The sequence below is a fragment of the Pinus tabuliformis genome, chromosome 6, assembly GCF_031772625.1.
Source record: "Pinus tabuliformis cultivar Carrire ecotype Pingquan chromosome 6, CPIR1, whole genome shotgun sequence".
Lineage (NCBI taxonomy): Eukaryota > Viridiplantae > Streptophyta > Pinopsida > Pinales > Pinaceae > Pinus > Pinus tabuliformis.
In genome coordinates, this window is record NC_142292.1 from 1,210,264,637 (window position 1) to 1,210,336,725 (window position 72,089).

The window sequence follows — 72,089 nt, forward strand, 5'->3', positions numbered from 1 at the left end:
GGGGTTTGGTGAGATTAAGAAGTCTCACCCATCTTATCCTTCATTCCTTGAACCTATGTGTTTTGGAGAATTTGGTATCTACGAATAAATACTAATTCCCTAGATAAGTCGTCGTATCTAGAACAATAGTTTAAAGTGTTTTAGTCTTTTCCTATAAGCAATAGAGAAGATGAGAAGACCTACTTGTAGTTCTGCTTTCCTCTTGTCCCCCTTGTATCGATCCTGTCGCTCCTTCTCGTACTTAATACACTTGAGAAGTAGTTGTAAATGCAACAAAAAATAAAGAATCGATCAAAGCACATGATCCACTGAATATAAGTGAGAGGAATCAGATACAATTCACACATATAAGCATTATGAAACAATACAAACATATGGGAGAAAGGTTCAAACACTTTATTAAATAGAAGAAGCAATTATAACCATTGGTGTCTGATTCAAAGCCATTCCTCTAGCTTGGATCCCATCCACATCACATCAAAAGCATGAAAAACTTGTAGCATTACAATACTTGCTTCAAAGCCAATTCCAACAGCAACATTATCTCCTTACAATTCAACATAATCCAACCCCTGATCACTTAGATGAGTCGTCAATTTATAGGAAGATGAAGGAGGTTTTGTCATAAATGGTGGCATTGAATGGCCTTGCATAGTTAGAATTAGTTCCATGAAGGAAGGGATGAGAGGATAGGATGCACCTTAACTCATTCCTCATCCATTTTCGAGCTCATAAGAGTTGATAAGTGAGGGAACCTTCTAGATGACTCGAAAAGATAAGAATATTCCCCAAAGCCTATGTGAATTTCGCTCAATCTCGCCCAGCGCAGGTGAAAGGAAGCCTAAGTGCTCTGCATATCACCATAGCAATGGACTCAACTGCTCTGTAGCGCACTTTTACAAGGACTTACCTGCGTTGGTCCCTCTAGAGACTATTTCTGGATGTCTTCAAGTCATGAAATTGTCTAGGAAGGAGGCATTCAAAGGGGTGACTTGTTTATAGCATGTAACAACTAAAATTAGGGTTTGATGAGCCCTAAAGCACTGATCTTGATGATTGGATTGTTGTGCCAAAATGGATATGTAACACTATGCCTCCAGTAGCACAACTTTGTCCTTTTATTCCTTATTCTTTGTCAGTGCATCATGGAGCTTCTGCTTGAGCTGCTAGTTCTCCTTCTCTGCCTCTTCTAACTAATCGATTTGCATGGGAAGTGAATTAGGAATATTGAGTTGTATCTTCATAGTGGATATCTCCCTAGTCTTATCCTCCAACATGGTTTCAAACTACTTAAAATCTCAACGGAATGTATCCAGGTGGGTGACTTTGTCCTATAGGTGTTTGATCTTCATCTTTCCTGGATGTACACACCATCCTTTCATATTTCAACTAGTCAATAACCTTGGTGTATAAGTCTTTAAATTTCTTAATTGTAGTATTCTTTATGTGCATTTTTCAATGCACCATATGGGTTACTTGCATGTTCAACTCCATGATATCTGTATATGGAATGTGATTTGGTAACAAGGACAATTGATGAAATTGATAATCCAACACGGATCTGGCTGTCTCTACCTTAGAATATAATACTGCCAACTTAAAAATCCCCTTTTCATATTCCAATGCATTCTTAACTTGCATAGGGGGAAATTTTTGATTTTCTACTATTATTATGTCCCTTTTTCTTTCTTTGGATTCTTTCCTAGCCAATTCTTGAAACTACTACACCAATGACACATATCCACATTTGGAAACCTCACTTGACATTGTTTCTTTGGATCTTGACATGGAAAAAGGAAAGTGTTCCATAGTAAAAGCCTATGTTGATGGGGTTTCCAACTAACTATTGTACACGACTAGTTCTTATGACTCCGTCTCATCATCATCATCCCCTCTCACTTATTCTACCCTGGATTTTTTAGAGCTAGGCTCCTCTCCTTGATCAACATATATGGATTTTGAAGTGATCCTTTTCTTCCTTCAGAGGTGGGAAGTGCTTGATTCAACAGGATGCATAATGGCTCTCACTTCCTCCCAAGTAGACTTGTTCGCATAATCTTATACTATTGGATTTGGGTCTTGCTTATGATTTCCCCGATCCTTATTTTTTCTCATCTCATAAATGATATTATGAGTGTCATAATTCCATAGTCCTACTTGTGGGAAACCATAAATTCATAATATATTGTCCACAAGTTCTAAAGCATTCCTTGAATTAATGAAAAATGGTCCTACCTTATGAGGGAAGTGGAAAGTATCTACTACATTCCTCGAAGTAAAATGCACATTTTCATTATTGAGCATTTTCCTAATGTACTCCAATACAAATATGCAGCGAGTCAAGAATGATAGCAACTCGTAAGGTTTTCCTTTAAATACACTTAGATGATTGCGTACTCTTGGAAGAGGTACCAATCATATACTCTGGTATTTGGGATGAGCTGTAATGTTTCCCTGAGGAACGGAGGGAGTCTGGGTAATAGTTAACCATGCATAAGGGTATAGACAACTGACATAAAATACGACATATAATTGAATAAAACCTAGTTATATTTAGGTTTTTTTACCATTGGTACCCACTCATTGGCAGGTAACATAGTATTATGTTCATCCACCATCTTGGGATTTAGGTGTTACAGGTGATAATATTGTTGGTGGATGAATAGGTGAACGAGGCATGCTTGGTAGAAAAAAGACCTCCTTTCGTCAAATTATATCATTTTAGAATGGACCTCATTGGAAAAAAATTATGGAAAATCAAACTTGGTAGAGGTCTTGGTGGTCGAGTGACACAAGGAGGCTAAGAGGCGTAAAATTGTTTCAGTTACATAAACATCAGTATCGAGAACAAGAACTTGGGCAACCATGGAAAATAATAACTTGGGCATAGAATGAAACTTTATGATTTGGTAAGGAGGATTATTGGAAAGGGAAATCACTTCCTCTTTGACATATCTGGTGAAAAATTGTTCTTGTACTTCTATAGTAAGAGTGTTACATTTTTCTTCAATCATCTCTTTATCTAACCTTCACAATCTTGTTTTGTCTAGGAAAGGACATGTCTATAATGGCATCTAGTGTTACTTTTATTACTTCCTTTTCCCCTTGAGATGATAGAATAACTCTTTGATCTGGTAAATATTGGCTTACACACTGAGATACCATTTCCAAGAAATGATACACCTATGGAACCACTACTAAGACTAGATTTGATGCAACTAAATTGGTGTGGTCCCCTATTACATCACAGGTACTTTTTACCACCTATATATATTTCCTCAGGTCGTAGGTAGTTATCAATGGGCCTTGAACATTATCATCATTGTCATAAAATTCGGGCTCTTTGGTTTTCTCCACCATTGGTACATAAATAGAGATTTTGGAAGATGAGGTGGCCATTATAAAGTAGGACTTACTAAAGAGTGGCTAACTAATTCGGGAGTGGGAGAAGGACAGGAGTGAGATTCACCAATGGAATAATCAGCCAATGAGTGGGTGCCATGTGGAAAAATGGGATTGACCAGTGAGGAGGAGGGATAATTATTTTAACTTTTAGACAATGAGTTTGGTTAGCATGCATGAAAGGTCAAATTTATGTTTTTTTGAGTGACTTGACCTTGAATTTAATAAATGTGAAGATGTATTTAGTGTGTGAATGTAATTAGATGATTAATTGGACAAAATGATATGTTTTCTCACATTAAATGGGAATTTCTCATGAGGGCATGGATTTATCATGAGACAAAGCTAGGATTTCCTTTTGAATTCATATTTTTGCAAATTTGCAGGAGAAAGAGGTATCAACAGGTTAAATTCATGAATAGGGTGTGAATTGATGGTTTGGAACCACGAATTTGGGCAGAAATTGTGTGGAATAAGCCAATTTGGGTTTACAGGCACGTCGAGTTGCGTTGGAGGCCAAGTCGGAAATAATAGTGGGAAAATGGGCCCCAAGCCCTTTTTTAAAATGGTTGGGACTGACATGTGGTAGGACCTCATTAGGTAGAAAATTTATCTTATATCATGCTAACATCATGGTGATGTGAGCATGATGTGGGAAAGGCTGAAATGTGAGGAGTGGGTGACTTGGCGAGTTGGGTGGCCTGGTGACAGGGTAGTTAGGCGTGGCATTGCGAAGTCTAACGTGGGAGGGAAATGTGGCATGTTGTGCTTGCATGGAAGGTTACCTGACACCCTTCGTTCCCCTCCCTAACTCGCAATTGTGACTTTTAAAATAGTTTGAGGGACATTATAGGGTGTCACATGACCCTCTACACACCCTTCTACCTAGTTAATATCCATGCATGTTCATGAAATAGAGGCATGTGAGTCCTCGAATCAACCAGTGCGTCCACTATCCAATCATCAGTCCAAGGAACTCTTCTCACTAGCACTTTGATGCATGTTGTCACTGTATCCCTACAATGTCATGATGGTTCTCACTTGACAATGCTCACTGGGTGGGTTCTTCCCAAGAAATGTCCAATATACCCTCATGAACCCTTTTCTTTTAGAGCATTTATTGGGAATTTCCTCCAAGATATTTTCATCCTTTAGGACATTTTATGGCCTTGAGACCTTGAGAATTATGCTCCAAGGGGTGGTTCACTCTAGCACTAACATCACATCCATGGGGGGGCAATGGTCCCTTGTGTCATGTTGAGAACTTGCAATTATAATGCCTTCATTGGGTTATGGAGTCTTCTCTAAACCAACTTATTTCTCTTTCTTGTAACTTTTATTGAAAACCAAAGAATTGCAATATTCACAGGAAAATTCTTGGAAATAAAATTCTTGAAGGAAAATATTTTCTTTTTATTTTCTTTTCTCTACCTTTTCTAGATTAAGAAGAACTTAAGTGAATCATTTCTTTAGGAGCCTACCATTGAAATTATTCCCAAGGAAATCTCCATCAAGAGTCTCAAGTTGATAAGTGGTGTTATCTTAGACTTCTTGTACTTGAAATGAACCAATCCGGAGATTGTCAAATTTCCCATGCTTGCCTTTTTTTTCTTGGATTGAGTCCCACTTTAACAATAAATCTCCCGTTTTCATATTTTTCTCCTCTGCTCTTTTATCAAATACAACTTTCACTTTTTGCTATAAGATTCATCCTTGCTTAGATCTTCTTCTCTTTCCTGTTGAACTTCTATCAATTGATAGATCCTTTTCTACATGGGACTAGTGTCTGGTTCCTCCTCATGCAAGAACTTGATTACTAGTAAGGTGAGATTCATGCTATTGTCTTTGGAACTACTGTTAATGAAACATATGCTATTACTTTTGAATGTAGCACATACTCTCTAAAAGCCTTAAATAGTTAACCATATAATACGTTTTTTTCTCAAGAATGATGTATTTTATCTTTGTGTCTCTAAATGCATGGATGAAAATTGATATGGGTTACTCATACCCCTTTTAATTCCTTTGTAATAGTATTGCTTCTATTGTGTGTTTCAATGAAAAAGAGAATATCTAGAATTCCTTTGAAACATATGGACTTTCCAAGACTAGTGCTTCCATAATAGCCTTATTATTTTTTAAAAAAATATATGTAACCTCCAGGTGCCCACCTCACATCACTATTCATTTTTAGCATACTTTTTATATACTTCAAGAGTTTTGTAGAATTTTTTATGAATCTACACAGAAAAATTATCTTTCCCAAAAAATACTAAACTTCCTTTTTATTTTTGGGTAAAATGATCTTTGATATAACCTCTACCCTTTCTAGATCAATATTGACTCCATCATTGGAGACTATATGTCCCAACAATTTTCCTTCTTTCAAAGAAAAGGACGATTTCATGGGGTTTAATGAAAGGCCAAACTTTGTACACTTCGGGAATGTTTATCTCAAATGTTCTAAGTGTTCTTCATCTAACCTGGATAATACTGTCATTTCATCCAAATAGATAACTATGAACTTTTCATTTTATTTGACAAAAGCAAAGTCCATAACCCTTTGAAATGTCACTCCTATATTCATCAAACAAAATGAAATTTTTTCATACATGAATGTACCCCATGGTGTCATGAATGGAGTATTTTATTTATCTACTATATGCATAGCTATTTGATTGTAACATGAGAAACCATCCATCATTTTTATTCTCGAGGATCCTATCACTTTCTATAACAAATGATCCATCTTCGGAAATGGGTAATTTTCCCTTAGTGAGAATTTGTTGAGGTTATTGAAATCCATGCATAACCTGATATCTTTGTTCTTCTTTCTGATAGGAACCAGATTCGCTACCCACTTAGAGTATCTCAATAGTACAACGATATTCTTGTCCAATAGATTATTTATCTCCTTTTCTATTGTTGGTATCAAAATAGGGTTAAATCTCTTGAGCTTTTGCATAAAAGGCTCAAAATTTTCCTTCAATGGTATTCTATGTTGTATAATTACATGAAAATACATATTTAAATTTATTAAAAACCTCAACATGCCTTGCTTTATAGGTAGATTCCAATGATGGAAATATTTACCTTTTATGGGTTGTCTTCAACACCCAAGTTGTGTTCTTCAACGTTCTCGACCACCAGCTAGAAAATGGGTCTACTTGACACATCGTTATGATCAAATATTTGGTCTAGCTGGAGCAACCCCTTTGGGATAAATTTGTTTTTCAACTGTATCACTTAGTGACCTCCAGTTTGGTTAAGGATTTTGAGACCATCCTCCTATGATTCTACCTCCTCCTGATATGTTTCAAGAGCTTAATCTTTGTAATATTTTTTATGGCATAAAATCCATCTGCTAATTCTATAAATCTCTTTAGTTGTTCATCATCCTCAAAGACTTCCTAATGCTTGATATTATCTGGAATAGAAGGCTTATATCTCATCTCTACTTTGTATTTCAATTTCACCTCAAGAGGTGGCTTCAATGTACTGGTTGTTGTTTCTAATGCATCTGCATGCTAATTTTATTCCCTATGCAAAACTCTAATGTTAAATGCATCAAAGAAATTTTCAATAATATATCATATTTCATTTCGATATGATCTCATTTTTGGGTTTTTGGTAGTGTAATTTTTCTTTATTTGGAATACTACCAACTCAAAGTCACCAAAAACTATGATGTTTTTCACTCCCATATTCCTCACTGCTTCTAACCCTAGAATCAATGCTTCATATTTAGCAACATTGTTTGTGGCATTGAATTCTAGTTTAAATAATAGGGGGGTGTTTTGGACTACAAAAGGTGATAAGAGCACTCCTACACTTGTTCCTTCTCTAGAGCATGCTCCATCGGAGTACAAATTCCAAATTGGATGTTTCTCTTTTTTTTGTTCAATCCTAGTCTTCTTCTACTATTTCTTCAAGGCTCATGAACAAGTTGTAATAGCCCATGGATTCTTCTATGACATATATAGGTATATTTTTGGATCTATTAGAATCACTGACAACATATAGGAGTTTAGTCTTTATGTATAGTCTCTTCTCTTGACCCCCAAAGATAGGTATGATTGCATATGATAAATCCATTTGGATAGTTCCACCCAATTTTTTTCCCTAGGACTTGAAAATTAACATGTCATAGGTAGGTCCAATATCGACTACCACTATGTCCATAACTAAGATTTTGTTGGGTATTTGGGTAAAGGATACCACTAAATCCTTAATGAGACTGAGGCATCTTACCCTTATAGAGTAAAATGAATAGACATCATGATATGGTTTGGTAATATCCAATCCTATCTCCACCATATCTGACATAGGCATGAGATTGAAGGTTTCTCCTGAATATAACATGTAGTTGTGTAGAAACTTATTATTGACAGTAATATAAAATGGAGGACTATTTTCATCTTATTCTTCCACGTTTGGTCCACATTCTACATTGGGGTGATCTTGCTAAATTTTTAAAGTATCCTTATGAGAAAATACTTCAGTTGGGTTTATAAGTGTTTGTTGGTGGGGTTGATATATTGGATTCTAGGCCAATTCTAATAGTGGTACTAAGACCTTTATCTTACTCAGTTCATGTTCATAGTTAAACAATGAGGTTTTGTTTCTTTCAAATTCTTTGATTAGTTGAATTCATGGCTGAGACAACACATGATCTTGTGATTTGTTCATTTCTTGACTCGGGTCTAGGTGGGGATCCTGATTTATCTTTCCCTTTCATTGTGAGGTCCCTTGTGTAATATTTGAAATTTTAGGAGGTAGTTGATTTGAATTAGGGTTTGGCTCCATATCAAATAAAGGCACATGATATTTTTCTGATGCCCTACCCCGACCAACCTACCTAGTTAGGGACATAATTCATACTTCCTCCCAAGTTTTTCCTTTATTATGTTTGTGATTCATTAATATTGAGAAGTGGGAATCTCATAGTTGTAATGTGGATCATAAGATTTTGATAATGCTAGATAATTTATAAAGTCAGTTTTTGTGATTTAGAAAGTGGGGCTATGATATCCTACCAAATTTATGTCTTCATCTTGAATAAATTCATTAGAAAACTCATATGTTTAGAGGTTCAAATCTCTTCTCACAGGGGGTTGTATCAATTGATCCTTGGACCTCCTTTTTCTATTCATCTATTGAGGGTTTAATGGCCTACAAAAAAAAGTGGGGTTGTAGGGTGGTTGTGTTTGGTCTTTTTATTATCCTTTTGATTCAAGTTTAGCAATATTATTGGACAGATTCTTGATCAACCTAGTCATCTCTAAAATAGTTTCTTCAAATGTGTCTTTATTGTATGTAGGATGGCTAGGTTCATATTTTACCTTGTTTCTTCCTTTATCCAACCCATTTCCCTTCTCTTTATCAACACCCTATTTCACATCTCCAGTTTCAATCCTTCGTGGCATTTACATAGTAGTTAAATTTCCTTCTATTTTAACTGAATCAGATTGCATGTATGCCAAGGTTCTAGGTATTCTCTCTCCCATCATGATAGAGAAATGAAGTTTAAATGCAACAATATAATTCATCATAGCAAAAATAGGTGTAATATTTATATCGTTTGGAATTTTTTTCTATATCTTTTGAATCGCTTAGTGATCTCCTTTATGCTCTTAGAGGGTTTCTTTTTAACTATTGAAAATTTAGTGAGGTAGTACTGGAAATCCTTCTTCTCACCCCATTTAGTATGGAATGTCCTTTATAGATCATAATATGAGTGAAAATAATTGGTAGGATGAGTACAAAACCATTTTCGAACATATCCATCTAGGGTTTGTATGAAGAGCCTCATAAACACATCCTCATCCTCCACCATAAAGTTATCGGTGAAATCTTGAAAAGTGTTGATATTTTATTCAACAATTCTTTTCTTCTCACTACTAAATTTGGGGAAAAAAATTCAAATAGCTCTCAGGCATGTCATGCAAGACTCAAGGTAACTCTAAGGACAAATAATGGGCTACTACCTTGGTTAGGGGATGGCTAGATGTATTTTTTCAATTGCAAGGTTCCCCTTTCCTAGTCATGATGTGTTGTAGAACAATATATCTAGTGGTAGATGATATTGGGGTTCTAGTTTTCACTGTTATTGTCAAAGTTACGTAGGGTGTGGATGAGACAAGAGTTTTTGGTGCATGACATGGATAAATAAGTTGGAAAATTCATTTATTGATTGTAAGAGAGGTGTCTTAATTCGAATAATCCTTGGATGACATAGTTGAGAAATCAAGATGGGACAAGTTTGGAATGCAAAATATATTGTGTTATCCTTTGTGGGTATGGACTGTAAAATATTGTTTCATTGATTCTAAGTGTATACAAAATTCTCAGCATTAAAAACTAGAAGTGCTAGATTTTGGTTCGGGTTACTCCAAGTATGTCTCCGTGAAGAAGATAGAATGTGAATTTGAAAGTTATGAATTATGTGTTGGAGGGATTAAAAAACTGTGATGAATATTTAGAATGGTATAGCTAATTTTCAATCCATCATCATTGTCATATATTGGTGAGTATATGAAAATAATGTGGTTAACAAACAATAGATGAGATGAACATTGTAGTCACCATGTGGAATGCACAAATAAGAAACTTAGATTTTGTCCTACAAAATCTGATAAAGTTGTCATTTCTCCCAAGGAAATAATTCAAATCACCCCCAAAAATGGCACCACGATATGTTGGGGCCCTAGAGTCACACTATGTTGTGTTGTAGTGCAAAGCCTAGCAACATATAAGTTTGATTTAATCTATTATTATTGGTTTTGTTTTTATATAGGAAAATATGTGTAAAATCACCTAGGTTTATTTAATCTTGATGAATGTATTTCTACCTTCTTGTGGTTTGAATATTCCCGTGCTTTGGTTCTTGGTGTAAATTTTCAACAAGGAAAATAAAAATGTAATGGATAGGCTGCAACAAATCAAATCAGACAATATTTTTAGTGTATTGTGAATGTTGTTTTTATTAAATGTCTTTGTGAAATTTACTTTTAATTCTATTGGTGTTTATATGTACTTACAAATAGAAGTTTTCATGCACTCTAATTCCTTCATAAATTTTTGTTAAGAAAATAAAAGAGACTTAAAGAGCCAATTTCAACAATTCAAATAAGGTTTTCAATCTTTTCTTTTTTAGTTTTTTTCTGGGAATCCAAGTAAGGGAAAATGTCAGCAATTCATAAGGTTTTTCTAAGTATAATTTACACTTGTTTTTAGTTATAGTATCCATGTACCTTTGGTTTTACTTAAAAGGAATAAAGGGTTTAATGAGAAGAGAAAAATTAGGAACATATTTCAACAAAATAAAATGAGAAATTAGGAATTCATTTCAACCTACTGATATCAAATGGACAACTGAGAAATTAAGAATTCAGTTGTACGAAACATAACAATTTGATTTTATACATTTAATCTCAACCCATGTAAGAGTTTACCAAAATAATAAAGATGATATTCACAACCTTCATAAATTCTACAAAAAATAAAGAAAACAATCATATTGATTCATAATTCTCTTTCATTAAATATCACATTTCAATTCCATACAAACATTAGGTTTATGTTGGGATAGGGTCCCCTGGGGTAAAGCATTGTAATAAGTTTTGGTATACTTGTAAAGTATTCGTATTTTAAGGGAGCGGAGCACGAAGGTCATAGGAGTCAAAAGGGGCTTTAGTCCCTTAATCTGGTAGAATATAGGAAGTTTTGTGATCTGCCCATGGTCCGTGGACCATGGTATTATAAAAGTGAAGGCTATATATAGAAGATTCATAGCGAGTCTAGGAGGTCATTCGATAATAGAAGATCATTGTATGGGCAAGTAAGCTAAGGCAAGAAATTTGGTTTCCTGTACTTAGGCGAAAGGAAAGGCTCCAACTATTGAGTGTGTGGAGACCTTGGTAAGTCTACAGGCTGAGTGTGCAGGCCCTTGCAACTAAGTGTGCAAGGAAAAACAATCTGTAACTGAATGATTATATCAATAAAAGACTATTTTGAAGCTCTACTTGTGCATCTATGCAACTATATTTACTTCTACAAGTTTCTATATTTTCGTTATGTATCTAAATTTATCTGAATGAATGTAATTGATGTGTGAAAGTAACAAATATTCTTATTTACTTACTATTATGAATGTTTAAAGCATTTTGCGAAGGTTTAGATTTTTTTTTTGCGAGTTACTGCAATTATTTATATGTTAAGGGTTAGGGTTAGGAAAGACTAAAAGAAGCCCTAGAAGTGCAGGAACCCATCACTCTGACCTTTGGATTCAGAAACCTAGTTTTTTCATCCCCCAATACTGCTTCAGGTCAGACTGCAACCTGCGCTACGTGGGTTGCTGCCGAAAGGGCCAACAGTTAGGGTTTTGTTGGTTGGCACAACTAACTTTGAACCTGGGTCATGACTCATCAAGCCAACAAATTGTTCCATTATCGAGACTAGAATCTTTCTGAGGAATGTGTGATGTCAAATAAATGGTTCCCAAATAATAAAGAAATCGAGAAGTGGATAAATTAGAAGCTTCAAGAATTCATGGCTCAGGAAAAGAGGAGTCCATGTGTTTCTAAGGAAGAGTGGCTGAATAGATATCTATATACCGATGAGCACAAAATTTTCTTCTATTCTTTTCCATGCGAATTACACGAGTGGTTGTCTAAATTAGTGGATGGTCAGGGTACGTGGAAGCTCGAAGGCCCTATTGTGTGAACCCCAGAACTGGTGAAGCACTTAGAGGCTTCAAAAAACAAAATCACGTAGGTTGTTGATCACTGGATTGATAATATTTTGGGAGGATTCATTACCAAGTTTGCGATCGATATGTCCACCAGTTATAGCAAAGTGGAGCACAGGTGTTTCAAGGGGCCAAGAGGTAAGTACCTAAAGTTCTTAAAGACCTGGATTAAAATGTTATTGTGCGAAAAGCAGGTTATGCCTTTAAATTGATGCTTGGGACTGTGCGAAGTGGAAGAGCGTTTAGAAGCGACCTAGATTTGGGTACTGAATATAATCTGTTGTTAGGATCATCTGATAGTGATGACAAGAGCAATATTTTGAATACACCATGAGGTGCATTACTAAAATGGAGCTAAGGTATCGTATTGATACCCCATCCATCCACTGCACCTCCACATCTGCCTCACACACACAATCCTCCTCCTCCACCTCCACCTCCATCGTTCAACATGGCAAGCATGATGAAGATGCTTGTGTTTAAGGGTCTGGGGATTGAAGACTCTAAGCAATTTTGGTTCATAACAAATGTTGTATGGAAGGAACAACAGATTACTGATGATGACATGAAGAAATCATAGTTGGTTACGATGCTACAGCATAGAGAATTGAGCTGGTGTATAAAGTTTTATTCAATAAACCCAATGCAACTATGCTGGAAACTCAACAAGCACTAAACAATGAGTTTAAGAAGCCTAAATCACGATCCTAGTCAATGACAAAGTTTAAAGAGATCCAGCAGAGGGTAAATGAGTTCACGTGGGACTTTGATCAAAGACTGAAATGTCTGATTCATGAGGCTAATATGAAGACCATCAATGATCAATAAAGATATTGGTGCATTACTTCGTTATTGCCTCATCTAAGATTTCCATTGTCTCAACAGAAAATAGGAATGCAAGCTAAAGCCTTGGAGATTCCATGAAGTTGGAGGCTTCACCCGTGTAGGATAAAAATCTAGGGTTACAACATATTTAGTCACAGTTGGCCAATCTACATATGGAGTTACAGAGCCTTAAGAAGGGAAAAGAAGTTTAGCTCGAGGCGTGCACAAAAGTTTAGTGCTTGAAGTATAAGGGCCATGGTCATGAGAAGGACCACTACCTAATCTACTAGAATGATCTTATTGCGGGAGGTCATGTCCCCCTGAAGCTAGAAAACATCATTGGGCCGAGTACAGGAGTAGCATTATGGTATGCTATTTGTCAAATATATGAGAAACATGCGATTGATAACTGTCATTTCCTGCAAAATTTTGTGCAAAATCCACAACTGTTGTTTTTCACTTTTTGTAAACCGGTAGGTCATGATGAGTGAAATTATCGAAGTTATGAACTGATGATGGAGCAGACCCCTACATATAGGATGCAGGTAGAAAATTGACCGCAATATCAGGGCATGGGTGCGGTGCACAGATGGTTACAAGGCTGAGGAAGAGGCTACGTAGGAGGAGTAGTAAGGGGTCATGGCCAGATTATTTGTTACAATTGTGGGGAAGCATGTCATTTCGCACGTGACTGCCAAAATCCGACACACCCTTCCTGTCAGTATTACAGGAAGTTTGACCATGTCATCAAAGATTTCCCGATACTTACAGAAAAGATGCAAGAAAAGAAGTCTCAAACCCAACAACTTATGCAAAACATCCAAATGATGAGGTTAGAGCCTCGTGAAGATGAGCCCAGTGTTAATATTCTTATGCGAAGTGGAATTGCCACTGGAGAATACAAGGGGAAGAAACCAGAAGTTGATGGATGGGTATGTAAGGCTACTGAAAAGGAAGTGGGGTTCAATCTAAGAAAAGCAAAGGAAACCTTTATGGAGGCCAAGAAGAACTTCGCAGAAGCCTCTACATCAAGAAGTCAGGGGAAATTCGAAGGAAATGATACCGCGGAGGATGTAGACCCTTCATTGTTCGCGACATTTTAAGACTTGTATGAAGCTTCTAAGGGACACAAATGCAATGGAAGTGATATAGGAACTAATACATAATTTTACTGGTAAAAATAAACCTCTGCTGGAACAATGCATAGTACATAAAGTAGGCAAAAGCAAGAAGTGAACCAATCGTAAGATGAGACTGACAACGCAAATTGGAGAGTATGAAATGGATCAGGTAATTCTTGATCTAGGATCTAATGCGAATATTTTTCCAAACAAAACTTGGGAGACAATGAGGATACATGTGCTACAGAGGTATCCTATCTAGCTACGAATGGAAAATCAACAAAATACCATTCCTATGGGGTGCTTATATGGGGTTACGGTAGATATTGAAGGAGCAAGTGCCCTAGCTGATTTTGAAGTAATTGAGATAGTTGATTATAGTAACTTGTACCCCACGCTACTTGGAGTTGATTGGGCCTTTGATATGGATGCGGTCATCAATCTAAGAAAGTGAAAAATGACATTCGAAAGGAAGGAGCTTAGGGTTATTGTTCCACTAGATCTGACTAAGGGTGTGTAATATATTGACCCAGTCCAAAAATTATGAAGAAGAAGAAAACCTTGATCAAATATATAAGATCATTATAGTCAATGAGGGTTGGATCAGCCCTACTGTGGATGGATGAATCACATGGGATATGGATAGTTCCTACACTTTAGATTCTGATGAGGAGCTTGATCATTGGCAGAAGCGATTACATGAAGTATCCTGGTTGCACTGTAACATGATGAGAAAATGACTCTGATGCATATCCACTAAGGTACGAAATTTGCCTTCTTATGACGATTTAGAAGATGTTAATTTGTTTTTGGATAAGTTTGAAAGGTATGTGCTAGAAGAAAATCGGTTCCAAACTCTAGATATCATGTTGTGAGCTACACCTACCCGTTGGTGGGGTACGCATAAAGAAAACTTTGTTGATTGGAAGGAGTACCGAAGAATGATAAAGCTAAGGTTTGGGTACACAAAACGAAAAATTTGCCGATTGGAAGGAGTACCGAAGAATGATAAAGTTGAGGTTTGGGTACGCCAATACTCGCATGATGGAAAAATACACAGGGAAGGATGATCCGTGCGAACATTTAGTGCGATGGATGAAATTATGGGGAGAAGAACTTCAACCGGAATTGGCTCATATCTCCTGCCACACATTGGATACAATACCAATGAACTAGTATTTGGAAATGGAGCTACAACATGGAAGTGCATAATGGGATGTCTTGAAAGAAAATTTTTTGTTAACTTTTAGCTTTAAAGATGGGTTTGAATGTATAGATGAAGCACTGTAGATGATCAAAGCTATGATATTCAAGATGTTTTATATATCTAGGGGGGATAATATGGGGTACCAAGGGAGGTACCCAAGGTAATAATGTAATAATGGGATGGGCCATAGTAATAAATAAGGTGGTTAACCCACATCATGTAAGGGACCACAAGTAGTTAGTAATAATGTAATGGGCCCATGGTATTAGTTGATGGTATGAGGGAACCATGGTAATGACCCATGGTATTGTATGTATGAGGCCTATATAGAGGCTAGAGACTCCATGTCAAGGAGATAGTGAAGGATTATTGTATGAACATGCATATGGCTTGTGGAGTGTTCTCCTTCCTTAAGGAGTGAATGTATGGTGTTGCCCTACCTTAAGGGTTTGATAATAAAGAAGCATTTCTATTTATTTTGATCTTGTTATTTATTGGGTATATTTGTATTCTCGTATATTTTTGGGTCAGATCTACAACAAGTGGTATCAGAGCTACAACAAAAAAATCTCCACTTTTGTGCCCAATAAAGTGCTTTGATACCACTTGTTGTAGATCTAACCCAGAAATACTATAGATCTGATATAAAAATATAAGACTATGCAAATAAACCCAGAAATAATATGAAATGATTCTTTATTGATCAAACCCTTAAGGTAGGGCAACACCATACATTCACTCCTTAAGGAAGGAGAACACTCCACAAGCCATATGCCTGTTCATACAATAATACTGCACTTTCTCCATGTGGAGTCTCTAGCCTCTATATAGGCCTCATACATACAATACCATGGGTCATTGCCATGGTTCCCTCATACCATCAACTAATACCATGGGCCCATTACATTATTACTAACTACTTGTGGTCCCTTACATGATGTGGGTTAACCACCTTATTTATTACTATGGCCCATCCCATTATTACATTATTACCTTGGGTACCTCCCTTGGTACCCCATATTATCCCCCCTAGGTATATAACATTCCACCCCCCTAAGCATGTTTCGTCCCCGAAACATGGGAAGAACACAAATAATAAGATCTACTCAAAATAGTAGTCGACTGGTACCATGCACGTGCATCTAGCCATCCAAGAGAAAGGTGAACCCTTGATCGCGCTGGTGCGTCGCTCGTTTGAGATGGAAGTTGACTGTGGTAGCTCTTCTGTGTGGATGTGTAATAGGTGGATCTTCACTCCTATCGATCTGTCGTGCGGGGGTTGTTGTCCATGTGGCTAATTGGTTGCCATCTTGATGGTTGTATTGCGAGTTGATGTGGGTGATGATATGTTGAAGTTTTAACCCACGATGGCTTTTTCTTTACTTCACCCTGCTGTGGTGCCTGTTGTGGTGTCTTCTTTTTCAATATGACTTCAACCACTGAGCCCTCCTCTGATGTATCATCACCTGTAACATTTTCTTCTTCAGCCTCTGTTTGTGTTTGATCATCAAAGGCTCACCATCTGATATGTCAGTCCCTGGAACATCTTCTGCTTCAGCCTCCATATGCTCTACCTGCTTATGGATGGAAATATCATGTAATGTAATTTTCTTCTTTTTATACCATAGCTTTAGGAATTTCTTCTGCACATTAATATTGATAGTTCCTACTAATTCCATCTAAGGGTATCCCAAAACAACATCCATGTTATCCATATCTGAAGCATAAAAATCACCATGAAACACATACTTATCCATAGAAAGCTTCAAATCCTTATAAATTTGAACATCCTTTTCATCAACCTGTGTATTTTCAATTTGTTTTGCTGGGACTTGCAATTTTTTTGCCAAGTTGACATTTATGAGATTTTGCTTGCAACTCGGATTTATAGACACAATGATTTTTTCCTTCTGAATCAATCCGTGAACCTGTAATAAGGATATACCAGTAGGAAATAGACCCACATGTTTTTCCTTATCTTGTTTTCTAGCATGAGACCATCTGTCTAAAAGTAATTTTTCAAATTCTTCATTGGGTAGGTTCAAACACTTCGTTTGGTTAAGTAATCCCCACCATGTGGTTGCCTCATCTTCAAGTTGCGCCACTACCCACCATTTCCAATGGTTTTTCCATACCCACTTCTGTTGTTTTATGTATTCTTCAATAGTAGGGCCATCATCTTTTCCTGTAAATAATAGAACCTTGCTAGAAGCCATGAAGAGGGTTTTGAAAAAAAATGGTGAAAATTTGAATTTGTCACAATTCTGTTAATATTGCTCAGAATCCCTATTATGACCTATTTTTAGAAATGGAACAATCATTCTGCATCTGCCCATGTGATAGAAATCCTGATCCAGGCACTAGAATTCCAGATCTGCGCTGCTACTCTCTCGCCGTCACCCAGAATTTCTGCAAAAAAGAACTGATTTTAAATCAGCGATATCTCCCTCATCCGGACTCCGATTCGACTGATTTTTTTTTTGAAATTGGGTATTTTTTCCCAAAGAATCCAGATATGCAATTAGATTTTGTAGATATTGTACCAGGAAGTCTAGATCTGCGCCGCAAAATTGCTGTCCTGAAAATTGTCTGCAACCCCACTGATTTTTAGATCAGGGATATCTCCTTCATCCGGACTCCGATTCAACTGATTTTTTTTTTTTTTGAATTCGACTATTTTTGCACAAAGAACCCATATTTGTAATTATATTTTACAGATCTTGCGCCAAAATGTACAGATCTGACCTGCAAAGTCGCCGCCCCCGAAACCCTGCAAAAAATAAAAAAAATCTCCACTTTTGTGCCCAAGAAAGTGCTCTGATACCACTTGTTGTAGATCTAACCCAGAAATACTATAGATCTGATATAAAAAGATGAGATAATGCAAATAACCCAGAAATAAGATGAAATGATTCTTTATTGATCAACACCCTTAAGGTAGGGCAACACCATACATTCACTCCTTAAGGAAGGAGAACACTCCACAAGCCATATGCCTGTTCATACAATAATCCTTCACTATCTCCCAAGTGGAGTCTCTAGCCTCTATATAGGCCTCATACATACAATACCATGGGTCATTACCATGGTTCCCTCATACCATCAAATAATACCATGGGCCCATTACATTATTACTAACTACTTGTGGTCCCTTACATGATGTGGGTTAACCACCTTATTTATTGCTATGGCCCATCCCATTATTACATTATTACCTTGGTTACCTCCCTTGGTACCCCATATTATCCCCCCTAGGTATATAACAAGATGCCTAAGGAACTGGTTGCATGGGTACATCCAGATTGGAGTACACAACTGCGCCATGCACTCGAATGTTATAATGTGACAAGAGAGGAAGGTGAAGACGATCCAAGAAACATCAACATCCCTGAGTCTAAAGGATAATGCGAAGTTGAGGGCCCTAAGTTAGAGATCCTCGATATATTAGAGCCTTTAAAAACCATGAAATTGAATATTGGATTAGAAGCGTAGCCGAAATTTGCAAAGATAGGAGACTCTTGGGATGAAGATATAGTTGATAAAGTCATGGAACTATTGCGGGAATATCAGAACTTGTTTCCCAACAAGTTTTATGATCTAAAAGGGATAGTAGGGATCTGGGTGTCATGAATATTACTTTAAAGTCAAATGTGAAGCCAGTAAAATAGTGCCTTTACCGATTAAATCCCAAAGGAGTTTAATAAGATGCTAGAAGTTGGGATCATGGAACCTCTAGAGGAATCAGACTAGGTCAGTCCCATGATGGTTCAGGAAAAGAAGCAACAGGATGAAATTTGGATATGCGTAGACTTGAGGAAGCTGAATGACATGAGAATCCATGATCCATTCCCTACGCCATTTACAGACGAGGTATTGGGGAATGTTGGAGGGAAGGAAGCCTACCTGTTCACAAATGGATTCTCAGGATACCATCAGATCAAGATGATGCTAGAGGATTGGAGCAAGACCACCTTTGCAACTGAGTGGGGTTGTTTTCAATACAAAGTGATACCTTTTGGAATCAAGAATGCACCCGCAATATTTTCACGCGTGGTAATTACAGCCTTGAAATAATTTATCCATAAATGTTTGGAGGTCTACTTTGATGACTGGATAATGTTTGGATTGGTAAAGCACCATGTTTCTAGTCTATGCCTCATGCTGGATACCTGTCAAAGACATCAGATCACCCTTAACCTAAAGAAGTGCATATTTTGTGTACTGTATGGGATACTCTTGGGTCATGTGGTTTGCAAGTAGAGATTGATGGTAGACCTTGCCAAGATTGCAGTCATTGTTAATTTAGAGGCCCCAAAGAATGTTAAGCAGGTGCATGCAATGTTGGGCCATACTGGATATTACAAAAAGTTTATGAAGGCATATGAACAAATAACTGTGTTGATGGAAACACTATTGAAAAAGGATGCAACATTTTGTTGGGATGAGGATTTTTAGAAAAGTTTGGATGTTTTGAAGGAAAAAATGGTTATTGTGCCCATTTTAGTATTCCTAGAATGGAAGAAGGAGTTTCATGTTCATGTAGATGCGTCATGTATTGCACTAGGTGCAGTACTGACCCAACTAGGTGAAGAAGATATTGGCCACCCTATAGAATTCACGAGTAGGAAGTTGTCCAAGGTAGAAAAGAACTACTCAACCACAGAGCACGAAGGACTAGCGATGGTCTACGTGCTATAGATATTTCAGCACTATCTTTTAGGAGCACACTTTAAGATGTATGGACCATTCCCCTCTACAAATATTAGATCAACAAGCCTGTGTTGGGGGCGGGGCAGGGGGGCGGGGATTTTTTGGTGGTTGCTTTTGTTCCAGGAATATGATTTTGAGGTAATTGTGAAGCCAGGATGCTTAAATGGTGGTCCTGATCACCTTTCGCGGATTGAGACGGGTGATGAGACTACAAGTTTGGAGGATGGGTTACCTTATGCACAACTCTTCATTGTTCACATTGCAAACAATGAATTCATAGATATAATTCAGTTTTTATCTACAGGAATGGTCCTGGAGAGATATTCGATGCAACAAAGGAAAGAATTAGTGGTTCGAGTGGTAGATTTTATTGTGATTGCCAAACATTTATACAAAATGGGCTCTGATGAAATATTGCACAGATATGTCCCAGAGTATTAACAGAAAAGCATTCTTGTAGAAGCACATGGAGGAGTAGCAGGAGGTCATTATGCATGAAGAGCGACGACGCAGAAGATCCTATGTGTAGGACTTTGGTGGCTAATGATACATAAGGACTCAAATATGGATTCTATGGAATGCGATGTTTGTCACCGGATGGGGATACCATCGTGAAGGGATGAGTTGCCACTAAATCAACAAGTAACGTTGCAGGTGTTTGATAAGTGGGCGATAGACTTTGTTGGTCCAATTCAGCCACCAGGGAAAAAGACAGGGGCTAGATACATTATCACCACGAATGAATACTTGAACAAGTGGGCAGAGGCACAACCTATGAAATACTATAGCGTAGCTACAACCACTAAGTTTATCTTTGAATACATCTTGTCTCAGTTCATTTAACCAAAATTTTTAATGAGTGATAGGGGTATGCACTTCTTAAATGGAACAATTGTTGTGCTCCTTGAGGAATTCCAGGTATCTCATCAAAAGAGTACACCTTATCACCCTCAAGTGAATGGCACAGTGGAATCCTTCAATAAAAATTTGGAGATCACCTTGACAATGATTTGCATCGCAAAGTGGAATGGCTAGGATTTGTGCATACCAACGGTCCTTTGGGCATATCGGACTACTTGTAACAAATTGACAGGACAAAACCTATTCAAATTAGTGTATGGGAAGGAGGCTATAATTCCCATGGAATATATTATGCCTAGTTTGTGGATTGCTGTAGTTACAAACATAACTAATCATGAAACTATGGAGGAGCAACTTGCGCAGATCGTAGAACTGGAAGAGGACCGCTTCTTGGCATGATTTCATCAAAAGGTGCAGAAGGACCATGAAAAGGAATGGCATGATTGCCACATCAAACAACACACCTTCAAGAATGAAGATTTTTTTTTCTATATGATAGTAAGTTTACAAAGTTCCCTGGAAAATTTCAAATGCATTGGCTAGGACCCTATGTTGTTAAGGAAATTACAGATGGTGGCACAGTTCAGCTCACAAAGTTGAATGGAAAATTATTTCCAGGAAAACTCAATGACAGTCAATTGAAGTCGTACAGTGGTGATCCCACCCCTGTGTAATGACTATATGATTGTGAGATAGTATTAGTACTCTAGGAAACTGTAAGGAAGTATGAGACTATAAACTACACTTCCCGAAAGTTGGAAAACCAAAGTAACGGGGCTACACGACTAACTGAAGTAAGGCACAAAGGGGAGCTACACCAAAGAGGTTGTGCCATAAGGATGGGTGTCATGCGGCTTGGCTAAAAAGTGACTGTTCGAAGTACTATAGATGATTGGATGGAAAATTTTCCATTAAAGGGAGGGGGGGAGATGCATTTATGGAGCATATCTTTGTCAACTTTCCACTGAAGATGCATTAATGATCAGAAATTGGAGAGAATGGTTGGATTTGAATTCAAAATCATTTATAAATATGGCATTATGCCCCACATTCGAACACTTTTCTTCCTAAGAGTTTGTATTGAGATTTTTCACCTTGCTTTGTGCCAAGTGCAGAGCTGTATGTCTAGGCCAGATTGGGAGGAGCTCTTTTCACACCAGGGTTGGTTGATGTACCCGAGTTTTTTCGTGAGTGCTTTCTGGCCAGAATGACTACAACTTCCCTTGTGATAAAAGCAGTGACATCTATCCCTGTAATATTTCCGACTATGACACCTAGGTCTCCCAGACTTAAGCCTTCTATACCTCAACATTCTACGTCCAAGGAGATAGATAAGAAGTAAAAGAAACCTCAACAGGTCCCAGTGAGGTAGTCACCATGGAAAAATCCCATGGACATCTACCAGAAGGGGAAGATGGATCAGTCACAACAACCGAAAGAGTCGATGGATTTGGATGAAGAATAAATGCGTGGAGACTTAGAGGAGATTGAGGCTGAGGAGGGTGAGCCAATGACTCGACTACCCAAGTATATTCCACCATAAAGGACACAAACTAAAGTGCCACAAGATCTAGAAAATGCAAAATTTATGTTGTCCACGCCACTATTGCTGGAGAAAGTGGTGTTTTAGGGCTTGTTGTTGGCTCGCATACTGACACTCAAGATGGAGGATTGGGACTTAGGGGACCATGAGAAGTTCCCTTAGTTGGCACCCCCCAAATACATGTACAAGGTATACTATGAAGAATCAAAGGTTACATGGTTGGAAACAATGAAGTGGGTAGCTGGTGTTGGGGCTGCGGGGCTCCGAGCATGCTTTGGGTGCCGCATTTTAGTCACACCAACATAAACACCATCTGTGTGAACCAATTGCTGACACTAATGCACAAAGGGCGTCCGTGGTTGGGAGAAACCATCCCAATTATGGACATACTGATCCATAAGTTCACCTTACTACCATACCAAGCAGTGGAGCCTATAGAAGCATTTGGAGGAAAAATGCAAGAAACGAAGCTCACGGACCAGATGAATAGTGAGTTTGGCCTGATAAAGAAGTCACACGGATACTCTATCTATTCTATCTCAGATCTTGCGGTGCAGTTTGCCTCACAGATATTAGTAAAGAAAGTAATAAAAAAGTGTCGAGCAGAGGAAGTACCGACACGATCATCTCTTTGTCTGCACAGGGTGCCACAAGAGTCTAGTATAACATGGCTCAGTACTTATTCAATGAATTTCTGGAGAATTGCAGGGAGGTCTAGGATGATGGCAAGGAATTCCATTATGCCTATTTGTTGCTATTGATATCATTGGTGGCATGGAGGAATCTTGTGGACAGTTAGTTTCCTCCCTTTGATTCAGACCTTCTGGAAGCGGCAAACTTCGCTTCACTCTAGGCTCCAAAGGACCCCATGCGCATAATAGAGGCAAATATATTCTGGGTATTTTTTGAGATGGATATGAGGATGGTGATTATCCAGAGGCTGAGGCTGTCACCCACACTATACTAGAAGTATGAGACCATAGCTACTTTTAAGGCAGATTTCCACAATCTGCATATTCACGCGATGAGGGATCCCATGAAGATATGGCACAAGTTGCCTTACTTGGTGGCTAAGGAGGACATAGTAGGGGTCGTCAGTAAGTGGCCAAGTGACTGGCTCACCCAGTCAAATGCTGACGTAGGTACTAGTAAGGCCATGAAAGTTTAAACTACGCAGATGGCAGAAATAGAGAAAAAGAAGGAAGCAAAGAAGGCTTTCACTCAGGAGACAGCTGCGCAGAAAAAAGAAGCTACTGCTAGAGAAAAAGAAGCGGTACCCAAAGAAAGAGAAGCATAGGAGAAAATGACATCAGAGGCCACAATTAACATTAAGGAGTCAGAAAAGGATAAAACACTAGAAGAAGAAGAAAGAGAGGAACACAATAAAGTGGTTACGGAGTTAGAATCCCCCTTTGTAGTCTAGAAAAGGGAGAGGTAGACCTCAACTAGGCTGCGTAAGAAACAAAAGTCCGACCAATCAGCAAGCACAACCCCTTTAGTCCTTACTGAAGGGGATTTAGATGAGATAGGTGATGTGGTCCATGATACAATGATTGGTCTTTGGTGCCACTTCGAGGAACAATACCAAAATGTGTTGGGAAAGGTTCAGCAGGATCTACACGAGTTGCAGATCCAAATAGGTAGGTTACAGGCGAGCGGGGAGCAAGAGAGTCTGAATCAAGTGAGCACATTAGTTTTGGATACAGATAGAACTTTGGATCTTCGCATCTTTCAGTTACCAGAAGGGTCCCTATGCGCTGACATAGAAGAATAACCTGGGATTAAACCTTGTGACACTCCCCATCCAGACCTTGCGTGAGCTACACTAAGGGGTTTCTGATGAATTTCAAATTAGGGAGTAGCATGTGCTATTGGTAATCAATGAAGTTAAAACAAAAAAACAAAAAAAATTTGAGGAGAAGGCACATGTGCTTAAGGAGAAAGAGGAAATCACACTGTGGAGGCAACAATTGGAAGCAACCATTGCACAAGCTTGCAGTGACCTGTTAGATCTCAATATTTTGGCCAAAGTAGCCTTCATGGAGAGGATCCAAAAGTTGGCCATTGTAGTGAAGGAGTCTAAATATGAAATCAGTCAAGTCCGGTTCAAGCTGTAGTTGCAGATATCAAAGCTACAATTGAAGTTGCAGACCACAACTCCTCTAGAAGTTAAAGAGTAGTGTGGATCTACTATCAAAGAAGGCATGACAACTTTAGAAGAAGCTATAAAGGGCTACACTGAGCTAATTGAGCAAGAAACAGAGTTATGGACCTTGCTGTAGGAGGATCCAACTCTGAAAAATATTGGAATGGATATTACAGGAAAACAAAGGTAGTTCGTTGAAATCTAATTGACTACACGAAGACTGGTACTAGTACAATGGTTCACATGGTTGCAGGAAGGGAAGCTTATACAAAATTAAATTGATGAGTTGCGCAGAAAGGAAGTAATTATTTATGCATGGATGCAGCCATGGACAGATCAGGCCATCTAGCTAACTCTGTTAGTATAATGTAAGCTCAAGGGGATACAACAGACTCAGAGGACCATGGGCCTTGCAGTTGACGACCCAACTATTCAAAAGTTGGTCGAAGAAGTGCAACATGCTGCTACATAGGGAAGCCCCAACCTACAGGTTTTGTAGCTAGAGTTCTGAAAACTATAGACTAAGTTCAAAGCACCAACAAAGTGACTTGAGGACGAGTAATGAAATTGTGTTGACGGCGTGTTGGGACAAGGTCCCCAGGGGTAAAGTTTTTTAATAAGTTTTGGTATACTTGTAAAGTCTCTGCATTTTAAGGGAGTGGAGTGCAAAGGTCATAGGAGTCAAAAGGGGCTTTAGTCCCTTAATTTTCTAGAATATAGGGAGTTTTGTGATCTGTCCATGGTCCGCAGACCATGGTATTGTAAAATCGAAGGCTATATAGAGAAGATTCATATTGAGTCTAGGAGGTCATTCGATAACAGAATATCATTGTATGAGAAATTAAGCTAAGGCAAGAAAGTCTATTTCTTCTACTTAGGCAAAGGGAAAGGCTCCATCTACTGAGTGCGTGGAGACCTTGGTAAGTCTGCAAGATGAGTGCATGGGCCTCTGCAGTTGAGTGTGCAGGGAAGAAGAGTATGTAATCGAATGATTATATCAATGAAAGACTGTTTTGTAGCTCTACTTGTGTATCTATGTGACTGTATTTACTTATGCAAGTTTCTATATTTTCGTTCTGTATTTAAATTTATCTGAATGAATGCTTAATTGATACATGAAAGTAGAAAATCTTCTTATTTACTTACTATTATGAATGTTTAAAGAATTTCACAAATATTTAGATTATGTTTCTGCGAGTTACTGCAATTATTTATATGGTAAGGGTTAGGGTTCACAAAGACTGAAAGAAGCCCTAGAAGCTGCAGGAACCCTTCATACTGACCTTTGGATGCAGAAGCCTGGTTCTGTCATCCCCCAATACTACTTTGGGTGAGACTGCAGCCTACACTATGTGGGTTACTTCCGAAAGGGCCAACAGTTAGGGTTTTGTTGGTTGGCGTAGCTAACTTTGAACCTGGGTTAGGACCCATCATGCCAATAGTTTACAACATGATATTCCATGAAAAATATCTGTAATTGTATTAATATGGTGAAAAATAAAATTGGAAGGTTGCTTTTCATAATTACATGGAGAGAAGCACTCACATCCCAAGACATACTTCAAAATTCCTCCTCAAAACAACTTCAAAACTCCCAACAAATTTTAGAAAAAAATGACGGAGTTTGTCTTACACCAGAAATTATTTCTCCTTGATTACATCAAAATGAGGCCTATATGTATGATCTCAAGACCCAGGCTTCTAATCGTAAAACACTAGTGGTATTCAGTAACCACTACGAGTCTTTTACAAAAATTATAGTTGTAACTAAGTCCTTCTAGGCGCTTCTAGAAATATACTAGTTATAGGACAAGTGCCATCTAATTTGGATGTAGTGTATATGTCCTTCTCTCTCTTTCTCTTGTGTTGGATACTTCTCTCTCCTTTCTAGGTGTTGGTTGAGGAGCATGCATAATCTTGGTTGGCTTACTAGTGGGGTTGGTCTTAGCTATGCCGATGTCGATGGTTACAGTCGTAGTTCTAAACATTGCTACGATGGAGGCCTGGAACTTAAGCCCACTTCTGCCAAAGACACCTGTAGCATTGGTACATGTCCCCTTTGAATGACTAATTTATATAGGTCCATTAAACCCTTCCATTCTTTTCCAAACAAAATATCTAATGAATGTACATCCAAAATTGTCCCTTACGAAGTAATGACCATCTCATAATCCACTTTTCCTTGCTCTTTCAAGAGGATCTTTAACATGAAAAAATTTTCAAAATAATATTCAAGAAAATTTGCAATCTCCTTTCCATGCAGGGTGTGGTCCTCATCCTCGAAAGAGTTTTTGATCTTCTTTGATTTCAATGAGGATTTTCATGAACTATTCCTTGAGATATAAGTCCCCATTCTTGTCTAAGAATAGTGGGAATTTCTCTTTTCTATCATTTCACATTTATCTTTAAAGCATTTTACTCCCTTGGAAAGTGCCTGTACTTTCTTCTCCACTAGTACCACCATTTTTTGTTCTCTCTTCATTTTGTTGGCCTTTACTACCCACTTGGATTCCCAATATTTTACTTGAAAACCTCATCTGTGGGCATATCATTAAGGAGACCTATGATCTCTCCAGCCTTGGTGGGGGAGTCACCAATAAAATTCTTAATCATAGTCATTTCCCTATGGGCCCTTCTCATATTTTCTATCTTTTCTTAAATAAACTCCATATGAACCCAATGTTTGTATATTGTCGTGGTTACCCTTTCCCATATGATTATTTTGGCATCTTTAAAAGTGTATTTTCTTGGGTGTTTCCTCTTCAAAACTTCCAATTCAACTTCAATTTTCTGACAATGCTTATGTGTTTAGTGCAACTCCATCCTGATACTCTCTAGCTCCTCTTATTTTGTCTTTAGTTCTTGCTCTTGAATAAAGAGTAGAAGTTGTAGCTTCTCGGAATCCTCTAATACATTTAATGATTGCAATTTCCTAGTAAGACATCAAGGGTTTGGTGATACTAAGAAATCTCACCCATCTTCTCCTTCATATCTTATACCTATGCCTATAATAGCACAACTTTGTCCTTGTATTCCTTATTCTTTGTTAGTGCATCATGGAACTTTTACTTGATCTCTTGGTTCTCTTTCTCTAACCTTGATAACTCATGTGTTTGCACGAGACGTGCATTAGGAATATTGATTTGCTTATTTATAGAGGCTATCTCCCTATCGTTATCATCCAAAATGGTTTTAAACTACTTAAAATCCTAAGGGAATGTAGCCATGTGGGTGAATTTGTCCTCCGTGGTTTTGATCTTCATCTTCCTGGATTTTCACATCATCCTTTCATTTTTCAACAAGGAATTAACCTTGGTGTATAAGTCTTGCAATTTCTTAGTTGTAGCATTTGTTATGTGAATTTTTATATGCACCATATGGGTTACTTGTTTTTTTAACTCCATGACATCCATATATGGAATATGATATTCTAGTAAGGAAAATTAATGAACTTGATAATATGACATGGATTTGTTTGTTCTAACATGGATTGTAATGCTTCCAACTTGAAAATCCCCTTTTCATAGTCCAATGCATTGTTAACCTACATAGGGTGAAGTGGATAATTTTTTGTTATTAGTATGCCCTCTTTCCTTTCTTTAGTTGCTTGCTTAACCAATTCCTGAAACTGGTCGACTATTGACACATGTTTAGGCTTGCAAACCTGACCTGACTCTATTGCTTCAGATCCTGACATGGAAAAAGGAAAGTGTTCCATAGTAAAAGCCTATTTTGATGGGGTTTCTAACTGACTATTGTACAACACTAGTTCCTTTGACTCTGCCTCATCATCATCCCCTTACACCTCTTCTACCCTAGCTTTCTTGGAGCTATGCTTCTCTCCTTGGTCAACATCCATGGGTTCTGAAGTGACCCTTTTCTTCCCTAAGAGGTGGGAAGTAACTGATTCAACTTGATGACATAGAATGGAATTGGCTTCTTCCCACGTATACTTCTTGGCACAATATTATACTATGGGATTTGGGTTGTACTTATGATTTTCCCAGCCCTTATCTTTTCTCATCTCATAAATGATATTATGAGGGTTGTAATTCCATACTCCTTCTTGTGTGAAATCAAAACTCTGTAATATATTCTCTACAAGGTCTAATAAATTCCTTGAATTAACTACAAATGGTCCCACCTTATGAGGGAGGTAGAAAGTAATTATTTCCTTCTTGGGAGTAAACTACACATTGCTGTTTCTAAAACTTTTCCTGGTGTACTCCAATGAAAATATGTAGGGAGTCAAGAATGTGGGTGGCTAGTAAGGATTTCCCTCAAATCCATACACTCTGATGGTTATGTACTCTTGCAAGAGGTACCAATCACCTACTCTAGTATCTAGTGTAAACTGTAATTTCTCCCTAAGGAACTGAGGGACTCTCGGTCACAATTGACCATGTAGAAGGGTATAAACAAATGACATAAAATAAGACACATAATTAAAGAAACCTTTTTTATATTTGGGTTTTCCGACCATTGGTAATTACTCATAGGCAGGTAATAGAGAATTATGTTCATCCACCTACTTAAGATTTAGGTGTTCTATGTGAGAATATTTTTGGTGGATGAATAGGTGAACCAGGTAGGCTTGGTAGCAGAAAAAAATCCCTTGTCCAAATTATATCATTTAAGAGTGGATCTCATCGGATAAAAAATGTGGAAAATTAAATTTAGTACAAGCCATGGTGGCCGTGTGGTGCAAGTAAAGTCTTGATGTAGACAAATACAATTCCTATATCCCGAGAGAGTGGGTCTAGCCACAAACAAACAATCTATGGAAAACTTCCTTAAGCTAGAATCAAATAAGAGGGCCTACCTCTTAGAACACTATTCCACTTGGTGATGATCCTACTTCCTTACTCCAGCTGCTTTTCATTTCCTTCCTTCGAATACCTGAAACAAGCAAACAAAAAACAACAACAAACATGATAGCATACAAATTGCATTCAGACTACTTAACAGGTCAAGGAACATTAAGCCATCAAATGTAATATAACACTTTAACATAGGAATTCAATCAATAATTGTATTCATATAAGTTTAGAAAGAGATTACAACCAATGCCTTGACGTTGCTGGTCTGCTCCGACGTATCTAGGTTCCCACACTTCTGTTAGCATCTCATGGATAGCCCAAACAATGGAAGTTTTAAGGATTTTCCCATTTAATCTCAAACCAAACCAAACACACTATTCTCCCTCAAACATAAACTAGAGAGCTAGAAGCTATAGATGTGTTGCTGATTATTCAAGCTCCAAAAATACTAAGACTAAAACTAGTTTAGCTTGTAAAAGGAGGGGTTTATATAGCTTGGATGGAGGGGAGATGGTTCCTATTATCAGGGGAGAAGGTCTTATCTCTTGGGTTTGTTCCATCCTAATAGAGGAAAGGAGCCCAAACTAATTTCCTTGGCTCCATCCAGCCCAACCATTTATCTGAATTTTGTTATGAAGCTTCTAGACCTGGAAGCTTTGACTCCATATTTAGAAAACTTGCCAAAAGAGGATAGGAATGACTGAGACAAGGTTTAGTAGCACTGATTGACACTAGTCCCAGTGTTAAACTCTGTAAATTGACACGGGGGATGAATTGGTCATTAGCGTTGGTCTTGTAAACTAGGGTAATAGGAATATTCTTGGGAAATGATGCAAAAGGGAAATGTTCTGCTCATGAAGATGGACATAATGGGAGTTTCTTCATGATGGGAAAACACAAGATGGTCACTGTAGAGGTCCTCCAGGATCGTGGAATGGGGAGTACAGGGATAGTGACAAAATTTTGTGTAACAGATGCCCCCTAAAGTGTGAAGGTCGAACTAGAGTGAGGGGTGAAATGATTTACAAGTAGATGCGGGGAACCAGAGTCTATCATCGGAAAACTTGTAATCCAACATACATGTAAATATATGAAATCTGATAGTCATGCCTCATAAACATGAGAGGCATATAAAAATACATGAATCCATGGTATAGACGCAACTATCCATAAAGAAAAAGATCATGTGCATGGACGTAACCACCCGACTGGAGGGATCACATGAAATAAATCCACGGCATGGGCATAGCCTTCCATCTAGAGAATCATGTATATAATCATGAATGACTCATTACTCCTCACAACCTAGAATTTTGTAATCTAAGCCCAGGGTCTTGTGATCCAACACAACCCAATCAAAGTACAAATTCTAACATGTGAATAAATGTGTTGCAGTCGAAAATGTTAGAAAATTCGCTTGATTACTGGTCAATAATGTGAACCGTTAACAAGCGTGAGAGAAACCACCAATAATGAAAATGGCTCTTAAGGTACCAGCAACATAATTCACGAGGTTTGAATAAAGATATGAAGTCAAATACCTGTGAAATCATTCGATCGAAGGCCATTGATGAGAACTTGTCGTCGAGTGCAAAGAACTTGCCATTGAGGCATGCAAGCTCTAAGGTACTGTAAAGGAGTTTCTAGATCAAATTCCTGGATAATGAGCTGAAGTCAACAGGAAGTGATCCACTGAAGGAAGGTCATAATGAATCCCTCATCATAGATAAAAAATAGGAACACAATGAGTGAGAGTAATCTAAGATGATCAGACAATGTACAGGTAGGAAGACTTCTCTTGAACATATGGATGACACGACTCCGGAGTTTGGCAGCATTTGACATCATAGGATCAAAGGTCATGGTGACGTGGAAGAGATCATATGAGAGGTTTAAAATGGATAACCCAAAACCTAGGGAGGCAAGTGACAGAGTGAGGATGTCCCAAAACCTGACATGAATAGCAGATGAGTGTCAATGTTCAAGAGCGACAGGCTGCCTCAAGTGAATACAACTGATGAAATACTTCCAATTTTCCCTCACCATTTCTGGTGAGTACCCCAGTTATTTTTACACAAGCTTGATGGGGATAGCATATGCTTGTAATATAAGTCCATCCTTTAGATGAATCCGACCTAGTAAGATTAATGAGCCCTAGGAAGGAGAAGCTCATGTTCGTCATGGCAATGAATCCGATGTCATTTAATGTTTTAACAAGTCTGAAAAATGTGTAACTTGGTATCTTTTTCATGTTTAGAGAGTTTGAAAAAGACATGGAAAAGAAAACTCCACATGGTCCCTTTTCTTACATTTGTGTCTCTCGAGCCCAAAAAGGTAGAAATTGACACTTGAGAGAACCACTTCACCATTTCATTCAAGGAGTACCTTTTTCGTAAATAGTTTATCCCAACCCAAAAAAAGGGGTAAATGACATTTCAAAGCCCTTAACAAGTTCAAAAATGACAATATCTCGACAATATTTTCATGTTTTAAGAGTCAAAAAAGAGCTGAAAGTAGACCCCCTCGTTTTAATTCTATTTAATGAGTCTAAAAAGGGAAAAAATACTTGGCAATATTTTCATCTTTTATGACTTTGAAAAGAGCTTAAAGGTGAATCATCCTGGAGGAACGAGTGGTATAAAGGGTAGCAACTGGTTCTGGCAAATGGAGGAATTGCTCAAAACATGTAATGGTCAAGAGGCTGGCTAATAAAACCACTCATTGCTGCGGTTCCTCGGGAAAGGAAAAAACAACCAAGTGAAACAGAGAAAATTTTAGGGGCGAATGTTCGCCCTTTGGTGAAATTAAGGGGTTTTAAATTTTTAGTGGGCGAATATTTTGTATCATAGTAAATTTTTACAAATCACCTCAAATAGCCCACCTTATTTTAAGGGAGAGGGTAAAAAAGGTAAATTTAGCCCTTGAAATTAGGAGCTACAACCTTCCATTCACCCATTTTCAAGAATAGGTTTTATTTAAGTGAATCCTATGGGCCAAATACCATATTTATAAAAGAGGTATGGTAAATTAATAAAAATATAAATAAATGAGAAGTATGGTAAATAAATAAAACATTTTTTATATTTACTCCATAAGTCACCTTATATACATGCAAGGATGTAAACAAATAAAAATATAAGTAAAGTGGAGGTATGGTAAATAAATAAAAACTCTTTTTATATTTAGTCGATAACCCTCGTTCTATTTATGAAGGCTCAAGAAAGAGGTTTTATTTAAGTGAATCCTATGGGCCAAATACCATATTTGTAAAAGAGGTATGGTAAATTAGTAAAAATTATAAATAAACGAGAGGTATGGTAAACAAATAAAACATTTTTTTATATTTACTCCATAAGTCTTACGAACACTCAAAAAATGCGTTATATTTAGGTGAAACCTATGGGCAAAATACTATGGGACAAATACCATGGACTAGATTGTTATTAATACCATGCAAAAAAACATTATTAACCCTAATATTAGTATTAATAAAAATAAAAATGGCACATGGTATTGACCCATGGTATTCACCAAAATGGCACATGGTATTGACCCATGGTATTCGCCTGGAATGTAGCCTATTTAAATGGGGGAATTAAACCAGCATAGATCCATCTTTACTCTGGATCTACTAACCCGCGAAGATCCATCTTTACTCTGGATCTACTAACCCGCGAGAGGTATCAAATATTCTGATATGCAAACTAGCATAGAGTGAAAAAAAATTTGATCCCTCTCGGGGATCAAGAGTAAAAATGGATGTTGTAATTTAATGTATGTTAAACATTTTAGCTTGGTTAAAATAAAAAATAAAATAAAAATCAACTATTAATTTTATTAATTTTTATAAATTACTAATGGTAATTTTTAAGCTCCAGGTTTATGATAACCCATGGTAATACCAAGATCTTACAAGATTTTATAATTGAGTAAAATATTCGCCATGCCTGGTGAGAGATTTGCCAAAAAATTATATATACATATTATATTATTGATAAAATCGCCTTCCATTTTTCCTATATACCATGGAGATTCACCCATTTATTATACTTATAAATTTAGAGGGGGTTCTTAAAATTTTCCTTGAAGTGAAAGAATATGATCAGCCAAAGAGATGGTGTTGATGGAATAAAAAAACCAAGGCTCACCTAGTAGATCAATAGATTAAAATAGAAATCACGAGATGTAAATCAATCATGGGTTCATTTTTACACAAGCTTGAACCATTGATAACTCTGCTTGGATTTAGTTTCATGTTTACACAAGCTTGAAATGGAAAACTATGCTTGAGATAAGTTTGCATGCCCTTGGTATAATGACTCAATTCGAGGTACATGCCCCCTAAACTTCATTTCATTCAACTAGGTGAATGGAATGAAGGCTCACTTTCAAGATCAAGAAAAGACTCGACTGAGATTTTACGAGATCTTAATCAAAGACTCGATTTGGGAAAGGGAGGCACTTAATTTTTTAATGAGGTTGACATAGTAAAAGAACTATCCTCGATACCCTTGTTTCATTATTTAACGAGCTTGACACAAGACAAGGAACTATGTTCACACTCCTTAATGAATTTTTTAACAAGGTTGCCACAAGACAAGGAACCATCCTCATGACTCCTTGTTTCATTTTTTAATGAGGTTGACACAAGACTAGGAACTATCCTCATGATGTTTGTTCATGACCCATAAGAGAACATGGCTCCCAAGAGGTCTTCACTAGATGGAAGAACCACAATTTGGGAGGAATACATGTCATTTGGTACCAAAGACAGATCAGGTTCCAATGACCACAGTACATAATGTACAATACCATATATGTGATGATTAGCAGACGCGGAGACGGAATGGGTAGCCACATAATTTACCTGTCGTGGGGAATTTACTACTTACAAAAAAGAGTCGATAGAGGATGATGGTTTCAAAGGAGGAACTTGGTGACAAATGAATGACAGTTGATCAATAGTCATAATTCTCCCTTCATGTGGAAAATAAACGACACAGAAGAGTGAAGAAATAAGAGCTCCCATAACATAATCATAGTTGCATCCAAGGAGAAGATTGAAATCTAAGGGTTGTTGGACTACCATCACATTTATATAGATGATGTTTCCTCCCAAAGTAATAGGGAACTTCAGAAGGATCCCTAAGGGTTGATTGGTTCCTTCGTTGAAAGCCAACAAATTCTGGGTGATAGGCACAAGTTGTGGGGAACCCAAAGCTTTCCAAGTAGTAGAATACATGATCCTAATATATGCGCCTTTATCTAATATAGTGCTATGTAATACCATATTATAGGCTTGTACTGTGATCTAGAAAGGCTCATAATATGGAAGGCGGGAAGCAGTCAATTTACTCCGATGAAAAGAAACAACATAGCTACTTATTAGGGGTATCTAATGATTTCCCCCATGCTCTGCAAGAATAGGAGAATGACTCTCCTGAACAACTGGGATGGGAGGGCCTCTGTTTGACTTGTGAGAATATGAGGAGACGAGAAGAACATGAGCAGTATGATTACTACTCTCTTCGGGAACAGAGTGAACAACTAAAGGTGGAGCCAAATTGACACTCTTTTCGACCAATGGTTGGTCAGAAATAGACATAAGAGAGTCATGCTTTGGAAGAGTAGGACGAGAGAGAGATGAATCCAAGTCAATATCTTTACCAACTAGGAGAGGGTTAGAATAAAGCCTCTGATAACCAACAAGACATTGGGGTTGAGGAGTTGTAAGGTTTTCCAAAACTTTGCAAGCTTTATCCATAAGAGGACAAAGATGGAGAAGATGTTGCCCTTCACATAGCTTACAGGGGAATCTAATCTTTCCCTTCTTCTTATGATCGCTAGCCGAGGGTGTAGCATCGACATGATCTCTAGAGGTCGATCCAGATTTTGAGACCATATCTCTAAGACATTGGGAATGCTAGGAAAGTCTTGAAGGACATGGCCACCCTTTCACAGCCTGCAAGGGAACTTTACCTCTCATGGAGGATCAGAAGGTTTGTTTACGGGAGGTGCATTTGGAGTAACAATTGCATAGTTTGCCTCTTGCTTATCTGTCTTCTTCTTCTTCTTCTTAGCCTCCTGGTTACTAGATTTCAAACATTCACTAGGCAAAGTAGAAGAGGAGGGTGAAGAAATAGGGGAAGAAGGTGAGAGGTCAACCTTAGAATCAACGTGATGTGGTTCAAATGAAGGGGATGGCTGGGTAGGGGTCAGGACATAATGGGAGTTTCTTCATGATGGGAAAACACATGTGGGTCATTGTAGAGGTCCTCCGAGATCATGGAACAGGGAGTATAGGGATAGTGACAAAATTCTATGTAACAGGCTGAGTGACACAAGGAGGCTAAGGGGCATATAATTTTTTTGTTTACATAAACATCAGTATCAAGACCAAGAACTGGGGAACCATGGAAAAGGATAAATTGGGCATTGAATCAAAGGTTGTGATGTGGTAAGGAGGATGAGTGGAAGGGGAAACCACCGCCTCTTTGACATATCTGGTGACCATTTATTGTTTTACTTCTGGAGTAAGAACATTCCATCTGTCTTCAATTATCTCTTTACCCAACCTTTGGAATCATGTTCTATCTAGGAAAAAGCATGTATGTGATGGAATAAGGAGTTAATTTGATTATTTCCTTGTCCCATTGAGAAGAGAAAATAATTTTTTGATCTATAAAATGTCACCTTACACACCAAGATACCATTCCCATAAAATGATACACCTGGGGAACCACTACTAGGACTAGATTTGATGTAGCTAAATTGTTGCAGTCCTCTATTATATCATAGGTACTTTGTACCACCTAGATATACTTCCTCATACAATAGTTAGTTATCAATGGGTTGTAGATATTGGAATCATTTTCATAAAAGTCAAGCTCTTTAGTTTTCTCCACCGTTGGGACATTAGTAGAGATTTTGGCAGTGAGGTGGCCATTAGAAAATAGAATTTGCAAAAGAGTGGCTAACTAACTGGGGAGTGGTGGAAGGACATGAGTGAGATTCACCAATGGTCAAACTAGCCAATGAGTGGGTCCCACATGGCCAAAGGGGATTGGCCAATGAGGATGGAGAATTATTTAAACTTTTGGATAGTGAAACTAATCGACATGCATGAAAGGTTAAATTTAGGTCTTTTTGAGTGATTTGAGATTGTATTCAATAAATGTTGAGGTGAATTTAGTGTATGAATGAATTTATATGATTAATTGGATGGAATGAGAGGTCTTCTCATCGAAAAGAGTAATTTCTCACAAGGGCATGCATTTATCATGAGACAAAGCTAGGATTTCCCTTTTAATTTAGATTTTTGAAATTTGGAAGGGAAAGAGGTATCAACAAGTTATATTCACGAAAAAGGTGTGGAATTATGGTTTGGAATCACAAATTTGGTCTCAAATGGTGTGGAAAAAGGAAATTTGGGTTTACAGGAATGTGGAATTGAGTTGGAGGCCAAGTCGGATATAATAGCAACAACATGGGGCTTGAGCCCTTTTACAAAAAAAAAATTGGGCCTAACATGTGGCAAGACCTCATTGGAAATAATATTTGGCATGGCGTGGTGAAGTCCAACACGGTAGGGTGATGCAACATGGTGTGCCCACATGAAAGGTTGCATGGAACACTTTATACCCCTCTTTAACTCACAACTATGACTTTTAAAGGGATGTACAGAGCATGAGAGGGTGCCATGTGGCCCCCTCTGTACCCGTCAACTCAGTTAATCAACACATGTTTTCACATCTCAAAGGCATGTTGACCTTCAGATCAACGGTGCACCCACTGTCGAAGCAGGTGTGTAATGCATCTCTGGTCACTGATACTCCAGTTCTTGTTTTCTCCACACACCCATGTTGTTGTGTTGGAGCCCTTTTCTTTTAGAGCATTTATTTAGACTTTCCTTCAATATTTTTGGCTCCTTTAGGACATTTTCTAGCCTTGAGACCTTGAGGATTATGCTTCCAACGGGTGGTGCACTTTGGCAGTAAAACATCACACACCCTAATCACCACAAAATCACCTTCATTGATCTTTGATCACTGATTAATTCACCATCACGCACCTGCAAAAAAAACAACATCAACTACTAAAGCACTAGCTCACTTCTTGCTAACTCAATTATGATTATAAAGAATTTGAGCTTTTTATTTTTTATTTTTAAAACTTTAGTTAATTTTAGCTCTTTAACATGTATAAAACCCTTATTTTTTCTTATTTAACAATTATGTTAAGTCTTCTAGATGTTTTCTTGGAGTCTTTAGTCTCTTATTTTTTGTCTCTCAGAGAAGAATTGAGTTAAACTATCAATTTTCTCAATTTTGGAAAATATCACTATTATTTTTAGCTTAACTACAAAATATGGCCCTCACTACTAGAGCGACCAACCTGTTCATAACATATGCCCATAGGCACCCTTTTTTCTAAGCCCTAGATACTTAAGGGTGAAGGCCTAAGTGATTTACAAAAAATTACTTAGAAAAAATCAACTTTAAACACATGCTCCCTCAATCACTACTACACACATAACCATGTCCTGGGTGAACACTATAGCGCCCTCTTTTATTTCTCGAGAAATATTTAATGTGCTACTATTGGAATTACTAGTTTCATTTCTTCTGAGATTACATGTCCTTGTGGGACCACGCACCACACATGGTCCAATCACCAAATTTTTGGGATGATGTGTCTTAGCCACCATGTCTCAACGTTGTGTCTCCTTAGACATTTTAGCCTATTCACCCTTGAAAGATATTGGGGTCATTATTCAGGGGTTACATGTCCATTAGGGTCCACCAGGCTTCCACTATGAAATTCATGATTGTTTCATGCCTTCCACTGCTACCACCTATATTTACTAGCTCGTATCGATGCCCTATCATCCCTGATATTTTAAAGTGAGCTCCTCCAAAAAATCCCATGGTATAATTCTTGGGGTGATGTCACTCATACATCACATCCAAACACCTACGAGGTATATGTGTTTGTTGACCTATATACCACCTATGAAAGGATGCCACATGCCACTCACTAAGTGGTGCCACGTGTCACCTATTTTTGGCCCATTTGGCCCCTAAAAATGTCAAATATGCATGCCATGTGTCACACACCTATTGGTGCCACATGTCCTTTCCATGTCATGCTAATGTCATCATGCCATGGTGGCTCCATGTCACTCTATTAGCTAATAAAAATGTGCCAAGTGTCCTTCACCGATTGGTCCATGTGTTGTTAGGGGTTGGAGGTGAGGGGATCCTAGACATATGTTTTTCATGAATTCTTCATTAAGCTTTTAAAGGGTTGGGATGGGAATTTTTGCGGCACATGATGGGAACATCTTCATCTCCCCAACATTGTTTCCATGGAGGTTATGTCTTGCACTTGCTTCTGAAACTTGAAGGGAAAATATGTCAAGGTTATGTGTACTTTGTGGAGTCCTTCGGACCATTTAATTCCACCAATCACCACTTTCCATAGAACTTTACTATCTAGCCACCTATCCACCATGTCCTTCCGGTGCCCTATTATCCTGGTGTTATAGGGAAAAGTGTCTATGCAGAACTGCTAATCCCACTAAGGCTGGTAGCTACCTTAGAAACAAACAAAGTAAAACTATTTTCGTTCTCCTTTATGAAAGATAGATGAGAGAGGAATAAAGGAGACCAACCTCTGTCTTGCGCTTGGTTCCTTTGCTTGATTCCTCTCTCTTTTGATAGTCCTTTGTTGCTTGCCTTTCTTATATACCCAGCTTCATAGAGTACCTGTAGAATCAAAGCAGCATAACACTATACGAGAACATGGATCTATTATCATAAACAATCTAGGATCAGATGTAAATTGACCATACAAATGAATAAAACATAAATCACACAAGAGTATGGAGGAAAACTTGAATAGCTTTATTGATAATCAAGAAAGAGCCAAGAGAGTTACAACCAATTGTTCTGACCCAGCATCATCCTCTCAGCAAGTGAGCCCTTCTTCACCTCATGAAAAGCTTAGATCACCCAACACTATGATGTTGCCTCAAGAAACCAACAACAATTCCTTACAAGATGCAAAATTCCAGTGCCTGGATCTCTGGGATGAGGGATCCATATATAGATGTCTGCAAAGGAGATGAGTCAGCTTGTGATTTTATTAGTGTCTTCCCTCTGATAGTTCTTGCTTCCACTTGGAGATTGATGATCTCTTACTCATCCCTGGTCGAATTCAGAGAGGAAAGTGTCATAGGAGAAGTTTCTGGAAGATTCCATGCTTCTCCACCTCGCGGATTGACACTGCCATTTGTCCCTTTTCACCCATCGCACCCCATAGAAGGGCTTTTTGAAATGCAACACACCTACTGTGTGTATTTAGGTGAGATGCAATGCACTTTGCCTATGGAGCAGGTGAAATGGTCCAGTTTTGACCAGTTCTGAGCAATTTTTCATGGAGAACTTCTGGGAGAAGCTGTAATGAGATGACCTTGCTCTTTTAGGGGTTGGAACAACACTTTTAGGGACTTAGGAGCCCTTAGTTTATGGACATTTATGCTTGGGGTTGCAGCGCCCAAAAATGTCTATAGCAGTCGCCCCCTAAAGCATGAGGTCGTTAATCTTTTTCGATGTCAGGTGAAATGCTTTATCATGAGGATCCGAAGTTCTTTCAAGCTAGAAGGAGACCTGTAATAAGATACAATACATACATTATCTTCATAATATTTTCATGATCTAGCTGAGGCGGGCATTCCCATGCTTAGCTTTATAAATTCATTTTCATGTACATAGGACAGACAATCGTCTGAGTGTAGATTGATGATTCTGGTAGAGCCATCATCCCTTAGATTGGATGATTATCTGTGCAGTAATGATGTACATTTGATGTATTTATTTTCCTGAATATATATCGCAGCCCGGATGGATGAAACTAGATCCAGGGTCTTCAATCTCATTCGATCTTCATTCAAAGTACAAGTCGATCCATGTGAGACATGTTCTGGAGTCGAACATGGAAAGACATCGCCTGATTACCAGCCAATGATGTAAGTTGATAACAGGCGCGAGAGGAATCACCAATAATGATAATGATCCTCAAGGTACTGCAGTACAATTCATGTGGTGTGAATAAAGGACTTGGCATCGAACACCATGCAAAATCGTTCGGTCGAAGGTCATTGATGTAAACCTGTCGCCGGAAGTGAGAAACTTGCCATTGAGGCATGCAAGCTTCAAAGTACTGAAAGGGGTGTTCCTAGATCGACTTCTTGGATAATGAGCTGATGTCGGAAAGAATCGATCCATCATAGGAGGGCCTTAATGAATCCCACATCAATGATACAGAACGGAGCAAATGATTTTAATGGAGGTGAAAACAATCTGGTGATATAAGGTTCAGGGTGGCGGTCATGAAAGAATGGAGCGTAGATGTATTGCAGTAGGTGAGACACAGGTGAATTCTCTGAGTGACTTCTCTTGAACATATCGACGACACTGACATGATGGATTGGTAGCATTAACCCCAAATGTGGATGGTGTGGTGTGACCATGGTGATGTGACCGGTGAATGAAAACAACCCAACCCGACTTGGATGCGAAGTGAAAGTTTCATGTTCAAGAGCGACTTGCTACCAACAAAGTTTCTTGAAGTTTTCTTCCCAATTTTTCCCCAGTCATTGCTGACCAGTAGCTCTTTATTTTTGTCAAGCTTGAGGAGGATAACAAATGCTTGTTCTATAATTTGCCCTTCGGGTAAACCCATCGTTATGTTTTAACGAGCCTAGCAATAGTGAAACTCGTTCTTATCTGTTATGGACAAGTTTGTCGCTATTAGGTTTTAACGAGTTTAATGACAAAGATAACTCGGTCCTTTTCACTTTTAGAGAGTCTGAAAAGGGACGTAAAGGAAACTCCAAAAATCCTTTTTCGTCATCTAATCCCTTAGGTCGAAAAAGTATAAAACAATACAGAAGGGATGAATTTTCGGTACTTTTAACGAGCCGAACAAAACAAGCGCTCAATATTTTTGTGTAATAATCCCTCAGGTCCAAAAAGATTAAAATCTAAAGGAGGGATAGCACTTCCGGTTACTTTAACGAGTTGGAGAGGCCAATGGCTCGGAAATATTTTCATATTTTATGAGTCAGTTGAAAAGAGCTTAAAGGAGACTCGTCTTTGAGGAAAGAGTGATAAATTTGGGTAGCAGCTGATTCCAGGTAAGGTTTGGAATTTTCCAATCACGGCAATGTTACAAGGATGGCTAACAGGATCACTCTTCGCAGTTGTTCCTCAAAAGGGGTAAACAATCAAATGGAGGTGAATGATTGGCCAATACAGAGTGGAGGTGATGATGAGAACACGATCAAAGCTTTAAAGGCTGAAGTACTACATTCACGACGGTTATTTACCGGAAATTGGTTCATTTTTTAATGAGCTTAAACGCTGGGGGAAACATTTGCTCATTGCTTATGTTTATTCTTTAACGAGCATGAAGTCCGTGTTAAAACTGCTCAATATAACGGTCATTTCTTGACTTTACCATAAATAGCTTTGTTCCTTCAAAGATTGTACTGCATGCTAAATAGCTTCATCAAACTAGTTAGAAATGAACAATATATGTTTGAAAAATGAGTTAGGATACTAATATTTTACTCAAATTACGTAAAAAGTAATTTAAAAGTGCTTTACCTCTCATTTTACCATTTCATTTGAACTTTTGCTTGTTGGAGTTTTGGAGGTGCTTTCCCCCCTTGATTTTCACCAGATGATTCCGGGAGATACTGTGGATGATTTTCGGCGCCGTCTGGACCAGGTAGGAGCTAAATCTGAGCTCTTTCATTTCATCCTTTCCATTTTGCATTCTGAGCCTGATTTCTAGTTTTTCTGAGCCTCTGGGGTTTGAAAAACTCGCCCTGGCTCCATTGCACCCTTTATATATCGAAAATTACGTTGCATGTTGGCCTGTCCACTGGCCAATTGACATGTAACGCACCCAGAACACTACCGTAGATGTGATGAGCGCAAGGAAGGAAATTTATGCATAGTTTTCAATGGAAATTTTTGCCTGTTTCTCACCAAATCAGGATCTAACTCTTCTCTTGTTTGTTTTCAGAGATTTATTGGAGTAAAATGACCATTACATGGTGAGAAAGTGAGCATGAAGAAGATGACATGCTTGCTTTACATGATCCGGTTACAGTAAATGCATTGCGGAACTGTGGCCTGCTGAAGTTTTTCCGCATCTCTAGCATGAGGCAACAAATCAACTTGCTACAGTATTTGCTCGATGCTTGGGACCCTATCAGCCAGGTGTTCCAGATTAGGGGCAAATCCATCCCCTTGACTATCCTGGACATCTATTTTCTGACCGGCTTATCGAGGCGGGGTGCCGCCATCTCCTTATCAGGTTCGGCTCGTGGGGGTGAATCTGTGAGAGATTACATTCGCAGGTATTGCAGAGAGGGATCTCAGCTGAGTAAGGACGGCAAGATCATCATCTGAGATGTCACTGACAGGTCACTGAGGACCATTCTGTTCACCTTTGGTAGGATGGCTGGTGGTGTGGCTCTTCATGTGGCCAACCGGTCTTATATGTAGTACGCCTTGGAATGTCTCGAACCGAAGGTGTTCAACTGGTGTGATGCGGTACTCCTTTTGATGAAAGAACAGTTGACCAAGGTGAAAAACGGAAGATTGAAGAACTTTGGATATGGTTCTATTTTGACCGCCTTCGCCTTGGAAAAGATACCACTGATGCAGCCGCAGTATATTGCACTTGGTTTACCTCCACTGACTGAACCACGTATGCAGAGATGGGTCGACCATATGTCTAGGCATGCTGGTCAGTCACAGATTTCCTTTTCTAATACCTTCTTCGGGTGGTTTGATCGTCAGGAGATGGTTTATTCCGAGTACCCATATGCTAGTATGGACTTCCGGGCTGACCCGGATTTGGTACTTCCGGCTGGAAAACAGTGGGGTGCCATTGGTAAATTCTTGACCATATTTCTGTTTATCATTTTTCTTTTATAATGTCCTCATGCTCTACTCTGTCAGGACTAATCAGAACTCATGTGCTCATGCAGATGTTGGTCCCGTTCGGCTAGTAGTACGCCTGAGAGTGCTAGCTACTGCCCCAGCAGGAGAGGCTATGGGAAGGGCTATCCTTTGCGACCTTGATGTGGCCGAGACTCTTTCAGCATTACAGGATCAAGTCGAGGGCCTCACTCTTGGTATTCCAGATGTGAGGACTGATGAGCTGCCTTTGAGGTTGCAGCAACATACTACTGGCGTGCTAAGTCGATGGACTAGGCTTTTACACATGATTGCACAAGCGGTGACTTGTTATCACCAGCATCATTAGACTAGGGTGCCCCCTAGCGTTTTGAGTTTTGGGTCATTTGACCAATTTTTTCTTAGTTACAGAACATTATGTGTAAACCATAAACAATTATATATATATATATTTGATTTTCAGAGTTTTATTTTGGTTAAGTTACATGATCCTGATGCAAATATTGATGAGATGCTTCTTTTTATAAATGTTTCAAATGTCTATCTAACACATAATTTGCCAATGAGTCAGTTAATGTGTTTAAGCTTCTGGAAATATGCTGATATTGAATAAAATCAAATTGCCTTTCCAAAATCTTGACCCTTAGGAACATGCGATAGATAGCTAGATTTCAGATGGAGTAGATACCAGTGAGCTATAGTATGACGAGCTGTGAGTCTAGCCTGACGACCAGTCGGTGTATGCCATATGTGATGGCATTAGAGAGAAGTTCTATCAACGCACTATATTCAGCAATGTTATTCGTTGATCGACCAATACATACCCCTCTGAAACTTACTAACTCGCCGCTTGGATCAAAAATGGCCTAGGCCACAGAAGATAGGTTCTGCGAACTACGACTTGCTCCGTCGGGATATCCAACAAAAGATTCCAATAGGTTCGACATCTGCAAAAAATGTAAAAAGCGGATTTACTTGACCAAAACAAATACTTTAGTGAAAACAAAAATGTAACAAAAGCATATAGGTTACCACACTGAATCATGCGTAGTAACGCTTAAGGTACAACCCATTCCGAGGTTGTGCAAGTGGAATCCTGTCATAATCCATTAACTCGTAGGCTCCTTTTGCTAACACTCGCTTAACAATATAGGGGCCCATTCATAAAGACTTGAATTTACCTGCTTCCAATTTATCGGATTCTTGGTCATAAAGCAAGACCAAGTCGCCTTCTGAGAAGACACGGGGTTTGACATTCTTGTCAAACTGTGCCTTGACTTGTTTCTTATGGGCTTCATTAGCCAATGTGGCATCACGATGGGTTTCATCCAATTGGATTAGTTCCAAGAAACGAGCCTCCTCTTCCGAAGTTCTGGGGAGAAGGTCGATTGTGAGTTTGAGGGACGAGATTTCACACTAAACTGGTAAGATTGCTTCTAGGCCATACACCAGTTGGAAAGGTGTAAACCCGGTTGCATTCCTTACCGATATTCGATATGCCCACAAGGCTGAGTACAGGATCAGGTGCCAACTCCTTTTGTGGACTCCAATCATCCTTTGTAGCATGCGCTTCAGGACCTTGTTGATTGCTTCAACTTGTCCGTTGGCCTGCAGGTAATATGGAGTATAGCTGTTGTGAGACAACCCTAATTTAGCAGCTAATTTGGCCATCATGTGATTGTGAAAATGCGATCCATGATCTGTGACTATAGCCTGTGGAATGTCGAATCTGGCGACTACATGATTGAAAAAGAAAAGGGCAGCTGTTTCACTAGTGTTATCTAATGTAGGCATCGACTCGGCCCATTTAGTAAAATAGTCAACTGCGACTATGATATACCCATGCCCCCCGATCGAGGTGGGGTTACGTGTCATGAAATCAATGCCCCATTTGGCAAATGGCCCAACAGCAACTATTGGTTGCAGGGGTGCGGGTGGTCTTCTGTTTTTGCTATCGAAAATTTGACATGCATGGCAACTTCTGACTGTGGTTATGCAATCTTTGAACATTGTTGCCCAGAAGTATGCTGCTCGTAAAAAAAATTGTGCCGTAGCGTAACCTGATCGATGCCCCCCACACGCACCTGAATGGCAATCATTCAGGGATTTTTCGGCCTCCTCATGGGTGAGACACCTCCTTAGAACTATATCAACACCACGACGGTAAAGTGTATCACTGACGATCATGTAGTCTTTTGATTGGTATCGAATACATTTTTGTTCAGAGCGGGAGGTATTAGGCCTATATTTTTGGGTTTGGAGATAAATTATTATATCTTCATACCATGGATTGCTTGAAGATATCAGAAACAAAGATTCATCCACGATTGTTTCTTCGGATGTTTCATTGTTGGATGACAATGGGAGATTGCACAATAATTCTGCGAAAACCAGGGCTTTCTTTGACTTGGATTTTACAAATTCCAGATCAAACTCTTGTAGAAATGATATCCATTTTGAAGATTTGCCCCCCAGCAACTGTCACGACAATATATAAGTCATGGGGTTGCAATCTGACAGAATGGTAGTTTTTCGAAAGAGGACATAGTGTCGAAATCTCTGTATCGCTTGAACAGCTGCGAGCGCTAGCTTTCAACATAACAATATTTTCTTTTTGTATCATTTAAGTTCTTACTCAAATAATATATAGGATGTTCAATTCCATTGTCTTCTTGAACTAAAACCATTGCGATAGAAGTCTTTTTGATAATCGGGAGCGTACATTAATGATGCTTTCATTAGGGATTCTTTTAAAGCATCAAAGGAAGCTTGCGCAACCTGATCCCAAATGAAGGGCACTTCCTTTTTCAATAGATGTGTATAACCTTTAGCAAGTTCGGTGTAATTTGGAATGAACCTCCTCAGAAAGTTTGCTTTCCCTTGGAGTTTCTGAATCTGAAGCAAATTTGAAGGTGGAGGCAAATTTATGATTGCCTGAACCTTACATGGGTCGAGACGAATCCCGTCCTTTGAGACTACAAAGCCAATTAAATGACCAGAACTGACACAGAACACACATTTGTGTGGATTGAGTCGTATCTTGTAGTGTCGGCGATGTAGAAATATCGCTCTTAAATGCTGCGGATGATCAGTCTACTTTCGCGAATGAGCCAGAAGGTCGTCGAGATATGGTTGAACGATGTTTTTGATGTCATGGAAGGCATAATTCATTGCCCTATGAACGTTGCCCCTGCGTTCTTTAAACCAAAGGGTAATTTGCGATATGCGAATGTGCCCCATGGACAAATAAATGTAGTCTTTGACTGGCCCTGTGGGCGGATATTTATTTGATTATACCCAGAGAATCCATCCATAAATGAAAAGATTTCACATCCGGCGCACTCATCAATTATCTGGTCAATGAAGGGTGTAGGGTAGTTGTCTTTTGGACAAGCTTGATTTACATCCCTATAATCGACACACACTCTAATCGTTCCTTGTTTTTTCATAACAGGAACAATGTTTGATACCCAATCGGTTAGAGGAACCGGGTAAATGAAACCAGCATGGAGAAGCTTTTCAACTTCTGCCTTGATGGCAGCGGCTTTCTTGGGGTGCACCTGCCGTAGCCGTTGTCGTACTGGTTTGACATCTGGATACATCTTAATTTCGTGTTCAACGATACTTGAGTCAATGCCTGGCATTTCATTATATGACCAAGAAAAGACATCTCTGAATTCGCGAAAAAGAGCGTTATATATTTCTAGTTCTGAAGGAGAACAACATTTGCCAACATAAATATTCTCTACAACATCTGTTTTGGTCGAGATATTTATGGCCATAGTCTCTTCAATGTTGGACAAGTTTTGCTCAGAATCCACCGTGTTTACAGTATTTGATAGGAAATCAAAAACTAAAGGATGATGAAGGTCATCAGGAGTATCTTCTTCACAATCTGGAAGAAGGGAACGATGGTGGTAATCTTCCCATGGTGCCCCTTTAATTACTATTGATTGAACAATTCCTTCGTCGGTGTAATGCACTCGCGACCAAGGATATGAAGGGGTGCCATATTCCTCAGACCTATCTATCCAAATGCTTGATGAGCATTGATTTGGGTTTGCCTCCCATGCTAGGAACATTGATTGCTACAATATTTCCATTGGGCTTGGAGGAAATACCTGTGTATGATCCATGTTTATATCGTTTTCTGAGATCTTTTCAATCGAAGATATCATATTGCAGGTTCCTACCGATGCTACTTCCGCCAGATTTATTGGAGGCGGAAGGGCAAAAGTTCCCATTAATATAGGGTCTTTTAGTAGGCCTACTCCGATATTTTGAAGCGAATGGGGGCTTCCATGGATCATTGGAATGCTTCCCGTAACTTGAGAACCATTGGGGAGGAAAGTTTGTTGATCGATGATTGTAATCCCTCCTTGAAAGGGAAATGCAATATTCCTAAAATAGGTCGACACAATAGCAGCCATAGCATATATCCATGGTATTCCCAGTAGGATGTTGTAATCGAGGTTTCCGTCGATTACTTCAACATCTATTTCTATTGTTTTCCCCCCTAGTTCAACTTGCAAGTTATTTAGAATACCATACGGGGTATACATTCATCCGTTGAATGCTTTTAATGTTGTTGAAGATCGCGACAAGGTTGGAGATCCTAAAGTTTTCCAGCAACTCATCGACATAATACATGTAGATGCCCCCTCATCAATAATTGTTTTATGAACAGTTTTGTTGAGGGCTTCACTTGAATGAGGAAAGTTAGTTGAGCTAGTAACTGAGGATCGTATCCTTTATGATTAAAGGACACAAGATTAGAATCCTTTGGGTCTATCCCACCAATAGCTGATAATAAAGCTTGCCTTTGGGATGGGCAATTTTGCAGTACCTCAAGTGTCGACATAGCGGATGGCGATTGGGCCAGATCTTCCACTATATTATAATGCTGTGCTGCTCTAGCACGAGGATTAAATGTCGACTTGTGTACTACTCCTTTTGGTGGTTTTATTGTTAGTTCAGGAATGATGGGTGGCGCAACTTCTGTCGAAGTTGTTGTCGAACTACTAGGTTGATCTTTATCCTTGTTGTTCGACAGCTGTGGATTCCCATAATCTTTATCCCTTGTTGATATCAAAGCATATTTTTTTTGTTTGGAAACTGACAACATCAGCACTTGAGACGAGGAAGCATTTCCACTGTTAACCAGATTTGTTCCTGGATTCAGAAACGGATCAGTTAATACCGCCAAGGTCTTTGTATTCTTGAAGAATTTTTTAAGCTCAGCTTTATATAGACAATCTGATGTCCAATGATCCTCATCGCATATAAAGCATGGATGATTTGTTTTCCTATTTCTAGAAGGGTTTGTAGAAGATTTTTCAGGTGATGATTCCTCCTGTTTCTTCTTCTTCCCTTTTCTTCTTCTTGCCTCCTGGTTGCTTGGTTTCTTTGCCTTTATCTATCGAGACGGCATTTACTTCTGAGGCAAGAAGTTCTTCTTTTGCATTTTGACTGGAAACCTTACGGGCCTTCTTAGATGTAGTCTTTGTCGATTTCGTGTCTGTTGCACCAATCACGCCATCGCCAGCATGAGAGTCATTGTTTGATTTAGGAGGAGGAAGGACCGAGAATTCTGGTCTGGGAGCGTCAGGTATTTTATCGTAGAGAGTGCCAGATTGAGTGTAAATCAAGTCTAAATATTGCACACGAGCAATAACTTGCTCTTCGGTGACGACTCCCCCTTTTGCCACATCTTCTATAATGGAAGGTAACAAAGACTTAATAAACCATTCAGCTAAAAGCTGATCAGGAACATACATTTTTACCATTCTACGACGACGTCGCCACTCATGAATATGATCAGATATGTGAGTTGTCGTTGTTTGTTTGAAATTGGTAAGAAGTTCTCTTCCCGTTTCATACCTTATCGGTAACTGGAAATGGGTTAAAAAGGTTGTGGCTAGGGTACTAAAATGTCAAACAAAGCTCTGGGCAATTCGATATACCATTTTGCTACCGGACCAGTTAACGTCCTCTGAAAAAGGCAAAGCCTAATCGAATCATCATTTAGGGTGTTTGATGAAAACCATAGATGAAAGGTCATCACATGATTCGACGGGTCTTCACCCAGATTTCCATTAAATTTAGGAATATCTGATGGAAGTTTATGCGGAATCGCTGGCCACCAAGGGGCGTAAGCGATTTGATCGTTTGTTAATCGATTTAGATCAGGTAACTCTAAAGTCACCACGAATGGTAACTGTTGATTTAGGTTAGGCGAAGCATACCCATGATAAGATGGAATCGCCTAAGCATTTGGTCTTTGCATACCAGCATAATGCATTTGATGTTGGTAACTTTGGTAAGGTTAGTGGGCATAACCATTGTAGAATGGTTGATTTTGACCATTTTGAATATATGGTTGCCCACTATTTGCAAAGATTTGTTGTTCAGATCCTTGGTATACTTGTTGGAATTGCGGTTGTTGGTATTGCACCAGCCATGGTTGTGAAGCCATGTGTTGTTGCCCGATACTAACTGTTTGACCAAGATGAGGGGTAATTGTACCCGTTTGGGCCTATGTCATTCCACCAGTCGATGATTGTGGTTGAGTCGTAGGGTCAAGAGGCTGTTGCATTACAACCTGAGAAACCTAAGGTTGGCATACAACAGGCAGCGCTTGTACTTGCGACACCGTCACAATAGCTAGTGTAGTTGGTATATTTGACATAGGTAAACATTGTTGCATTGAATATACAACTCTTGGTTGTTGAGGTCGTATCGGTACCCAACCGCTAGATGTAATTCCAGCATAACCTGAATTTTGTTGTGAACTCCCGTATGGTTGTCCTCCCGAAGGAGACAATGAAAGGGTATACTGCCCCCCATATGGCAGTAATCCGGTACTTAAAGGAATTATTTTCCCTTGAGGACCGGACTGCCTAAATTGACATCCTGAAGGATCAATTTGTTGAGACTCAACATAAGAATTTCCGGATACTATTCCAGATGAACAAACAGGAACGGACCATACTGTTGAAATAGCCACTGAGTGGGCCCCTTCTAGCGATTCAGAGCTAGTTGGGACAGATGGTATACCAGCGAACATTGTTGGAGTGACAGAAGGAAGTTCTGTTGTCGCTGTGTCGGACGACACAGTCCTAGATGTCGACAGTTGTTCAGACATTTCTAGTCTATCCAAAAGATTACCTAGTGATTCTACAGGAGCTTCCGATGGCGGTAGACTAATTTCTGATGAAGAAGGATACAGAGTGATCCCGACTCCAAATTGTGATGGAGTACTAGATGGAGGATCCTCCACAATCTCTTCTATAGCAATCAGACTAGGTGGAAGAGGTAGACCGTCAGGCCTGTAAAATATTTCTGGTGCCAAAGAAGGTATGGAATCTGCAGCGACAGATGTTTTGGGAAAAACACCCTCCGAACCAGTTATAGATGGAACTGGTTCAGTAATACAAGTGTTTACCCTTAGACTAGGATTAGTGCTACTGTTCTTCGGTGGCTGCTGAACTTCTTCTGTAAAGGCGGGGATACCAGAAATGTTTGGAGTAACCGGAGTCTCCGATGGTGTTGGAACACTTGTTCTAACTTTACCAGGGGATTTAGAACCGGTTAAACGAGTACGCTTTGTCCGTAATAGTTTCGATTCCGGAGACAAAGACGGTTGACTCGTAACCCTCCGCGAACGACGGGGTTTCAATTGACTTTCTTCCACGATTGCGGATTAATCGATCAACCAAAAATAAAGGGGAAGTATGTTTCTGAATTAGATGAATTTTAGACGCTTTGACACAACTTGTTTTTTCAATTTTTAAGAGTCGAGAAAAAACAAAAGATGACCGTAGTCGCCTTCGATTTTTAATGAGCCTGAAGTGACAAGTGCTCAGATGGTCCTTTTTCGTCAAGGAGTCTGAAAAGGAACGAAAGGGACTGCTCTGGAAATCTAGATAGAGGGATTACCAAACCAATCGCAAAACTGCAGAATACTTTTTACGGTACGGCAGTCAATCTTCCTGAATGTTGTGTCCAGTGCATTTTGATCGATAGGGCGGCAGACACGGCTTCCTATGGATAAAGGATTAAGCCTATTGTGGTCTCCCAAAATATACTCAACAATACGTGGGAGCACAAGTCCGTACTGGCACTTATCGTCTCAAAGTGGAGGAATCACCCAAACAACAGTGAAAACAACAGTTACCAGGCTTTACGACGCCAGAATATGTCTCTAGCCTAGACTTCTAGATGTTGTGCATTAGGTTCCAAAGCATTGTTAGATTCATTAAATTTATTTTATAGTTGATCTTGCTTAAGAAATTTGCCTTTCAGATTCACCACGTGATGTAGATGTACAATTTCTAAAATGCAATCTAAAATGATAAACAGTCGTTTTATCTTCTTTGCGCAATGAAAATCCTAGCTAGTAAGGAAAGAGAAACAATATTCTTTCAACAAAGAGAAAAGAGCACACACTATATGCACGTTCCTAAATCAAACCAATCAAATAGTCTAAATGCAAATGCGCATGCATGTATTTGTTTTCAGCCTTCTTAATATATGAATGATAAAAAGAAAGCTAATGTGCAAATCTGAATTATTTTTCAAAGCGACAATTACTAACAAGTTTCTTTTCAAAATAAAAATGAAGACAATGACAACACTTTGCGATTTGGAAATGAAAACTTGCTTTTGACACTAGAAAAACTACTAATCTAGATCAAATACAATAGTAACTGGGTAATCGACTATCAAGAACAATTATATTCTCTTCTATGACTGAAAACGACACTTGCGACACTTTCAAATCAAGAAATGACAGTACAATTACGTCACTTCTTTGTAAAGGAGAACTGAAAATGACTCAACAAATACATAAAAACATTTACAGTGCTTTGCACAATGGAGGCGGAATACCAGCAAGGAAAGGGGTTTCAAACATAGGTGTACTAACTACAGGCAGCAAAACTCCTGAATAGATCTGAAAAGAGTGAACACAGAAACCAAAATTCAGGAACAAGGCCTTGTCTGATCAGTGCACTTGTAACACAGTGAAACTGAAATGCAACGCACCTACTACACTCGGAAAGTGCACTGAATTTGAGATTCACAGAACAGATAGTGCGCTGGACCAAGGACGAGACTTTGATTGGGTTCCAGGTCACAGTTTGTAGTCAGTTCAGGGATTTTGGCCGAGCAAGTGGCAATCAGTAAATCAATCATAGGGGTAGATCTAGGGAGGTTACTACAGCCACCATGAGGGCAATTAGAAAGCTTGTAAATAAATCTTTTAATTCATAAAAAAAACCCGGAGATTGATTGAAGAAACGTTGATGTACTTTGCATTTGCATAGCAAATGCAGTTCGAAGGCTAGTTGGCTTGACTTCAGGCTCCGTCTGTAAGTTTATAAAGTAAACAAATGTAGATAAACAATCAATCTATTCGCTCCCCAGTGGAGTCGCCATTTTGTTACAGGGAAAAGTGTCTATGCAAAACTGCTAATCCCACTAAGGCTAGTAGCTACCTTAGAAACAAACAAAGTAAAACTATTTTCGTTCTCCTTTATGAAAGATAGATGAGAGAGGAATAAAGGAGACCAACCTCTGTCTTGCGCTTGGTTCCTTTGCTCGATTACTCTCTCTTCTGATAGTCCTTCGCTGCTTTCCTTTCTTGTATACCTAGCTTCACAGAGTACCTGTAGAATCAAAGTAGCATAACACTATACGAGAACATGGATCTATTATCATAAATAATCTAGGATCAGATGTAAATTGACCATACAAATGCATAAAACATAAATCACACAAGAGTATGGAGGAAAACTTGAATAACTTTATTGATAATCAAGAAAGAGCCAAGAGAGTTACAACCAATCATTCTGACCCATCATCATCCTCTCAGCAAGTGAGCCGTTCTTCACCTCATGAAAAGCTTAGATCACATCACCCAACACTACGATGTTGCCTCAAGAAAACAACAACAATTCCTTACAAGATGCAAAATTCCAGCCCCTGGATCTTTGGGATGAGGGATCCATATATAGATGTCTGCAAGGGAGATGAGTCAACTTGTGATTTGATTAGTGTCTTCCCTCTGATAGTTCTTGCTTCCACTTGGAGATTGATGTTCTCTTACTCATCCCTGGTCGAATTCAGAGAGGCAAGTGTCACAGGAGAAGTTTCTGGAAGATTCCGTGCTTCTCCACCTCGCAGATTGACACTTCCATTTGTCCCTTTTCTACCATAACACCCCATAGAAGGGCTTTTTGAAATGCAATGCACCTACTGTGTGTATTTAGGTGAGATGCAATGCACTTTGCCTATGGAGCAGGTGAAATGGTCCAGTTTTGACCAGTTCTGAGCAGTTTTTCATGGAGAACTTCTGGGAGAAGCTGTAATTAGATGACCTTGTTCTTTTAGGGGTTGGAACAACACTTTTAGGGACTTAGGAGCCCTTAGTTTATGGACATTTATGCTTGGGGTTGCAGTGCCCAAAAATGTCTATAACACCTGGGGATTTTGTTATGTGCTCCCTTCATGATTCCTAAGGAAATGCTTCCAAGATGATGTGGTTTTGGGGTATCTCACTTTGTAAACTTATTATAATCATTGTTGTGTACTAAAACCATGCTATTTGGCCACATCCTCTCGCGACCCTTGTCCTAAGGACTCTCACTTGCAGTCTCCTTAGGAAAACTCCAGGGAAAATCTTCCAGGGTTGTGTGTGCCAAGAAAGAACTCTGTTGACTTGTAACTAACATGGAAGTTGTCAAGATGTTGTGTGGAGAATGAAACCATTCCTAAGCTTATTATTTATCCATGTGTGCCAACGTGGCCACCATATCTACATGCTGAATGTGCTAAGGGGACCTTAGCCTTTACCGAATTTTGACTTTTACCTTTGAAACTTTAACCGACCATATATTTTGATCTAGGGGGGGCTTTTTCAGCCTTCAATATACTACTAGAAAGTTATTTATCAATTTTATCCATCTTAGTAGTTTCCAAGTGCATATGATCTAATATTCTGAACTAAAATTGGCTTCAAAATATATGCTTAACCAATCTACTTACAACCACTCTTTTGACATTAATGCCAACATATTTTCAACAAGACACTCTTTCCAGAGCATAACATTGTACCATACAACATCAATTTTAATTTCATATGATAGGTATATCTATTTGAAGATGAGGTAAGATCAGGTAATGGAGACTTGCAAAAGGTACTAAATATTTCTTTTTTTCATTTGAATAAAGTAATTTATAGCAATACTTTGGATTAAAATGCACTCATCTATGATACTATTGACCATGATGCACATGTGTCAAATTGATGACCTTGTCAAGCTCGAATAAGCTCAAATTTGAAGTATTACTAAACCATCTACCGCTATTTTTCATAATCTTTATCATTACCTAAAACATATCTTGTTAGTGATTACCTAACCTGCCTTGTTATATTAGATCATGGCGACAACTCATCAAAGAACTGATCTTATAGATAACCTATCAGAAATGGAGAGTGCTACGGTTCATGCGAATGGTTGCGAGGGAATCTACGCCATGACTTGACTTTGGATCATGCTTTATGAACCCGATATCTCATTATGAAGGGGATATATGATTCTCTGCAAATATGGTGCATGCAGTGGCCTCACTTTTGACATGTTCCTACAAAAAACATGTTCGCATCCAAAGATTTTTGCAGTGAGTCATGACAAGGACTCATTGGGTCTAGTTTCAATACGGGCACAACGATTATTTGAGGCAAGGATCCTCTATGAAGGTCTTCATTTCACTTGGGTGTTCGACGTGGGCTCTCTAATATGGATGCCAATGAGAATATAGACTATGTATAGAATATACTCACTCCCAAACACCCAGATCTACTTATTGGAGGAGAGATGGGCGATAAACAATGTGTTTTCCTCCTCTAGCACTGACTATGATTTTGCAATGGCAATTCCAAGGATAACTAAGGGTCTTTTGCTGCATGTAAAGCACCAATCCATATCCAACAGTGATGGGAATAGTTCGATGGAATGAACAAAGGCCAAGAAGAGAAACATTTTATGCAACTTGGGGCTTTGGAACCAACCATCAAGTGTAGAGAAAATCAACATGAAGGTAAATAGAAGACAAAATTGTAGAGGAAGCGATAGAGGGTCGGTCCCAGATCTGGAGGACTGGTTTCAGGTTTTTATCAAGACCATTCATGGGAAATTGAAAATGTTATGGGTCCATGGCAGGGATCAAGTGACAGATCTGAAGCAAAAGGCCCAACATGTGATAGGTATTTTTTCTCCATTACAAAGTTTTATTTTTTTGGGAAAGTGATGTAGGAAGAGATCCTATTGAAAGACTATGGTATTCAAAGGAACTCTATCATAACCTAGGATTTAAAACTTCAACGAGGTAACCCAAGAGCAAACATACGAGTTAGATCATCATTGACAGACAAGGGTCAGGCTTCTTTCAAAGATTCATTAAGAGGGAAAGTAGCTACACATGACAAACAAAATCCAAATCTAACAATCCCAGGCCCATAGATCATAGAAAAGATGGAAAAATCCCCAAATCTATCCATAGATTTACCAGAAGTAAATGTTATTTTCAATGCTTTACAAGAAAATTCCATCATTTGTTGATTTAATGGATTAGGAAATCTCAGATGGAAGAGCTCTGATTCACCTTCGCTTTAGGCAACCATTGGAGTCTGTCTAAACGACTCTCACGGCTTAAAAGCCCCTCAACGGAGTAAGCCTTGTTCAGATGCATTCTTTTGGCCCAAATATGAAGATCTAAGTTAGTGGATACACCTCAACTAGACTAGAGATTCTAACATTTATTTGTGTGCAAAATGTTTTTTGTTGTTGAGTTTGATACCCAAAAATATTACAATTATGTTATAAATGATGGACCATGGTTTTGGGGAAGGGCGGGCCTCTTTGTAACCCCATGGTTTTCTGGTTTTGATGCAAACTCAATGGTGGTTAAAAAAATGTCGGTGTAGGTAAGGATACATAACCTCCTGCTCCCATTTTGGCACCATCAGGTCCTAGAAAGCATTGTAAACTCTTTGGGATGGTTCTTAAAGATGGATCAATAAAGAATGGACAAAGGGATCTTAACTTTTTCTCATATTTGCATGGATATGGATTTAAGAAAAGGCCTTCTGAATTGTATTCACCTAGCACATAACAAATTTGAATGGATACAGTGGTTAGATTTTGAAAACACCACCTTTAGATGTAGGGTTTTCCATCAAACATGTCACTTGGAAAACACATGCAAACAGGAAAAGGAAAAAACAACGAAGAGACTGAAAAAGCAAAAAGGATGGAAATTCCCAGACCCTCCATCATCAAATGATGAGGATGAAGAAATGGATGAAACCCAACAACATCTGGCGACATAAATACAACAAGTCTCTCAAGATGAGGGAGAATAAAAGGAGGAAGAAAAGAACAAACAAGTAGAGAATCCAAATACTCAGTAGTTGTTTTGATCCTCGAAAACCGATTAGATGGAAAAAAAAAAAAAAAATCAAGGCACAAGTGGAACCATGTGATCTCATGTATGTGAAAGCTCTGACTCAGATAAGGAAGTCCCAAAAATTACAAGAAATAATGAGTTGGCAATTGTCACTACTACTCCATCACTTGGGGTGTGGCAAAAAGTCCAAAAGAAAAAAGGCAAAAAAGAAAAGTCTAGTTTATTTGGAAACTTGTAATTTTAATTTTAATTTTTATTCATTGGTAGCTTTTCTACTATGTGTGTCTCATGCACACGGGTCCCTCGGGACAACTCCTAAATGATTTATGCATCTACACAATGTAACTTTTCATTTTTATTAATAGAAATTTATTGATTTTTCCCTTGGGAAAAAAATATTAGATCATGATTATTTAATTGCCATGATCACCATTAATTCATCAATCCTCTTTTAAACCTCACACACTTGTTGAATATAAACCCCGTCTCTATAAGACTAAGATGACAACTACGTTCAAAGCCTGCATCTACCAACCATGATAAACCATGAGAAGTGCAATTAGGCTTGAAATTGATGGAGATGAGTTATTGGAGGTATTGCTAAAATTTAGGAAAATTATAGAGAAAGAAATATGGTTTCCTTCTTAAAATTCAATGCCCATAATGAAAACTTCACTCAATAATTTTCATTAGGGTTTGATAGAAACAAAGTCAGCATTGAGGATTTAGAGCTCATGGTATCTGAAAACTCTATTGCATAGGTAACAAAGCTTCCATAGGATGGTAAACTTTGGTTAAAAAATAAACCAAAAAAATATTCAAGATGGGTTTTATTCCAAAAACCAACTAGCATGAAACCCCGTTAGTCTAAGGGAACTTCACAATTTATACCAAAAGGAAGGTACAAGAATATTGATAGTGTTACAGAGATATATTACATGCAAAGGTCACTTTATTTTGACCCTCTTATACCACGTTAAGATATTATTTCATTTCATGGGTTAGAAGTTAAATTTAACTTAATTTGTATGGAAGCCTTTAACAAATATCAACAACTGCGAAAAAAAGGTCTACAATGGCACTATGGAACAAAACCTGCACCATCATTTCCTTGTAAAAATTTTAGTTTAGGATGAGTTGAGAAGGAGGAATAATATGTGGCAATATTGCTTAACTTGAAATAGATTTGGAAAGCCTCAAGTAGAGTAAGAACCTATGGTGGTAGAGGTAGAACCTGTGGCAAAAGTCGTATAACTTGATGGGTAGAACCAAAGGAGGTGGAACTTAAGGAGGAAAAGGCAGAACTAGAGGATGTAAAATTGAAATTAGACAAGTCAAGGAAAGAGTTGGAAACAAGGAAGTATGAGGTCAACCCTAACTCCAAATAAATTTATGATGATATTCATATTATCACAATTTGTAAGAGTATTGTAGCACAAAAATACAAGGAATCCATGGTAGCACCCACTTAGTAGAGGATGAAGAAGATTCGATCTATGAAACTCGTTGAAGGGTCAAGTTTAGTTTGGGAGACACCCAAGGAAGATGTAATCTTTAGAAACCCTCTGAAGAAAATGAACTCTAATATTTTTGGTGAGATGATGGGTGCATGTAAAAAGTTGAAAGAACATGATACATGGGATAGTATCCCTAATAGACAAAAATTGATTGAGGATGCTCAATCTGATAATTTTCTTACAACAAGTGTCACACTTGATGTTGATAGATCAACAACAAATGGTAAATAAATCTATAACTTGAAGCAAAGAAATAAGGATAAGACAGTCTTAGAAGGATATATGAAGAATGAGAATGTGTTTTTAAAGGCTTCTAGTAGTAGTTTTCAGGAGGAAATTGCTTGGTCGAAAAAGTATAATAGGGGAGAATTAAATAAGGCTCAGAAGTGTTACAAGATAGTCCAAAACTTTGCATGAAGAATAAAAAACTCCAAACCATGTTGGAAAATTTCAAACTTAATACCCTTGCTTAAGTGTCAAACTATGTCTGATGCAGGTTGTACTGTGAGGCTCAAAATTTTTGAAGAAATTCATGTTTACAAATGAATAAGGTTTTAATTTTCATGAGGACATGCAATTCCTTAAGCATGGGGGAGATGTAGGGTCCTTATTTTGATATTTTTGGTATAGTTTACATGATTACATTTTAACTATTTACCATGTCTTTTACCCTTACATTACCACATAATGATACATATTCCACCATTTTCTATCTTCAAGTGCATTTTTAGTCCAAAGGTAATTATCCTGGCCTAAGTGTTGTGTTTTCTCTATTCAATGCACAAAATAAATATCAATTTCTTAAGTTAATGAAGTTACTTGGATTTTCTTATAGCATCCCAAACATGTCCTATAACTGTCTCAACAATCAGGATATTTTCCAAACTCTCCATCCAATATGGATTTGTGGATTTTGTGGAACAAGGCATACACATGGATATGCATTATCTAAAATTTCCAAAGCACTAGTAATGAAGATGTTGTTCCTAGTCAACTCTCCAACCACTTGCTATAGCACATGCAAGTATCTTGAAATTTCATGCTTTTGGTCATGAAATGAAAATGAATGACTATATTGAAATTATGTTTATTTGGCTTTCATATTAATAGGAAATGGGTCTGGGGGGCTGGGGCGAGGGGCAACTTATAGAAAGGTTGATACTCTGATAAAATTTTGAATTCGTTTATGAAATATAATATAAGTCTATGTTGAATCTCATTTTGAGTTCCTAAGTTTGTAGGCATGTAGAAAGAATACCTCTGAGGGAAGGTAGGGCCCCCTTCATCTCAGAAATAGTGCCTGAGTTAGTTTATTTTAAGTTAGAATTAAAGTTACATTCATTCTTATTATTATTGCATAATATTATACTTGCAACAAGTGTAGCATAAGTTATGTTATTATTTGATTTATGTTATGTGGCTCAGCTGATGATTATTAAACAGAGTTCCATGTTTGATTAATTGTTGGTTCAAGTGGTGATCCTTTGAACAGAGAACTATTAGAGATTTTCTTTCAATTTTTTGTGGTGGTCAAAATCTGAAGAATATGTTTCTGGAGTTTTATCTACCATAGTCATTTTCAATCAACATTTCAATTCCATACCATGACACATCATTAGGATGTAGAAATCGTTGACAGAAAAAGGGGCAAAAAGGAATAAATAAATAGTAAAAAGAAAGAAAAATACACTGACAAAAGGTAAACTGTAGAAATAAGAAATGGAAGGGGTAAATAGATGAAGGAAATAATTAGTAAGAAATATAATAGAATATATTTAATGATAATATTAAAATAAATTTAGAAATATTATTATTAATAATGATAGAATAAATAAAATATTAAAATAAAATAAATTATTCTTTTGTTATTAATGAAGTATTAATTCAATAATAATAGTACAATACCTTGATCTATTAGTAAATATGTTAATAGATTATGTTTGGTATATCATAATACTAAATGAATATACTAGTAATAAATAGGTTAATAGATCATGTTTTATCTATAATGTTAGATTTATGAATTATAATGTTTATAAATTAGTAAACTAGTATTAGTGTGTTAGGTTAATATGTTTAATGTAAATTGTTAAAGATGTAAGAACTTAAGGATGAGAAAGTATGAGGAGCCAATTTCTACTAACTTTGAGTCCTCCATCCCAATCAAGGTTGTTCGGATGTTTTAATATTTTAAGAGTTTCTTTGAATCTTCTTTTGGAGCTCTTTAGAGGGATTGTATACAAAGATAAATACATTTCTAAATCCATCATGAAAGCTATAGAAAATATGAACCCCTCACATAAACAAACTAAATTACCACCCTTGAGCAAAAAAAGTCTACTTCCATACATATGTGGTGTATCTGAGAAAATAACTAAAGTTCTTAGAAAAGGGAATATTGATTCTATTTTTAGACCATTTGAAACAATAAGACACAAAATTAAATTTGTTAAGGACAATGTTGATGAACATTAACTAAAAGGAGTCTATAAGATTAATTATTCTTGTGGGAAAATCTATATTGATGAAACCAAGAGATCATTTAAGATAAGAATTAAGGAGCATTGTGCTGACATTAAAAATCAACGCTCTCACACCTCTTATCTTGCTAAGAATTCCCTCCTCTCTAAGCATCACGTTTTCTTGGAAGATACTACTAACACTGCTAAGGAAGATTGCTACTTCAAAAGAATAATCAGAGAAGCTCTTAAGATACTAAGACATTCGAACAACCTCAATCGAGATGGTGGACTTGAAGTTAGTAGAAGTTAGCTCCCCGTACTCTCTCAGCCTTAAGTTCTTAGGTATTTAACAATTTACATTAAACTTATTAACCTAACACATTAATACTAGTTTACTAAATTATTAACATTATAATTAATAAATCTATTATTATGTATAAAACATAATCTATTAACATATTTATTACTAGTATATTCATTTAGTATATAATATACTAGACATATTTGCTAATAGATCTATTATCTCCAACTTTACTGTGCCTCTCCTAAAGGATTTAATGGTGTAAAGCTTGCAAAATCAATAAAGTGAGTCATCTCCCTTTAGAACATAACCCATGGCGCCATGTGTATTGTGGGAAGGGGTTTCAGACATAACCACAACTTTGATAATCTAAAGTATTTGATGATTTATTTTAAGCTGCCCTCGGGTAAAAGGCGCGCTCCCCCAAATCGGATCACCCTCCATCGTCATCCCCCACTCATATGTACCAACTTCGATGACGTCACATACACGAAGGATAACAACATGATGAACCCCGACGTTGAAAGGTCAACATTGATATGACGATCACGATCCATTTTGGCACCTAGCAAGAGACTTGCTTCATCAGCAGTATTGCCCGCTGTAACGTGATGGGGACCACCCGCGAGGTGGACTCCTCCCACCTTCTCATCAAGCTTTGAGGCCATAGGGATTGAAAGGTAAAAGGTATAAGGTAAAAGGAAAAAGGTATAAGGTAGTAGAGTTGATTTTTTTGTGCTCTCGAAAATTGCACTCATTGTTGTAGAGCAATCCTTAACTGTCGCGTATCATCCTACACCAATCCCAAAATTCACCACTTGGATAGTTGCGCCCTTCTATTATATAAGCACTTATTGTCTAAATTAACCTCCCTGACATCTTTTATTTGGTCTCAATAAGAATACCCCTGCTTGGTCACCTGCATAGGATTTACTCTCCATGTACTCACAAACAAAAAGGGTCACCTCCACAGTCACTTTCAAACACTCCTACAAGATCTAGGCTACCCAACACCCTGACCACTTGTATTCTTGTTTATTCACTCAATAAAATGAAGTAGAGAACTCCCACAACTCCCATAACTCATGAGGTTAAGTCCAATGGTCTCAAACCCTTGATCTATGTAGAGAGTCAAATTGCAAACCTCGCTTGTCCTTATTCGCTTGCCAACCTCCACTGTGAGTTGTTTGCTAACCACGTAAAGAAAGACGACCCTTTTAGGGTTTTCAATTCTAGTCATTACTTCCAAATTTCACCTATTGTTCACCATCTACCCAAATTTGTATCTTGGTTGGTTTAAGCATACCAAGATGAAAAAAATACTTCCTCTTTGTCTCAGGGGTTAAAATTCTAGAAATAACCCCTACGCTAATTCAAAGTACATTAATTTTCCTTTCTTTCCCCACATTAAAGTCATTCACTGATGCCAACTTCATTCATCACTTCGTTCATCACTTTGTTCATCACTTTGTTCATCACTTTGTTCATCACTTTGTTCACAGTTACAGTTCCCCCCGAGGAGAAAAATTATTTCCTGGACAAATCCTTGCCCCTGAAAGTAAATCCCTTCCCTCTCAAAAGTGGTTCCCTATAACCCTCTTTAAAACACCCGTTCAACCCATCCTGACTACAATTACCTGCTTAATGGGTCAAGTCGATTCACAAATAGTAAATAAAGCCTCCCTAGGGTTTATACATAAGATGAAGCAACCCAGTTGTTTAGTTAATATCATGTTATACCTATTTGCGGCCATAAGCCTTTAGCTTCGTTTATTCCCTCCTTCCTCCTTTTTTCGTTACTACTCCCTTCTGTTTTACCTGTTCTTGTATACACATGTTGAGGAGTTCCAGTGTCTGGATATCAAAGTGTTCTCTCCCAACAAACAACAAAACCTTGTCTTTGATTAGAAGGTCTCAGTTAGGAAGAAGCCTGTTGTAGGTGTGTATTCCCAATTTATCTTGACTTTCATGGCTATTTCTTACCGTATTATTCATGGAAACCCTCCTCCTAGAATATTCCCATAGGAGAAGGATTTCCTCCAACTTGGCAAATATTCCATGATAGAGGATTGGTACCACTATGAGGATTACACAAAAATACAGGTTTACAGTTGTGAACTTCGTCCATATTGTTCACCAGTGTTCATGAAAATCATGATCTTTACCCTTGCGTTCATCCAACAGATCCTCAGTGTAGATATGCTTCATTTTCTACCAAAAAAGAAGGGTTACCTCTTCAAAATGGGACAACCAATAGGCCTGTTTGTGGTAAAAACAAGGCAATATTTTAAAACAGTTGAAGCCTTACTAGAATCCATGGAGCTAGAAAAGGGAAAAACTTGGCACTACAATCCCCAAGGCATCATTTCCCAAAGGAGAGAAAAAATTAAAGCTTCGACTTACGTGCATGATGCTAAGCCCAAAATTGAATGGAGAGCTAAATTTTACTCATGGACTCTTAACACAAAGATGGAGACTGAGTCCTCAGTCAGTATAGGCAAAGCATCAAACAAGGCTACTGACCTAGCAGGGGATGTTGATACAGTGGAAGATCACATAAATAAAAAGGTTAGGGTTCAGGATATAGGAGAAGAAGAACAAGATGAGGAAGTAGGGATACAGTTAGAAAATATTGTTTCAGATCAACCGGGAAATTAGATCAACCTAGAGAACCCACCAATAGACACTACTTCACCAACAATTGAAGTAGCCATTCCAGATCCTGAAGACAATGTTACTGATACAAGACTTAGTTGGCCCCTAGGAAGGGTCATTAATGAGTGATACAAGAAGATCAAAGAGAGATTGTAGAGAACAATGGCTACCCAATCTACTTGTCATCACACTCGATTATTGACTACCATGGACTTAGAGAAGGATGAAATGAATTTTTAATTAAGACATCCATTAGTACAGATCTTACCTAAAGGACCTCAGTTCAAGACCCTCGATGTATCCATGAATTTTTCTAGTGTCCCTCTCTCAGAAAAATTCAACTTACATAAGCAGTTTGGTGAGATGTTGTATAATGACTTGGGTAAAAACCTCATGACTATCAATAGAGAAGAGACATACATAGTAAAGGTCTCCAATAAAATAAAAGTAAGAAAGGCCAACTCAAGAGCTATTTATCTACACAAAGATTCTTATAAATATTTTATTATTAAGTTAGGTGTGAACCTAGATGACACATCAATAGTAGAGGTTGTCCTACAAGCACCTCAAAAGGAAAACTAGGGGTTAAGGCATAAACTGAAGATACCTGACAATGAATTTTTTTTAAACATCGGAGTTGGCACAAGTGGAAAGGGAGATAGAGCAGATGACAAAGGAGCTGAAAAATAGTAAAGGAAAGGTATTGGCTTTGGAACAATCTATGGCCAAGTTACAACAAAATATTGACTCTCATGTATGCATAGTAGTGGTGCCCGAAGACCCCCAGAACCCCACCGATTGCCTCACTTAGGCCTTAACTGAGTTGTATATCTCTGAAGGAGAACTAAAGAAGATCCAAAGGAACTCAGACACTCCCAAATACCAACTAGATTAGAAGGAGAAACAATTGCAAGCCTCAGTTACAAACACTGAAAATGTCACTAAAACTCTACACGCTGGAACACAAGAAATAAATGAGTTAAAGACTCAGCTAAAGGGGAACATGTCTCTCCTTGAAGCCAGGTAGTTGGTGTGGGATCAAAGAATTGATGAAGTGAATCTTAGCTAGGAGAATATAACTCTAATACATGAGAAAAGAGCTATTAGTGTAAACTGTGGACCACAATTGAAAAATGCTAAAGAGATGAGTATAAGGAAATCCTAGTTTTCAATGAAATTCATCCACTTCCTGAATGAGAGGCCGATAGAGGAGATGAGGCCAATGGATATAGAAGATTGTATTGGTGTCATTGTGAATATTTCTAAAGTAATTTCAAAAGAATAATCCTGAGTCAAAGAGGAATAGAGCCTCAACAAGTTGCATAAGGACGTGATTACTTTCAATGAATAATTCGATAGGATCCTCGAAGTTGTGTTACGTGACCTTTCGAGACCTTGTGGGGAACTATTGCCAAGGGATAAGTACCACCAAAATATTATAGAATTAAAGAGTAAGGCAGGTTCATCTCATGAGAAAACAATCACTCTAAAAGGAACAACCATGGTAAATTTCTTAAAGAAGGAATTTCAATTACTCGGGATGGTTAGGAGTTTGTTTCACTACAGGTTGGACTACTCAGGGGTAATCGACTTCAAGATCAACTGTAAAAGGTTTAGCTATGCTCCTTAACCTCCTCCATCCTTATGGGAAAGATGTGAACGGTTCAATAATTCACTTATTGTGCAAATGGTTCATCCTCGGGCTCTGCATGCATCTCACTAGGCCTAATCATCCAACCTCTCTTGAAGATTCTCTGAATCATGCCAAGCTTTAGCATTTTCAACTAATATTATTTTAATTTTACTTATTTTTAACTTTTATCAGTTGTAATGAGTACATTTTAATTGAAACAATTGTGCATGTGCACACGCTGAATCCTTAAGATATTTTTTTACATAATGAACTAAATCAACAAAGAATATCACTCTAATGGCCTATCTCTATCCATAGATGCCTATATATGTGATTTTGATGAACAAATAAAAGGTCCATGATTTTATTAAGAAACTCTGTGTTATTTTTTAGAATGTTCTGGTTCTTTCAATATATGTGTTATTCAGAATATTAATACATATTGATGGTGATTCCTTCGTTCTAGGATTACAGTATGTCTCCTATATTTTGTAATTTCCTAAATGTTCATTTCTTCTTAGATTTCACATTATGTAGTTTCCATACATGTTTCCTTCCTTATAAAAATTTATTCGAATTAAGATGTTAATGAAAATGCCTACATGAATTTTTGGAAGCTAGATCTTTAAATGCACTCCATGAGTCTTTGCATCCATTACTATTCCATAGTTGTTATTTATTTCTAAATCTAGATAGGTGTAGAATACTCGATATCTCGAGCTCTATATGATAGGTTTCCTCTATTATTCCTTCTGCCATCACATTCATATTAAAGAAAATGCTTTGCAAGTCCTAGAGTGATTTTGGCCTCTGTTGATTGATATTTTATATCATTGTGTACCTCTTATGTATAAAGAATTCATGGGATGTATCTTTCTTAAGTTGTTTGAACCAACTTAGTTCAATTTGTAAGGAATATTGTAAATAGTGTTTTAAATCCTTTAAAGAATTACCAAAGATGCACACTATTCAAATGGACTAGGCATTGGTCTCCTCAAAATCTGTAGCTTGTCTCTAGAATTGACAACATCATTTAGAGTTGTTGTCAAGGAACATATTAAATAAATTTTCCCCTGGGATATGGAATTCAGACACTCATTTTTAAGGTGAGCAAATATGTATGGATTGCAGATTCATCACCTTGGTGACTCCACTATCTAAATCTCAAGAATATCATCTTGGATTTTATGAGACTCAACGCTCATTTAGATACATCTCAAAATAGAAATCCATCTATATCTAACCTGGAGAAGGTAATTTTCAGGAGAGTTTGAAAGGAAAAAACGATGTCTACTAATGCCACTATCTTGTCATTGTTACATAGGAATATTATCTTCTCATCAGCTCAGAGGAGAAGGGAAAGATGACTGAAAGACTGACCAAGTTCACATGCCTATTTGTCAAACTAACGCTCTCAAGGAACTAGCAACCTGATTTATAAAGCTTCCTAGCCATGCATTAGGTGCGTTAGTGCCTATGGTAACTTTGTCTTTTGCCTTGGGAAGAGCGTTAGTCAACTTAATTGAGTTTCTATGGGTCAAAGGAGCAAGTTGACTGAGAAATATCCCTCTATTCACTCCTATGTTAGCTCATAAAAGAAGGGAAACATTCAGATTCGACCTATTTGGATGAATTACTATTCCTAATGGAGTCTACAAACAAGGAAAGGGCATAGAAGCATGGAAATGTATTTGCTTTTTCCCGAAGGAACTCATAAATGATTTGGCAATGCTTATCCTCTCATGCTATACATTTGAGGCTAGGGCCATTATGAAAGAAGTTGAAATATTTCGAAGGATTTCCTTTTGACTCTCGAAGATAGTATTAGACATCAACTCTTCAAGCGGTTAAGAAGAGAGAGAGAGACAAGATGTAGGAGTAAGGGAAGGCTGATACAACCGATGGTTGTAATTACTCTTTTATATCGTTAATATAGACCTGCAATTGTGTTGTCCACTCCATGGTGTTGGTATTGTGATTCATTTACATGTTTATGCAACATTATTGATTATGAGTGGCTTAGATGTATGTAGTTAGATATCCCTATGTATTAATGTATTGGTTATTGAAGTTGTATGTTGTGATATTACACCTCATCCTATTTATGTGCAGGTATGGATCTTGGAGATAGCTGAGGGATCTTCCACTCCGCTACTTTGCATTCCCCAGCAACACCACACCAAGACCTGAGGTAAAATTCCTTCTTCCTACTTCAATTCTCATTTCACTAATATGGATATGTCCATGTATCTTTGGGATAGCTACAGCTATTCTGACTATTCGCCAAGGATCTCGGGAAGATCCTTGAGGGTATCTCCATCACCAAACACCTGTGCATTAATCCCTATAGTAGAATTGGTGACTCTGCTAGGGACTACACTTAGTTCCTGGTTTTCTTCCAGAAAGTTCCTAGATCTCTATTTCTTCCAAGCATTCCTGTACTTCTTGATCCCCTTTCTGACCATGCAGGACTATACATCACCCTTCTCTTTGTGCTCAATCCTAGATATGATCCCCAAAACCTTCTTTTTTAAGACTATTTCCTCACTAACACACCCTGCTAGTGTAAACAGTGCTTTATAAAGCATTGTGGCCTTGCACACAGAGTGTTAGTGCAACCACTAACTCTCTGTACCCTCTGTTACAATGCGTTAGACAACCATTTCTGGATAAAAAGACTATTCTATGACCTCATGGGTGGGGAAGTTTGCTTGTAGACTGAGCAAGGATATATAGTTGTGCATGTTTGATTGATATGTGTCTCCTGAACAAATTTTCTCTTTTAGGGAAATAACTTTACTGCTTAAAGTTTTTCATAAAAAAAAATACAATTTTTTTTTTTTATTGTTTTCTTCTTAGATGGTAAGATCTGCATTTGTTTGGTTTCAAAAGTTGTTAGTGAGAATTTTAGTTCTATCGGTTATGCTGGTGTTTTACTAAACTGGATGTATGGTATATATATTGACATATAAATGGCTACTCCCTTGTAGAAGAAATTTATTCATCAAAAGTGAAATTTAAAGCATTGTTTTTGCATGATTTGAGTCAGAGTCCCACATAACTTCATACGTCAACACCCCCACTGAAGACTTTAACAAAATACATTTAAAATTTACTTAATAAAATCAATTAGAAACTATTTCTTGAGTAAACACATATTAGTTTAGGCTAGGATCTTGGGTTAGGAAGTTGTGAGTTAACTGCCCAAGATCATACACAGAAAATAGTGTCATTAATGAGGGAAATATTTCTACAATCATACTATCTCAGACCACTCCAGTAATAAGAGAAAATATTAGACTATAAACAAAGGTAGCTCACCTTAGCTTACATCTCCTTTGGGTATTCTGTGTATCGAGATCCCTTCGGGGATATCAGAACTCAATCGGGGACTCAGGTATCCTGCCCACAAAGTGTACTATCTATGACTATGTCCCCCCAGTAGTGTGTGTGATTTGAGGTAACCATAGTGGCCATACTTTTTAGGGACGAACACAAGGTGACTGGGGCGGGTTGCCCTCATACCTAACATAGACGAACCTACTCTGTCTTCGGTTTTTGGTAGGGTGTTCATATTCACGAGAGTACTTGGCCCCTTAATCTGATGTTTGAGTGAAGCTCAAGAGTAATCGTAACTGTACATTTGGCCAACCATCTCTTTTATCCATTGTGATACTGGGCTTCATCTCCAACAAATCATGGTTATCAGACAAGGTCAAACCCTCTCCTTGTTGATTGATTTCTTTAAAGTATTTTTTATTTTTTAGGTGCCAGTTTGTTATCACCGAGACTTTAATAAACATCACTATAAAATATATTCATAAAATTTATCGGTCACCATGGCTACATCCGGCCCTCATCGTCAATCTAGATGGCTACTAGGTCTTCCCCCACTCACTGTGGAGGATCCGTCGAGCCCCAGTGAACCAGATTACCCATCTTTGGGTAATCAGTCTCCAAGATCTCACACTGAATCAATCCAGACATCCCATGACTCAAGTTTACGAGAATATTTTTTCTCTAAAGGTTTCATTCCTCCATATAATCCTCCGATAACAAATCTATTGGTACCTCTCTTGATTCTAGATGCACCTAAACCTCCTATTTCTTCTGTTGAACCTATACCTACCATCACATCGACGACTAACAGGTCATGGATTTTGTGGACACTTTTGGTCCACCTCTATTTCCCTAGTCGACAGTTAGTAATACACCTCTGATGGAAAACCCCACTATCCCAACTATCCCAAGTTCGAACCCGATAGTGACACCCAATGCGAGTAGAACCTAGTACACACTAGTTTCTGCCCCTTTTGTGTCAACTCTTGGACCTTCGACAAGTGCTACATATAGTGCTCCTTATAACGCTCCATATAGCATGTTTAGCATGGGTCCCTTCAACAACCCTTTTGGTTGGAATCCATTTTTTAGTTCCAACCCCTAGGTTCAGATGCTTGGGGGCACCATTCCCAATATGCACATACTGGATGGGAACATTACGATTCACCCTCCATTTACATGACAACAGGGACTATCATTAATTGACATGAAGCCTCCTTATGTCAGTCAAGGGCATACAACTAATTATGTGGTTAGCAAGATCCCTCAATAAGGTCTCACTCAATCCATCTCAACACCTGTGGTGAAGTAAAATTATAAGTGCAAACACAAACAAATTCCTCTAGCCTCATGATGGGTTTAGCCACAAGAAATACACTGTATGGAATATTTCCTTAGGTTAGAACCAATTAAGAGGGCCTACCTCTTAGTACGCTTATCTCATTTGATGATGTCCTTGCTTGCTTACTCTAGCTATCCCTTGCTTCCTTCTTCAAGCACCTGAAACAAGTAAACAACAACAAACAACAACCATGATAATAGAAAAATTGTAGTTCAACCTACTTAGCAAGTCAAGAAACATTAAGCCATGAATATGTAAGATGAAAAAACATGTAGGAAATCGATTGATAGTTGCATATATTAATATCAAAGAGATATTACAACCATTGTCTTGACGTTGCAATTCTCCTCTGACAAGACTAGGTTCCCACACACTTCTGCTAGCATTCCATGATGGCGTTAACCAACAATAGTTTTAAGGATCTCCCCTTTAGGCTTCAATCGAAACCAAATCACACTTCTCCCTCACATAACTAGATAGCTACAATTATGAATAGCTTGTTGTTTACTCTAAACCAAATAGCACTAGCACACCAACATCAACACTTTGACACTAACACTAGCTTGTGCTTAGGAAAAATGGATGTTTATGTAAGATGAATGGATGGGAGATGGATCCTATTCTCATGGGAGAAGGTCTTATCCCTTGAGGTAGTTACATCATTATAGGGGAAAGGAGTCGAAACTGACATCCTCAACCCCATCCAGCCAAACCATTTACCAAACTTCTGTTATGGAGCTTCTAGAGCTGGAATCTTCGGCTCCTAATTTAGAAAACTTTCCATAATAGAACTGATGCAACTAGAACAAAAATCAGTTGGTCTGGTCAACAATAGGGATATTTCTAATCTCTGCACATCGGCATAGGGGAGACAAAGGTCATTAGCACCAATCTTGTATACTGGGAAAAACATAAGATTTTGGGAAAATGGTGCAAAAGGTAATTGATCTAATCATGAAGAGGGACACAATGGGAGTTTCTTCATGAGAGGTAAGCATGTAGGGTTCAATTTATAGGTCCTCAAGGATCAAGGAATTGGGAGTACAGGGAAAGTGACAAAATTATGTGTAACAGATGCCCCATAAAGCGTGAAGGCTGAACTGGAGTGAGGGATGAGATGCTTTATGAATCAGTGCGAGGAACCATAGTTTGCCATCAGAAAACCTTCAAGCAAGTATAGATACATATACATAACTGAGAACTCTATCAAATGATACATGAATCGTGGCATGGACGCATCCATCCAAAGAATGATCATGTAAATGGATCTAGGTATGTGCGTAGCCTTCCGTCAAAGAGGATCATAATGAAACCAAGTTATGGTTGCAACCATCCAATAATGAGAAGGATCACATATGATAACTGATGGTCTAGTCGTAGCCATCCATATGAAAGAGACATGCATATCAACATAATCATGTCACATCACTTTGAAACCTAAGATTTTTTGATCTAAGCCTAGGGTCTTGTGCTCCAACACAACCCGATCAAAGTAAAAATTATAACATGTGAATAGATGTGTTGGTGTCGAACATGCTAGAAAGTCACTTGATTACTAGTCAAGGATGTAAACCGTTAACAAGCATGAGAGAAACCACCAATAATGACAATTCTCCTAAAGGTACTATCAGCATAATTTAGGGAATGTGAATAGAGGAATTGAAGTTGAACACTCGTGAAATCACTCGATTGAAAGTCAATGATGTGAACTTGTCATTGAGTGTGAAGAACTTGCCATTAGGGCATGCAAGCTCTAAGGTACTAGAAGGGAGTCCCTCGGTAAACTTCCCAGAGAATGAGTTGAAGTCGACAGAAAGTGACCATGTTGGAGGAGGGCCGTAATGTTTCCCACATCATCGACACAAGATGAAAGGATGAAAAATTATTTTGGATGATACAGAGAATCAGAGGCAAACATAACTGCAAAAGGACAACTCTTTAACATTTCAGTGACACATCTTGAAGTTTGGACGCTTTTGGATCCATATG